This window comes from Anopheles moucheti, chromosome X (genome assembly GCF_943734755.1).
Source record: "Anopheles moucheti chromosome X, idAnoMoucSN_F20_07, whole genome shotgun sequence".
In the NCBI taxonomy this organism is placed as follows: Eukaryota; Metazoa; Arthropoda; class Insecta; order Diptera; family Culicidae; genus Anopheles; species Anopheles moucheti.
The window spans coordinates 12,982,588-13,054,676 of NC_069142.1; the positions used below are offsets into that span (position 1 = coordinate 12,982,588).

The 72,089-nt window shown below is 45.2% G+C and overlaps 3 protein-coding genes across 3 annotated transcripts in view; 2 read left to right on the forward strand and 1 right to left on the reverse strand.

The window, feature by feature from the left end:
• LOC128306640 (uncharacterized) overlaps positions 1–3,793 on the reverse strand; it is a 5,339-nt gene extending 1,546 nt beyond the window's left edge. The window contains exons 1-3 of the mRNA XM_053044210.1: positions 3,671–3,793; positions 1,341–3,602; positions 1–970 (exon numbers count right to left, since the gene is read on the reverse strand). The exon at positions 1–970 is cut by the window's left edge and continues 1,546 nt beyond it. Coding sequence (XP_052900170.1) covers positions 1–970; positions 1,341–3,602; positions 3,671–3,793 — 3,355 coding nt within the window. The remainder of the gene's footprint in view (positions 971–1,340; positions 3,603–3,670) is intronic.
• A 15,044-nt stretch (positions 3,794–18,837) lies between these two features.
• LOC128306641 (uncharacterized) lies at positions 18,838–23,872 on the forward strand. The gene is given in 5 exon segments (XM_053044211.1): positions 18,838–18,895; positions 18,967–19,016; positions 19,019–19,070; positions 22,559–22,829; positions 22,905–23,872. Coding segments are annotated over 5 exon segments (702 nt in total). The 3' UTR covers positions 23,176–23,872.
• Positions 23,873–38,934: 15,062 nt separating this feature from the next.
• Positions 38,935–44,814, forward strand: LOC128306365 (transcription factor btd). The gene is made up of 3 exons (XM_053043854.1): positions 38,935–40,633; positions 40,729–41,090; positions 41,251–44,814. The coding sequence occupies exons 1-3, from the start codon at positions 40,562–40,564 to the stop codon at positions 43,262–43,264; spliced, it is 2,448 nt and encodes an 815-aa protein (XP_052899814.1). The 5' UTR covers positions 38,935–40,561; the 3' UTR covers positions 43,265–44,814.
• The last annotated feature ends 27,275 nt before the right edge of the window (positions 44,815–72,089 follow it).

Here is a 72,089-nt window from a genome sequence, read left to right on the forward strand (position 1 = left end):
CCGGTGTGGCATCGTGCAGATACCGATGGTATGCACGGTACTCTAGCTTGGAGAGAAACTCTAGCACCAACAGCAGGAACGGTGTGACGGGATCACGCTCCTCCTCGAATAGTTGTTCTTCCGCCACACGATATGTTGCGCCGCCACTTTCTGCGGTGGGTATTAGCGATTTCAGCTTCCGCAACATAAACTGCATCGTACGGTTCGCCTTGCATGTTACCTCCTCGAACGACGTATACACCGGTGCCCAATCGGAGTCATGATCCTTGTACAGCTGCCGTTGACCGGTTAGCTTCGTCGTGCAGGACGAGTACAGCTGCAGCGCCGCATTACGCGTCGGCCATTCGGGTGAACGGATGTGCGCTAGCGCCACAATCATCAGCTCATCTATATGCGGCAGTATCGACTCGTTCAGTGCCGTTTCACGGGCAAGCAAATTTAGCTGATGCAGCCACAACACCGTCACACTCGGTACCGGCAGCGAAGCGGGCGCTTCTCGTTCATGCTTCGCGGCACACTTCGCTAGCTGCGTGTACTCCTCCAGATACATGTGTAGCAACGAATCGTGCGTAATATCTGCCGTGCTGTGCCGCATATAACTGTGCAGCATCCAGATATATCCCCGATGGCGACGAAAATCTTCCAGATGCACGCGCGGGTATCGAAGCCACGTCTGCCACATACGCTTCACCTCTGCGGTGTACCGTTTCAGCGGCCGGAACCGATCACTATCTTCACCTGGGGCCGTTTCGCTCGCTAGTACGTTTTGCTTCAATTGCATAAGATGGCGCACGACACGACTAAGGCAATTTCCGGCCGCTTCAATCGCACCCCGATGACAGCAGGAAATCATTATTGTAGTAAGCGTGTGCAGATATTTCTGAAATATATCAAACGCTTGGCTATTTTCCGCATGTCTATTGTGCTCCACTAACCACAGCGCTGCGTTTTCAATAAAGATGGACACCGCCTGCAAAATGAAGGTTGAATCTATGAGTGAAAGGCAAGTGTTTTCATTTAATAATGAATATTTAAATAAAAATGAATTCAAAACGTAACGAAAGTTCCTTATTTCAAACGGATATTTAAAGCAGAGTTAAGATGGCTCAGATTTGCAGGCGATAGCCTGAAAGTAAAGCTATTCCAGGGAAAGAAAGTACAAAAATTTGAAACCATATTGGAAAAGGTGCCAAAAACTGTAACGTTTAAGTACAATTACTGTATCTTTCTAGCGTTGGTCCGATTTTGATGATCAAAGGGTTCATTTAAAAAAAAAATCATTTGATCGTTCAGTTGTTTCGTAAAAATGTAGTAAAATCGTCACGACATGCAATACTTACGCGTATTGTTTTCCATAGTGCGCCCTGCATTCTTCGCTTCGCAAGTGCTATCTTTATGGAGTCTATGTTACTGGAAGCATGGTTAGTTTTCCACTCGTTCGATTGTTCGAGCAGGCGCTGCAAACAATGATCCATCAGCTCGAAACTCATTCCATAGCGTGGTTCTTGGTTTGTTTTCGCACACGTTAGTGCATAGTTGGTAAAATTCCACACGTCGAACACACACTCATGTACCCGAAACAGCTCGGCATTGCTCAGTACTGCTACACCCGCCGGAAACCCGAAACAAATCTCGGTACAGTGGTCCACCAGCCGGTGCAGCTGCCCGTTCGGGTGGTCTTCCTCCATTAGTACGGCTGCGTAGAAGTCACGCTGGTGGTGTTGTAATGCCGCCTTTACTTTCCCGATCGAATCGTCCAGCAGCTGGTGAACAGAGGAGCGCAACGAATCGGTGTCGTCGCGTGAAAACACGATCGCCAGCTGGTCCTGTAGCTTCGGATCGAAATGGTACGCGACGGTACGGTTGTACAGCATCTTAAGCGTAAAAGTCCGTACGTCGTCGTAGTCACTCCGCAGCAGATGCTGCAGCCCGTACACCATCGAGCGAAACGATGAGCCGAGTTCCTCCAGTGGTAATGAATCGGGAAGCAATTTTGCGATCCATTCCACGCTGCTAGCGGATCGCATCTGCAGCACGTACCGACTCGAGGGTGTAAATTCCAACACCTGTTCCACGAAGGCAGCAAACAGGCGCAACGCGGTGACGGTCGGTTGATAGTTGATACGTTTCGTACTGGCCGGGAAGAGGTAGCGATCGTACATATCGTACGACATGAACTTCGCCACCAATGCTTGCGCGTCCCGATCAAACTTCTTACTGGGCGAACGTCGTTGCTGCGTGTAGACGATGTGTTTCAGCAGCTTTTGGCATACCGTCACTAGTGTGTTGCACACTGCGAGATGGCCGGGCGTTTCCATTACTACCAACGCATAATGCGTTAGATGGGTCGTGAGCCGGTGCGTGTTGATCCTGTCCGTTGCTCCGCACGCGATTATGTAATACCCGAGAGATTCGATCAGCAAACCTAGTGTGGCCGGAGGCAGTGGTTTCTGTGTTTCGGCTAATTCGCACAGGTGTGCCAGAAGCTGCCGTAAATAGGTGTGTTTTTGTAGTTCGCCTCGAAAGAGGTACGCTAGAAGGAACAGTTTTTCGTGCTTGTTGCTTACGCAGTACGCTGGCAACGGGTATTCGACCAACACAGGCTCAATATAGGCGGTAATGAGGGCTTCCAGGTTTAGATTGACACGGTAAACGGCGCGATAGTCCTTCGGTGTGAACAAGCTAAACCAATACTTTACCATCACCTGCACTATATCCATCTCCTCTTGCACTATGACCATAGCTACCAGGTCGTAAACGAAGACGGATAATCGCTGTTCCTTGTGAAGCAACCGAATCAGGGCTTGCCCGCCGGTATAGAGATGTTTGTATCTTAACGATAGTTTAAGCGCCTTGCCTAGCTGCTCCATATCGAGATCTAGCGGTTTTAGCAACATTGGTAACGGGTACTGACCCAACAGTATGACGAGCAGATGATATTTATTACGATTCAACCAGGACCATTGTCGCATCGTCTTCAGTACGGTTTGCCGCATAAACCTCTCATCCCGAATAAGGTATTTTAGCAGAGCCAGCATGTTTTCACGCGCCCCATGATACGGTGACTCCAGGTTCATCAGCACGGTGTGCCACATCTGTTTCCTTTGCTCACTGTTGTGAATGTCACGAAACAAACCTAACCGCTCGATGGTCAGCACATTTTCCGTCACGGTATTAAACCATCGATTGTAGCCGGCTTCCGGCGACAGAAACAGTGCCAGATTACGTGCCGGTAGGTTGGATAGTGCGGGTACATTTTCCATCAGATTGAGAAAGCGAGAATTCAACATGCCGTATATGGCGACGCTACTCTCATCGCATTTTCCCAAATCCTGCACACCGTACACCGTATGCAGTGACTCACCATCTAGCACACTCCTGTGGCATAGATTATAATAGGACTTGGAAATTATTTTGCGCTGGCTGTGCGTCTTATTTGCATCGTTCAGATTAATCTGCAGCGTCTTGATCAATATACTGCTTGGAGAATGTGGCCCAAAGGTGTCAAATAGTTCCGGCGTTTGAGCGTCCTCTTCAATAGTGTATTCCAGTTTGCGCTCCACATTTCCGGCAGCAGCGCGACCGGCATAGTTGCAGATATCCTGCAGGTGTAAAACATTTGTTTAGACGATTCGTAAACAAATTGACCGGTAATTATTTGTTCACGTACCTGACACACGGTTGCTACGTCGGAGAACTCATTTGCTTGATCTAACTGCAGCTTCCATTTGTAGCATTCCTCATTATACTGCATAGCTTGATCGGTTAATTGTTGTGGGATGTTCTTTTCCATCCTGGGAGCACAGAAGTTTCGTTCACGACGGTATGATTTCCCGATTCCCTCTAACAAGCACACAACTGTACAGGATGCATTTAAGCCCTTGATTCAACTGAATTCCGTGATTTCATAAAATTATTCTTTCCCGCATGTTTGCTCGTTGATAACAGGTTAAGAAGAAGAACTCCGCTTATCCGGCTTTGACACGGGTTATTCGAATGGACGGGCCCTGTCTACAATCAACTCTGTTTAAACGGTCTAGTCAAGAACTCCAAATTTCTGTACATTAAGGCATGTCTACACTACACACGATGCTGGAAAAATACAAAAAATATCTTTTGCAATTGCGACTTGTCGCTGCGGTCATCTATTGGCATCATTTGATCACATCTGATGCATCTGAACGATAATCCATTAACCACACTCATCTCAATCGTACAAAGCCTCAAACTTCATGAGGAATTTGTATTTGTAATGGAATTCCTCCTCCTTACCGACACAACAACCTCAAGAGGTTTAGGCATGCCTTTTCTGGATTTTTCACGCGTAGCCAGATAATCAGATAATCTGATCAAATTGTCCCACCACGGCACCACGAAAAACGCGTATAACTTGTATGCCTTCTCGTCGCGCTCGGCTGTCAAATAGACGGCTTCGTTCAAGATGGACAACTCCGCGGAACAGCAACCGCGGAAGATTTGACAACCGACACGGACCGTGCTGAACCGAGCCGAAGTTCTGTATTGATAAAGAAAGTTATACGCGTTTTCCGCGGTCCATGTGGAGACGACCTAGGACCAAACAAAGCCGCGTTCCCGCGGTAGCACCAGGGAATTAACAGCCAGCGCTGTTGGGCAGCGCTGTTTGACAGTCAGGCACGGAGATTTGACAGCCGAGCGCGGCGAGGTGGCATACAACTTATACGCGTTTTGCGCGGTACCGCGGCGGCCGCGGTCCATGGGGAGATGGCCTAACTCGAAAAAGGACTGTAAAATATTTGGCAAAAAATGTACATGGCAAACGGTCCAAAATCCTATCTGGACCAATCCATGAGCTCTTGATGCCACTGAAGAATTCGAAAATTTTATATTTGTTCCAGTTTAAACCAGAAAATTTTATCCTAATCGGGCTATATATTTAAAAACTTTAACAATTTCCAAGGCGGATCTATACGAATGTTGACAATCCATTCCCGCATTTCAATTTTTCCTGCAATTTGGAATTGCAGCGCGAAATTTAATTACGTCTGCGCGCGTTGTGTTTTTTCTGTTGTTTGGGCAGCAACGTTGAACACTGAAGTATAAACGCAAACAAAAAGGCTTTATTGTTTTCTCCCTCTCGCTGTGTTTCCCGTTCATACCAACGCACACACACACACACACGAGCGCGCTGCATTCTTTGGTTTTCTAACCGCACTTGCGTGTGCTTCCGTCTCTTTCACCCCTCATTCCCTCAACCAACCCCTTTCGACCGACAGAGTAGGAAAACACATCTGTTGTGACCGCGCTAACGTCAAACACGCCACTTGTTCGAAAGCGGCATTCAAAGCGGTCGGACGTTTCGATACAACAGCGTTAAACGACGGGGAAGTTACGTTTCATTCATTCGTGCGTTGCGGAATAAAAACGTGTGTTTTTACTCAGGTTCGTGCTCTAAGCCGGGTGGTAGTTTTGTCGTGTTTAGTGTTTATTTTCAAAGTGTCCTTGAATTTATCGATGCAGCAATTTGCGCACTAGCCCTTTGCTATTGCTGTTGTACTGTTTCACCCATATTTTGGTAAAAGTTTGGTCGTGCCGTAAGTTCATCGCTCTTACTATCAACCGACGTCAACCGAATCAAAGCAGCACGTTTTTTGCGATGGCGCCAGTCACATTGTTGGAATGTGGTGTACATACGCTAGATAGAAGTTTGTACTGAAAGACCGGACAGTGTGAAGAAACCGGAATAGCAAGGAAGCAATCTAACGTAAACAACTCCACCAGGAATTGCAAAACAAAAACTCCAGAAATGCATGCAAAGCAATAATCTATTTGTGATGCATTTCTTTTAATATAATCATCCCTTTCACATATTTCTTTTTAAATTTCATTTCTAAACTTCAACTTCAAACAAACCGAACCTTCAAGAACATTTCAAAATCTGAACGCATCTTTTTTGTTGGCGTTCCTGTTTTGCACTCTTTCCCTCTTTTCGTTGTGGTTCTTTGTTTTCGTTTCACCGTTCCGGTTTTTGTGTTGTCCTTGCGCATGCCAAGGGCCAGGAATGAACAACCGAAAAAAAAACACTATGGAGCATCAAGCACTGCGTAGCCCAAACCTGCCACTTGGACAAGGTTCAGCGACTTCCCGACCAAGTGTTTGTTTGTGTTTCTCGAACGCTAGTGCAATGGGGCCCGGAAGCGGTCCACTAGTACGCACGCGTACGGATACACCGATTGTGTATGTGTGTGTGTGTGAGTGCGTGTGTTTGTATGCTCCACGGATGCTGGAGAACCGTTCCATCTGCGGAAGATGCAACGAAAGCGGCTCAAAAAAGGATACAGACATTCTTCTGTCATCGAACATGCTCTGCAGGAGAATATCCCTTTTTTCGCTTTGCTCTTCTTCCCGGATTAGTCCTCCCTTTAACCGTACCCTACACCAGCCAGCCATATTTAGCTGCGGTAGGCTTTTCCCCGTTCCGGTACGTTTTTCAAGTACTTTGAACTTAAATTCGTGCCTCCAGACATGGATGCTGTGTGATTTTATAAGGCGAACATTCGATACGCGTCCGGTGGTAGAACCGGTCCGAGCGCAGCATCACGTAGCATCGAATTATCTTTCACACACAACGATGCACACCCATACACACATGCAATGGCACTAAAATTGTACAGCTCATCTCGCGAGATGCTTGCGCGTGTGTGGTTTTTTTTTGTTTGGAGAAAAAGAAAACAAAACCCGTACACACACACACAAACCTCACAACGAACCATCAGGCAGATAAGATTAGCGTGATTGTTTTTTTTTCTCCTCTCCTTTGTGTATGTGGGTGAGTGTATCTGCTACTCAAAAACGCTAACGAGGCTGCTGTTTTTGGTTGTTTATTCGAAATGTTTTCTTTTTTGTTGTTATTGTTGTTGTCTTTGTTAATTATGTGATATGGCTATAGTTTTCCACATGATTTTCCATCCCCCTTATACCAGGATGATGTGGCCATGCACACATGCACAACCATCTTTCGGTAGAGTTAATTTCAATCGAACCAGGAAGGATGCACGGGGAAGCAATTTTAATCGATTCGGTTGTAATATGGGCAAATATCGCTGTGTGTGGTAGTGGTTGGTCGCTTTTATGTACAACCAGATTGCCACCTTGTCGCATACGGGGACGTGACCGCGGACATTGCCTTCGCCTTGCTGGAGTAGTTCGTCCTTCAAGGTCTAAGGTCATGGGTTCATATGTTGGCTTTTCGGTACCATCGGGGTTTCGATTGCCCCATAAAGGTCATAATCGATTATTCTGGGTTGTGATGTGACTTCCAGCACGCTGTACCGTTTGTATGTTACGTATCGCACGTACTAAAGTATTTATCTCAATGTTGGTTTGATTTTACCAATGCCTTTAAAAGGGTTAAAAGAAATTATTATACAAAATATATTGCAGGAACTGTGCATAGATATTGAAGTTCTCTGAAGCGTTTTGATTAGTTAATATTACGACAGTATTCGCAATTGGTTCTGAACAAATATTATGAAAGTATTTGAAATTGATACTGCAATTTCCTTAAGTTTTGTTCGAAGTTTTATATGCACACTCTCGACAGACAATATCATGAAAATGCTGTAAAGTGGCACTGAAGTACTTTATTGTATAGCAACTATTTACATAACTTCTGGAAAATATCACGAAGGTGCGTAACTTAGTATTGAAGTTCGTTGAAGTTTCATATGAAAAATCAGATGAATACTAATCGTCTGGACTTCTGGACGATATTGTGAAGGTATTGAAAATCGCTATTAAAGTTTTGAAGGCAACCAACTCGATACACTTGCATAGTTATTTAGGTTGAGTTTTTGTTTAAATGAGTTAATTATTGAAGTTTAATTCCAACATGCAACGGTCAGCGTGAAGAATATTACAACACAGTCAATCTGTTCCCATAATGCAGGTGTAAACGAATTAACTTTTATTATTCAAACCTGCCTGACGTTTGATGGATACAATTATCCATCGACATTAATCATGCAATTGTAATGCAATCTTTCGCTGTGCAAGCAAGGTCATTCGACACGAATATTCTGCCCCGCTGTGATCGCCCCACAGAAGTATCTGATTTCTTGCGACGTTTGTTTGCAGTTTCTTGCTGCTGATCGAATTGTGTGCCCTCCTGGTACCATAAACACACACACTGGAAGCAATCGGCAAACAGCAAGGGAAAACAAAACGAAAAACGCAACCGAAAGTAGCAACCGATCGTGGAATCGATTTTGAAGCGGTATAAAAATCGAGTGCACTTTCCACCCAAACAGGGTGGGCTGATGAGGGATGGATGGGTAAGATAAAAGTATGTGTGTTTGTGTGTATATACTGGCACGTAGAAGATGTCGGCAAAATTGGGTTTTTTTTTGTCGGATCGAGGTGCGAGGACTGGATCTTCAAACTTCCCGTCCCCACCAATGGTACACCCGCCACAGACGGCGCCGGTGAGCAAACTAATTTCCGTTCTGGTTATAATTGAAAATTGCATTTTCACCTCGGGATGCGCTCGAGCTCTTCGCAAGGAAGCTGACTTCACTGTTAGGTCGTCTGTATATACATCTCTCTCTATCTATCTAACTACGTATATTGCTTTTCGCGATCGAAGCAAGATATATTACTCGCGGGATGAAAATGATGATGATGATGATGACGATAGTAATAATAATAAGAGAAACAAATTAATGTAATTGAAATGTTTCCAAAGGGCGCTCGGTTGCTCCAGTATCCGTATGAAAGCGGATTGTCCTATGCGCTCGTTCATTATGCATAGGATAGTTTACAGATTTGGAATGGTTTGTAACAATCCGGTTCTTCCGTTTCAATCACAAAAAAACACTAACGTTCGCCGGCTACGGTTGGATCTTCCTTTTGAAGGGAAAACTGTACAATTGATTCCATTCGGCACGGGGGGTTTTCCATGGAACGAATGATTGCATGGGAAGCAGCGTATCTACCGCACAAGGCAAGGCAACCGTGTGGCGAGCTGTGAAGGAAATGGGAATTTTATTGCAGTAGATTGTGCAACGTGAACACTCCCGGTTCACAAATTACAATACTAAATTCCATGAAAAATAGTGCAAGTTAAATGTTATTTAGGAAATAATTTCCAAAACTTATCAATATTGTTCAAAAATGAAGAATATCAATAATCAAAAATAAGAAGTTCAATATCAAAAAATATATTTTATATAGTTTCTGTGTATATCTTCCATGAATGGATTTTTCTAGAAGAGTTTTTAAAATATGAATCGTTTGAAAAGAGTCACTCAATAAGAATCTTTTGAGAAGTGTATAATATAGATCTTTTTTTCAGAGAACTCGACAGATATTCACCAATAGGCAACGCTTTTACGAACCCGTTTGACCAAAGCTCTTGAGATCTCCCAAGAAATAATTAGCGATTTATAAAACATTGGAAAGTTCTTGTTGTTTAGAAAATTTGTTTGTTAAGCTCTAAACTCTATTATTTTGAATCTCAGAAACTTTTAGAGATTCACTAATATTTGAAAATTCATGGAGTTAGGAGGTTCGAGAAGCTTTAACAATTCTTGAAGGTTCATAACGGATATGGAAATTGCGTCCAATTGCGAGCTAGTTGTTCTTAACGAAGGGAATTAAAATATTCAAATTCATTCAATCGTTTGAAAGATGCGTTGAGTATTTACTCCTCTGACACTAGTTCTCATCCAACACTAGTATTTCATCCCATCCACGAGTTTTCCACTCACTGTGCTGATCTGATTTACCCAACAGCAAAAGTTGTCCCTTGTTTCGTACGCTGTAACCGCAGTGTTTGTGCTCGAGTAACGTACGGGGGGGTGAGAGGGGAAAAAATAATTATTCACTCACTAGAAACAGGCCGCCCGAAAAATAATGCTGCCCGGTTGTGACGATTATGGCATGCTACAATTATTTCAATTGTAAGCCGATTGTGCAAGCGAATCACTGCAAAATATGAAGGAAAAGCAGAAAAAAAAACACACACACACACCCAACACAATTTCTGTGTTAACACAATGTAACACGGTAACGTCCCAGTAGGTTGGTTGGCGGACGGTGAAGATGATTTTTGTGCATGGTACCGATCTCACTCTATTTTCCCTTTATTTCTTGCATCTGTAAACCGCAGCACTATGAACTGCCCTGGGGGGGGTGGGGGATGCATAATTTGGATATTGTTTTCTGCTGCGAAAAGCGTCGATAGTTTTCCAGTGTGGGGAGGGCTCCGTTTTGCCATCTTTACGAGCGACCATTATTTTTGTAGTATGCTTCTAAATGTATATAATTTTGTTTTACGCACGGAATAAACGGTTCGACGGAGCGGTGAATGCAAGATAAATAATAAAAAAAAACGCCACACAATATCAAGCAACAAAAGAGAAATTAAGTGTTTGAAGTACACAATCTCGCTGTTTGATTGACGTTTTAATGTGCTAAAAACTGGAACACCACCACTAGTCTTGGGGACGGTTTTGTGTCTCCGCTTATGCATGCGGCAACATGTGTACGCACATTTTCGGACGCTAGAAATCGTTGCACATCCTCCCCGGTGTGTGTGTGTGTGGGGTTTCCACCCCATTTGATTAACCGTACCATTTTTCAATGCGTTTCACTCGTCGCGAAAGCAACATAAGCGGAGCACTGGCGGTCGGATGACATAAGCGGGTCGGTATGCACCGTGCTCGGGGATGCCTTATGGCATTGCAGCATGTTTTGCTTCGGTTGGGACTGTGCGCTTTTCCTAGCAAAGCCTCATGCCTGCTGTGGCGAGATTTTTTTTTTTGCTTCTCGCAACCCCCCCTCGAAGCCCCCTGGTTCTGCTTTACATTGCAGCTTACGGAATCACCGTCTTCCCAATTGTTTTCGTGACACAGCGTTGCCGACACAGCGCTGGAAGATGTGTTGTATGCCCGCTGCTGTACATGCTGGGCAGCGGTGAGATAGTTGCCGTCCGGGTATGTTTTCCCTCCAATTTTCCGTTGTTGGTCAGCCGGCCCGTTTGTGGCGGTTGGCTATTGTTAAGTACGCATTATCAAACTAGATGGCTATAATTTATCCGTAAAGGTAGTGGACGATGGAGGGTTTTTTTGTTGTTGTTGAGTCGTTGTTACTAACGGTGTGGAGGCCGTTAAAAAGCTGATGGGTGAGATGAAGAAGTTACGGTCTACGGCGTGGTTGACGCGATCAGATTGAAGCGCTTGATGTTATATGCTAAAACATCGAGAACATCATATTTACCTCCTAATGATCAGTTGACATAATTACCCGAAGATTAAAGATGAGACTGAGATGAGTCAATTGGTTAAAGTGTCTAGTTTGACAGTTCCGGTAGCGTTGTACTTAAAATCGGTTGACTGGTAACAAGTACGTTTCCGTAACGACAGTCAGAGAGATACAGCGCTAAACGTTGTATCGAGAATAAACTGCCTCCTTGATAACGTGACGGATAGCGTAGTTGGTAAGCTGTCTGCTCCGCATGACACCTGCCCGGTATCAAAACATCAACAGCAGCAGCACCGTGTGAGAAAAAGTTTGTCTCTCTCTCTCTGAAATCTTATGTATGATCGCGCCCATACATTTAAAAGCCAAAAGTAGAAGGTACTAGAAGAGATATCATCCTTCTCTCTCCTTATCTTCTCAGCCCAAAGGGCACAACTCTTAACCTGGCGCGTCATACCGCAGAGATAGAAAAAGAGAAGACCTCTCATACCTCTGCAAGTAACGAAAAAAAAGACGGATGCAGAGCAGTAAGTAACACATAATATATTTGTGTACATTGTAATTGGTTTGTCGCACCAAAAAAAAAAAAACGAATTGTAGATCGACCCAGAGGAGGAATTCCAGTGTTGCTTTTCCCGCGTGTTACCGTAACCGGATGGGAAGTCTGTGCAAGATCTGCCGTTTTTCAGGCCCATAATGCGTGGTGTATATATGGCGATGGTAAGCCGCTTCTACCGCGATGGGGAGGGCGCAGTAAAAAGGGAAGTAGCCTCGTGCATAGAAACCGCAATTTACTCGCAAACCGTGCGGCGTCTGGCCAACCACCACAGCAGCCGGTTACGTGCAACCAATTTTGGGATCCCTTACATAGTTTCCCGCATGGCCAGCTCCTCCAACCCCTCGGGCTTACTCTCGATTTCGTTTGCCCGCCGCGGGTAACGCGGTTTGTGGCCGAGATTGGTCCGTAATGCAATTTCTAATCTCGCTTGCTAGCGATTCCGCCCCTGCGGAAGATTGGTTCCCTTTTTTCCCAAGCGCGCACGGTTGACATACTTTGCGGAAACCGACAGCTTTATTAATTTATTTTTGGTACATACGCTATAATCGATGCTGGGAGTGAGATTCCTTCGCTCGGTTTCGTTATTTACAGACGCCTCGTTACATCTGAGATATTGGAGGGGTTGTTGTTGTTGCTCCCTCCTGAGGCTTGAAGTATCGTACTGTTACTACTATCAAGGTACTACGATACCCACCGATATGTACAGGCAGTCCCCGTGATACGCTATTATAGCGGATTGCTATAACTCGGGAAAATCCGCGTAAGGTCGAGTTCTAGTCGTTTATGCTTCAAAGTCATAGAGTCGACTTCCTTCTCTGCACTTGATTTATTTAGCAAATTAGACGGCTTTTTGAAGGTACAGGTAGTCCCCGAGATACGCTATTATAGCGGAATGCTATAACCCACGAAAAATCCGCGTAACTCGAATCCTGGTACAATTTCGTTTATATTTCAAAGTCACAGAGTCGACATCCTTCTCTGCTCTTCATTTATTCAACGAAAGAAGGCGATTTTTAGAAAGATTACATTAAAATAAGTTAAAATGAACTGTTTTATATGACAAAGGAAGGTAATTTCCATCAAATTTTCACCTAGATGTTGTGCTATAAACCTGCTCAGCTGTCAAATTTCCAAAAAAAGGTTATCTCCGTATTACCGCGTATCTCGGGGACTGCCCGTATATGTGGATAATTCATTCGCCACCAGTGCCGCCCGTACATCGTTCTTAATGCGTTGCAATGAGCGATAACGATTGGTTCTGTACTATCCGTCTAGCGTAAACATGTTACCCAACATGGTCGCAGCAGTCCGGACGTGACTGGATGTGTTTTATGTGCTCATTCGGCAATCGCCAGCACCCGAACGCGTCGAAACCGAGCCCGATAATCACGCTTAGTGCTAAGCCTACCGTTTGCCAAACCAGCCGCGTTCGTTTACGGCAATAACACCAGATGGCGCCCCGAGCGTCTCAACAATATCACATTTTAATTTTGACTATTTAAACGCTTCGGCCACTGGCACATTTGGGCGGATTTGTTCGGTGGCGGTAGTAATCGCATCAAGCTAATGTGAGTGCTTAGTGTAGCGCTTCCAGCTCATCAATTGCACTATTCGCATCGGGTACGGTTCAGTTTCAACTTCACAGGAAGATGCTAGAATCGATTTGTTCGCTGTTTCGCCTCATATACCACCACCGCCAATCTTGTTTATGGTTCCTGGCTTACACAATGGTCTCAACCTTAATACAATAAAGGCGAAAAGCCTTCGTTCTGCACTTGCTGCACTTCACGCAACGTGGAGGGAGTGGAGGCCACCTTCTTGCCGTCGAGAACCATTTCGACTAGCGCTGCTAATTGCATCAATTGCTCACGATTAGACCTTCGGTCGGTGGTTCGTTTTTTGTCCGACTGGTCAAGTGTGGTGGTTTGGGGGACCGCCAACAGGTGTGCACGATTCTCCCATGCGTTAATACGTAGGTTACGCCGTGCGCAATGCAATAAGAAATGCCGCACTGTTTCACACTTCCGATACGCGATTGATCGGGTTTTTTTTGTTGTGTTGTTGTTTTGTTTGCCGATCGGAAGAGAAAGTATCTTGCGCGCTCACCCTGCCCTTCCCTGTTATGGAAGGTGTATCACACACACACACACCGTGTGCGAAATAGGGGGCCTTGAAAATGACTAAACTCGCACCCGTTCCAAATTAAACCCCAATCCGTCTGTTTCACCCGGCGTTTTCTCGTGTGTCTTTCGTTATTGCTATTTCCCATGAGCTTTTCGTTTTGTGTGTGTGTGTGTGTGTGTGTGTGGTGTTGCTTTTGGTTTTGGTTTCCACTTGGTGGTCTGTCCCATTTTTCCGAGCTCCCTCCCACCTGTGGTAGCCAGATCTGGTAAGGCGATCCACACCGTCGCCGCAACACCACTGACCAATTTCGTACACCATTTTGGCCAATGTCTTTTTTTGTTGTTGGTGTGTGTGTGTGTGTGTGTGTGTGTGTGATTGTATGTGGTACTCACGCGCTTCACTTCATTCCTTGACTTCTCAAGTAAGAGTGGCCAGCTCGGTGCCGAAATCCTTCTCTCCTCTGCGAAGGCCACCGCGCATCAATGCCCAACCGCACCGCAGTGCGCCGGAACCCTTTCGCCGGGTTGTTTTTCGTCGTTGTTGTTGTTAAGAGATGTCGAAACGATCATAGGAGACGCACCAATTGAAACAGAACCACGCACAGCGAAAGCGATAGAAAATAAATCAACGACCAAACAAAAACAAAAAAAGGGTGGCCAGGGAAGAAGTCTTGGCGCGGTGAAGCTTATAAAACAATTCGCCACAAGTAGACGAAAATAGCGAGAGAGAAGCAACAACAACAACAACAACAACAACCTACACACGCATAATTATTTGGAGGCCGATTCGCTTTTCCGATCGTTTGGACAGCGACAGCGATTTCATTCAAGTGGCAGCACCCCGAACAAACCGCCGCACCGCAGCATTGATTGGCTATTTTTTTTTTTGTTGGTAGGGGGTGGGTGTTGTTTGTGGGGGTTTTTTGGTATTTGGTTGCCCTCTCCTCCCCCTCCCCCTCTCCCCTCTATCACATCCTGTGGCGAGTTTCCAAAAATTCCGCTTTTCCAGGCGCCGAAAAGACGTTAAATTGTTAACCTCGAATGTTTCGCACATGTACTGTGTGCCGCGTTTGGGGTTTTTCGACCATAAACTCGACCCGAAGTCGACTTGTCCATCCTTGGCGTGCTGGGCATTGGGAAACCCGTACAGCAACACGCAGCTCTAATCCGATCTGTTGCTCCGTGGCTTATCAAACGTGAGTTGTTTGCCCGTGACGATGTGATCCAGCTGTCAACGTCACCCTCGGAGTGCGGAGTCTGTCGGGGCGGAATGGAGGCCGTGTTCGTGTGAACCGTTTCGCCCTATTCAACGTTTCGCCTCCTTCACGCGGCGTACAATGGTGTCGCCCAGTACTTTCTCATCGCCGGCAAAACGGATTGGCAACGGATCCCATTCATTCTATGGTTTGCCTGCCGAAGCCACCCTTAGCTTAGTAGCTCCCTGTGTGTCTAGGTCATCTTTCAGGCTTTCGCGACCTGTCGCGTCTCGTCGCCACGACCTAGATGCGGGAGTTGGCACATTCCATTCCCGTTCTCTGCTGGAACACCCGGAGAACACGCTTGAAGGTGTGGAGGTGATCACTTTGCCGGGCTGTACAGCTACGTATATCTCCTGGAGAACATCCCAACCAAGACGAATGACGCAAACCATCTGACAGGCTTTTTAGCTCCCTCACTTGTGGAAGCTTTATTTAAGCCCTAGAAAGTAATGCTAACAATATCACTGCCTTGTTTGGGAGTCGCTTTCTATTGTGCCTTTATTTTTTTTTCGTTCGCCAGCCGAAGTTCGCTGAGTGCCGATTCTGGCCTTCGGGTGCCTCTTGATTCTGGACGGGCCACCTAACGGACACCTTTTTTTTGCGTTATTTCCATTGTGCTGTGTGGTTTTGCGGTTTGAATTTGTTTTTATTAAAATATTTCCGTTTTTCCTGCTGGGTGCTTGCCCGGGGTCCGCATGCTGTGTGGAGATGTTTGCTTAAACTTCAAAACAAAAACCGAAAAAGCACACACGCAGGCAATGAAAATCGTTACGCGGTGCTGACTGCGATCTAGCTTGTTTGTGTGTACCGTCTCATCTTCATCGCTCGGTACGTTTAGTATGTTGTTTTTGCTGCCCTTTTTCCCATTCCGCGTTTGAGATTTTCCTGGGGGAGGGGACCGTTAGTGGACGAACGATTTTCCCAGGTGCCGGACATAAGCGCCGAAGCGAAGTGGGCGATTGTTTTGGGCAACAGCAAAGCGTGAAGGCTGCCCGGTTGTCTGTTACTCCGAAAATCTTCAAACAGTCGAAGATCTCCCCCGGGGGGAAACGAAAAGGAGAAGGCGGAACAAGGGGTGGAGTGGTGTGCACTCACTTCCTTGATTTTCACAATCCAGGTGCGAAATGAAAACCCACGCCCGGGGGCTGAAACTTGACGGACCCGGGCCAGGCCCCGGTTCGGAACCGTTTCGGCAAGGGTGCGCCCCGGCAAGAGCGAAAACCGAAATATGCAAAACCCGGCGCGTGATGCTGGCCGAAGGTAACAGCGAATGAGCAGCACCTATCGATATCGTATCTAATTGGTTCGATGCGGAATATTTCTATCATGTGGTTGAGTAATCCACGCTCAACTGCCGCCCGTGTGTTACATATGCATTTATTATTTTTTTGAAGCTAACGATAGACGGTTGCGACTGTGGCGCTTGGCGATACAACACATTGTGGGGAGAGTCTGATGGTGAAGGTGCCGATTTGCACACGTAAAAGCTGGTACCAAATCTTACTCGGACAGTTCCGCCGTAGCAAAGATAAATTATCTAACTACGTGGTAAAAGTAGGTCTAGTAAACCAGAAATGTAAGAACGTTACGCCAAGAGAAATATACTGGGATATGTTTTTCCGATGTAATCGAACTGAAAAAAATCGAGAATTGTTGGACTTGGACCAAATTCTTGTCTTTGTCATGCTTTTTGATAAGTTCTAAAGTTATTACCACGATTTGAATGATTCTACCACATCTGTACCTTTCGGATTTGGAGATGGCTATAATTGATTAGTTTCGGATACTGGCTGAGAACTATTTCTCAAACCTCATTTATTGTCGTTATTAAGACCTTGTATGCATTCTAGAACCTGGAATTTTCTTTTGAATCATCTGTTAGATCTCTTAGAGTACTAGAGACTGTAGATCTCAATGGTGTTCTTATGCAGAATGTTTTTGATTGTCATGTGTTTCGAAGACTTCCATACAACCCGGATCTGCATATTGGTTGTATCTTTAGAGGGCTGTTTGAAGTTCTTACTGACCTACGGTACATCAGCAAGGTTCGAGTATAGGTTTGAGGTTAGCCTTTTGAACCATGTGTTAGATCTCTTAGATCTTAATTTCTGGAAGATCATATTAGTCTTCCTGTGCAGAATGTTTTTGATTCTCATGTGTTTCGAAGACTTCCTTACATCCCGGATCTGCATATTGATTGTATCTTTAGAGGGCTGTTTGAAGTTCTTACTGACCTACGGTACATCAGCAAGGTTCGAATATTGGTTTGAAGTTAACCTTTTGAACCACATGTTAGATCTCTTAGTTCTTTTTGTACTGAAAGATCATATTAGTCTTCCTGTGCAGAAGGTTTTTGATTCTCATGTGTTTCGAAGACTTCCTTACATCCCGGATCTGCGTATTGGTTGTATCTTTAGAGGGCTGTTTGAAGTTCTTACTGACCTACGGTACATCAGCAAGGTTCGAGTATAGGTTTGAGGTTAGCCTTTTGAACCATGTGTTAGATCTCTTAGTTCTTATTGTACTGAAAGATCATATTAGTCTTCCTGTGCAGAATGTTTTTGATTGTCATGTGTTTCATAAACTCCCATACACTGCAAATCTGGAGTCCCTTGGTGAAGTTTCCGTTATGCAGGTGTTTGTGGTGAAGTTGTTTTCGGTATATAGTAGAATATCTGTGTCTGGATGAAGCTACTGACATTAGCTTCCAGTTTATCATCAAAACTTGACTAAGTGGTGTTAAAGTTCTGTCTTCAATTCACCCAAGACCAAACTCTCGCGCATAATCGTAAAACCGTGATGTTACAATTCCCAACGTCGTGACTTTTCAGCTGCCGCAACTGGCGAAGGTTAGAACAATCAACCCGTTTGTTGTTTTTTGCTCTCTTTGTCTGCATCCAGTGCATCTAGCTTGTTTATTGGATTTCATTCTATTTAGCATTGGAATTGTGGTTCATTTTATGTGTGTCTCGAGCACACACTCGCATACAGCAGAACCAACCTCACCAATGCAATCACATACCATCCATCCCGGATCTAATGGTTTCTTGCGCCTTTCTTTGCGTCAGCACCGCGTAGCTAGAAGCGTCGTCTAGCTCATTTCCTTTCTCCGAGACGATAATAATAACCTGTTTCTTTTTAAAATGCATCGTGTGGGATCTGGAGATGCCGCTGTGGGTACTCGCCCGCGGCTGGAAGAGGCTTGCGATGAAATAACGGCTAAACAGAACGGCTTTGCCTGGTTTCCAGGCCCCGGGTTCCGCCAGGGTCCCGGCACTGCCCTCAACCCCTTTGAAGCGATCTGCAACGCTCTACACATCTGGGTTCGGTTGAGAATGGTGCAGGCCTGGCCTGTACGACGTTGGCGATTGAAGAAAACTTTCCCCGATTGGTTGCCGCGTCCCGGTATGAATTCGAATCTGTTTACTGCATTTCGGTTGCATGCGTATTCAAAAGCAGAAAGAAGACAAAAACAACATAAACCGTACTCAGCGTGTACGCACCGTACTTACAGTTGGCGGGTGTTGTGAACGGGACGAGCAAATTAGGGCCGCATCGCAAAGAAAATCAAACGCGCGTGTTTGTTCATTGAGCAGCGCTGGGAACGGAGTCATAAACTGGAAACACATGTTCGGACACGACCGAAAAACCTTCCATGATGTCATGCTTCTGTCAAATTCTAGCCGGCGTACCAGCTGTGGGACGCCCTGGCGGCAGTCAGATTGCAGCGTGCTCAGTGCTTCCAATTCCAATCAACGTTTGTAACCTATCGTTTCCCATTCCGCAGAGAGGGCGCCTCGCCTAGAAGTGAAAGCTGGAATCACGCTACCAAACACCCCGATATATCAACCGCTACGGATCCACGTTCTGCGAATCTCCGGCAACGGGAAGGTAAGTGCGATAACTGGTTCGCCTTTGGACCGTTTTTATTATTTTGATTGATGTCCACCCAATCTGTGGTTCGACCCACCCTTTCGCCCAGACGCGCCCAAATCGCGCAATGTGACACTTCATCATTAAAATAAAAAAAAAATTGCACACTAATCCAAATCTGTCACTTTCCCACCAAACGATTAGGACGCTTAATGAGCCCAATTGACAAGCATACATGGCCCCCCCAGAACGCAACGAGCATGCCTGGGTTGGGGATTTATATTTGTTGTTCTGCTTTCCTGTTCACTTATCTGCACAAAAATTTATGCAAGTGGGCCATCCGTTTCCGGGTGCACATTAGGGTGGAGTGGTGGGGAAGTTAACGAATGGTTTCGAGGTTACCCGTAGGGTGAACAATTGATCCCCCGTGGGGAACAAACGTACTGCGGAAGTGTTGTTTTGGCACAGTTTTTTGTCTTTTTTGTAGGCGTCCCGGTGAGGAGTACAATAACGCTACAACGGTTTAACTGCGTCACTTAAGCAGCTTTTCATCACGTGCACAGGTGTGTTGTCGCCCACGCATTTCACCATTTGTTGGTATGGCTTCCAATGTCAGACCGTGTCTATTATGACAGACCCGTACGAAACCATTTCCACCGCATTGGGTCGTGGCTGTGTGTGTGTGTGTGTGCTTTTGTATGGGAGAAAGGTGAAAGTGTAGACAGCGCTTCTTAAGCGCTATGTTTTGTACGGTGAATAGGGGTTTTTTTCCGATGTCAAGGGAAAAAAGGGGTTGAACACGAATTATGGAAAGATGCTTTTATGTACGCGTGTATGCAGGGCAAAGCCACAGCCAGACAACAGTCACTGACAGGTCACGTCACCATCCCAAGGTCACGACTAGGCTTACAATAGCAGCGGCACGACGGTGGCACTCTGGTTTCTAACTGGCACGACCTAACAGAACTGCTGGTGCATATCATTTGTCGTCAATAGTCGAACGCACACCCTGGCACACGTCTCGCTCATCGCATTACGCCCAGCTGTTTGCAGGTGTAACCACTAATCAAACAGATAATACCACTTTATTGCGTCCAGCTGTACAGTGCCGGGAGTAAATAAAAAACTACGCATGGAGGTTTTATAATATATTTTTATTTCCTAAGCAGGTGTTAGGGGTAACTAACTCAATAGATAGTCTTGGATTTACAAGCTATAAAGAGCACTCTTCTTAACATTATATTGAATAATTCAAGATGTTGATATACCAGATACTTCTTCTGTAGTCCCACTGATCTACTTTTGGAGTTAAATATTGTTTATTCAAGCAAAACAAAAAAACTCGTTTCTTACCATTAAACCTGAGCACACGCGCGCTTATGCAAATGCCAGACCAGATTTGTGCACTTGTTTTGCCAGCCATGCGCATGCAAACAACTTTTCATGAGATTTTTTTTTTTTTTTGATTATCAGTAACGTTTTGTAACGTGCCAAACCGAACGAGAGGACCGTACGAAAATTATTTAAATAAAATGTTTGTGGTGGAGATGTTGGCGTTAAGGCCGTGATTAAACAATTCCACATTATGCAACTTATCAATTCCATGCAGGACGCCCGGCTGCATGCTAATTACTAGCTGCACCTTCTCCAGGTTTGTCAGGTTCTCGTGCGGGTTTGCTTGCTATCCCACTGATTGCAGATGAAGAAAGGGAAAAAAACTATCTCCCAAACCCGACGAATGGGTTGTGCAATGGCGTTCTCATGGCGCGGTGAGACGTTTGTAACACTTGTCCACGTACACGCCGCCCGGTACGTGCCGTTTGCGGCAATCTGCTACAAAATATGACCGTAGGACAGACCGGATTGATAAGCGAGCGGCTGGAGATGCGTTTGGGGCGCAACATTTACAAGCCTAGCTGGAGGGCGACCGACGGCATGGGGTCAATAAGCGCCGGTCGCCGGAAGGGGAGTGTAAATCTAGAACGAGTTGCTCCGAAACGCCAGACACCCAGCCTCAAACCACCGTCAAGCAAGAAGGTTTAGTGACCAGACAGTGGTTTTGTGCATTGGAAATCATCAACGCACACCCGCCATGTTACAGCATCAGGGGCGACAGGGGCAAATAGAAAACGCAAAACATGCATGTACGCACCTCGGATGTATGCGGTTGATACGCGTGACAGGTACGGCGGACCCGGTGGGGATGTGCCGGGTGCAACAGGGGAAATTGATCAGATTATGTAACCAGTACCACCGCCACGATACCGCATCCAAGCGGGAGGTTTAACGAGCACTGCCCTCGGAAGTGGAACCGGTACGCAGCTCAATGCGCACACTGGTTGACTTAGTTTACGTTGGACCTGGAGGCCCCCGGTAATTGGAATCGTATCGAACATAACAACACCCCAAAGATGAGCGGTGATGTTCTAGCCAATGGAATGAAACGAAGCATCTAGTGATATATTTGTTGTGTGCAGTTATTACACTACACATGCTTGGACGCGAGATGTTTGTAATGCTATAGTCTATATTTAGCCTGACTGAAAACCTTGAAGATTACAGATAGTCTGACCTTAAGTATGCATCACGCTAAGTAGCGAACATTATGATGAATATCTGCTCATTATACAAAGAAGTAGTTAAAGTATCTTCTGGAAGCCCTATGTGTTCAAAACTCTCCGTTGTGGTTCATGTCTCATCTCGCAAGACGACGTTTGTTTGATCAGGTGAGAAACTCTGGAAGACGATCTGAAGTTCCCTCTTATCTTCGCCTTGTTTTGGTTATTGTCTTCTGTGATTGATTGTTTTTCAATAGTAAAAGCTGACGTGCCACGCGCACGTCTCAGTCTTGTCAGACAAGCAAATGTTCTTTGTATCTGACGGTATCTGAAGGTATTTCAGGTCTTCGAACTCTGTGGTAGCTAGTATTGATCTCCGTAATAGCTATTCTGCTTATCGTTTTTGGTGCAATTCACATTAGTTTGGAGATTAATTTCTTCTTCTAACAGTGAAAATGTACACTAGCCTTGGGTGTACTCGGCCGGTATCAGCTAGATATTCAACATATGAAATGCCTAGACATCTTGGACTCCAATTTCTCCAAAATGAGACATTCTGCTTCACACTAAACTAACTAATATCGCAACTGGAATTGATAAAATCTCATCTTAATTTTATCCACCAAAGCTGTAGACACGCTCAATCCTCACACCGAGCAACCACGGATCACATACTGCTGCAATGTATCGTCCACATTTTATACCAACCAAAACCATCCGCGAGAAAATGCGAATCTTCGAGCAAGGTTTGACGATTGCTTTGTGTTTGGACAACGATTGTGTTGTTGTTTGTTTGAAATTCTGGCTCGCTCTCGTAAAATGCTACTTCTCAATCGTATTTCGTTACAACTAGCTGGCTAATATGTGCTCAGTAGTAGTATCCAGATATCTCATCTCTTTTTGTGCGTGTAATAATTTTGGTTTTTGGTTTTGCTTTGCTTTCAACAGATGAAACAAACCTAGACGATAGGATCGTCCCAACCGGCAACAGTATACACGCGAGTCACATTCAACAGCAACGTCGCGCATCGTCGGCTGATCCGCTCACGTTAGCCAACAGTTCCGGACCAGGTGCGGGAATGATGCGCCCGATAAGCTCAAGCCAAAGCGTCATGACGGACGCACAGGGACTGATCGTACCAAAGAAGCTGGTCAACCCGGTACTCGAGTCGATCGATCGGCAAAATCTGCACCGCGAAATGATGTTCAATCAGAAGATGTAAGTAAATGCAGCAAAACTACCCACCCCCCTACATCGCACCATTCCTAACCTTTCTCCCTCGATTGCTTTCAGCGGCAAGAGCGTGCTGAACCAGAAGTCGGAACTGCAGCGAGCGCTCGAGAAGCAAAAGGAGCGCCAAGTGCTGGCAGCCCAGAATCTCGCCAAACAGACGGAGCAAACGATTGCGACCGAGCTTGGGCGCGTTATCATGCAGCGGGCCCAACGGTTGGAGCAACAGAAAGGTGGGAGCGGGACGGGTCCGACCGATCCGACCGGTGGTTCCATCAATCCGGAGTATTTAAATGCACGCGCCAAGCTGCGGGCCACAGTCGATACGAAATGAGGACGCATCGGGCGCCTCCATGATGCTGTACTTCCTGGTTTCTTCCTACAAGATTACAACCCGTCTTGGTTGTCGGTCCCGTTTAGTGTTTCTTTGCACCCGCACACGCGCGCGCGAGAGAGAGAGACCGGATGGTGTGCCGATGGTCGTGCCGGATGTTGTAATTGAATCGTTTTTAAGCTTTACGTTAAGAACTTTTTTTAAATATTCAACGTTACTCTACGCACTTCTTCGTAAACCGTATAGCAATAACAGCAGCAGCAGCAACAGCAGTAGCAGCCATAGAAATTAGGTTCGAAGTTGGTGTTTGCAAGTAGTTTGTGTGCGATACGATTTCAGCAGAATGGAACCGTTGGCTTTGGAAGGGTGGCGGACTGTTACCGTTACGGTCCCGTGCCCTGTAAAGCGTGCCATTTTACTGAAACGAAGTGTGAATGGGTAGATCGAATGTGTGTTTGTGTCAGTGTCAGTTTTTTTTTAACCCGCCAGTGATAAGCGAAGCATGTGTGCGTGAAATGAGTGCAAAAAGGATGCGAATGCAAGCAACCATAGGCTTTAAATAGGATTAGTAAATAATGCTCTGTTGGCTGCAATAATAGTGTGTTTTAAAACTTCCCCAAAACTGTCTGTACTGTTCCTCCCATTGCCTTCCGTCGTATCACTGTCTTCTGTGTGCGAATTAGAAGCGAAGCACATTTTTTTAAAAACAAAACTTGCCGGTTGTTTGTTTGTTTGTTTTTTTTTTTTTGAAAAAGGGAAACACCTTATACACACTGATTTTAGATCGATGCAGACTGCAATTTAGATGAAGAAGGCGTATTTTTGTGTGTGTATGTGTGTCTGCTAATACGTACTGATAGTGATACTGTTTTGCAGGAACAGGGCAATGAAGAAAACGAGGTGAAACGAATGAATGATTACAAACAATAGACACCGATAGATCTTCCAAAAACGAAACCAGATAAGATATTTCTACCCCACCCCGATATTCGAGTAGCGACTTTGGTAGGCACGATTGAGAGTTTTATTTATACAATCGACCGTAGATGATTGTTTATTTCTTCTTCGAAACGTAGATAATGAAATCAGATGGTATAGATTACGCAACTTACGCACCCAGAACACATCCAACAAGCCAAAAGCAACTCGTGCGAAACATTAGAAATATATCCCTCTTGGGTACTAAATTGTGGTTAGAAGCAAAACAAAACATATAAAGAAGAAAGAGCGAAAGGATAAGAAAAGCGACATAAGGCAGCAACGTACATACCAAAAAAAAAACAAGGAAGATGATATTCAAGCAGCATTTTATGCGTAATTCTAAACAAAGGCTGATACGGATCAAGCAAGCGAGCTCAAAGAAAAATCTCGAAATGTTGCATTCACCTAATGATATCCACTTAAGCATTTTTTACAGTATAGAACCACATCACATTCTAGCAGTTATAAAGCATTTCTTCTCAAATTGTGTATCAAGTTACTCGTTGTTCGTGTGCAAATGTACCAAATGAACTCAATAACAATAACAAATATGCCATCGGAACGTTTTTGGATGCTAGCGTTGAAGAGTTATTGCTCAAGCGGATGTGCACGATTCACCATCACACACACCCACACTCCATGACAGTATAGCGCAGGGCAGGCTATTAAGGCGGAAAACCTACAGGAATATCTAGCAGTTTACATTTTGCTGGGTGATTTTCCCTCCTTAGTACCCTTTCGCGAGTAACCATTTGCTCACCAAAACAAACGCCATCGTCGCGTTTGGGCACAGGGGTAGAGTTGAAGCGAAACAGTAAGCATACATGTTTTCCGACAAAAAACTGCTGGTTTGTAATTGCAAAAGTATATGGCAGTAGGTTTAGGAATAAACAGCTAAGCATTACGATAATTCCAGTTGTGATAGAAAACCATACAAAATTGTAATTGATGAGCTCAGTATAGAGTGGAAGGGGAAGTTAACAAGGTGCCGGTAATCGAAGCCTAACTGCGTTCCATTGTAATGTCTGCACACGTACTCTCTAGTGTGCGACCGAAGCGGTACGGCAGCAGCGGGAAGCAATGCAAAACAAAGAAGTAAACAATGTAACGGGCTTTTTCACCTACCTTTTTACAAATCAAATTGGGCCTTAGCGTAACAACTTGGAGACTTTAGAGCAGCGCAAAGCATTACAATCCCTAACACATAAAGGAAACACAATCAACAATACAACATCTTACCACCGTAGCCAATCGAGAATTTGAGACGGTTTTAGTTAGTAGTGAAAGCATTTTAACACAGCGTATGCATGATATAGCGGTAGGTGGTGTAAAGCGGCCGAAGGTGTCAATGTGATTATGGGTGATTTGAAATTGGAATATGTTGTTTTATTAAAAAAAATTAATTGTTTCTCTATTTTACTCGTTTCGGTAAGCAAAACTATTTACAAGTGATTAGGAATGAAATTGTTTTGGATTGTAGTAAAAAACACACACACAACCATCTTCAATATCATGGCTAAATTCCTTCACGGTTGCAAATAATATAAGTCGGCAATAATCAGACAGGGATTAACCGGAAACACCCATACAGCATTTCAAAGCATCTATAAACGCAGCTTTCATATACAAAATCACTATGCATACCCAGTAGTGCAGAAACATATAAGTGTCTTAAGGAAAGATTGAACTTACAAAACATTAACAGCAACAAAATAAGCGTGTATGCGTGTTACCGAAGAATAGCTACAAAAAGAATAAAACCATTTAATAGCACTCATGTACAGGTGTGAAACATTTCTAATTGAAGGTAAAACTACAGGATTTTTTTTCTGCATTGAACAAATAGTATTTTCAACGTATATACATTGTGAAGCAAAAATAAACCGGAATAATATAGTGTTACAGACCCGCACGTTACAGCCAGGGGTAGTTAACAGAGCAATACAGGATGTAAAAGTGTGTTGAACCTATTAGAAACAGAAAACATTACACTGTGTAGCATGTACTCCCGCCAGACGGGCTTTTGTTCGAAGGAAACAACACAAACATTGTGAGCTAAATGGCATGTTCTTTATCACACCGATGGTAAGCTGTAACCAGGTCGCTGTAATAAGCTGATAAGATGAAGCAATAAACACCGAAATGAACGCAACATTGAATATAGCCACTCAGAAATTAGGTGACATAGTTCATTGAACTTTCCTCCGTCAATCACTTCACAAAGCTGCCGTGTGTTAAATGCGACATCTTTGAGAAGCGATTGTTGAGAGAATATCAAAGGGCTATTATAATGGGGTGAGCTAAAATTAAACCATCAAACTAAAATGTTTATTAATTCATAAAGTATTTGACAATGTCGAATGGTCAGCTGTCTACCATCGGGGTGTTAAAAACGAACATAGAAGTAAGTAAGTGAGAAATACAAGCAGAAAATGGTAGAACTGTTTATTACGTGTAAGCATTTTTATTAGGTTTTAAATATAGAGCTTAAAAACATTCTTCTCAACAAGTAGTTTGTAGCTGATTTTAGCTTGGTTTTTTGCTTCGAGCCGATCGATGAAACAATTTTTTTTATTTTTATTTTCGCTTTTTTTAATCACAACAAATTTATTGGAAAGTTTAAAATAATTAACATTCCATTATTTGCTAATTCTTGCATAGTGAGAGAACGATCTGCTCGAGTGAGAAGAAAAGATGCTCGACAGTAGAAAATGTGAGAAAACAGCTCGAACGTAGCCAGTTTGTACTAGCACCCGCTAGATGGCGCTCGCGCGCGTGAGAATAAAAACGGTTTTTGGTATAAACGCATTAAAATGCGTAAATGCGTAATGCGTAAATCATATTTGATAGCATCACTAGGCAGGACAAAAGGACATCGACTATATACGTTACAAGATAAACTGTTTAAACGATAGATTTATCACCTATAATCGAAAAGATTCATAACGAAAAACACTTTTATACCCCTTCAATTTTCACTCACTCCATACATCTATCCGAGATTTCTGTTTTTTTGTTGGTTCATGAGCACTCAATGAACAATGTTGCCCTTGGTATAAATGTGTACAATATCAGTAAGGGATCGCGATAAATGGTCAAGCGCACTTGACCTATGTCGTATGCAAACACATTATCTCAACCATCTCCTCAAGGCCTTTTAACACATTCGTATGTCAACGACAGCTTCACAACAACAAAACGAATGAAAGGAACATCCCAACAATGATGCCATCGACTCGAGATCATTTCTGCGATACAGCGGGGAAAGGATAAAGTCTTAAGGCAATTGGATTAGTAGCTTATTGTGACTTTTTGCCATTGTTTTGTTGGCAGGACCGCGCGGATTTTCCTACCTTTCCCAACCCATGACGGGATGCCGGATCTAAGCTGGCCGTACCATGCTCTGCACCGTCTCCACGTCACCGATGTTAGTTATCTTCGCTCAGGTCGAAAGTCGATAATTTACAACGGCTTATGTTGCGCCTTTTGAACGGGCCTTGCCGAAACCATTAATCCAGTGTGTGACCCTTGCATTTCGGGCAGCTTGTCTGGTTGATGGAGTACGTTGTTGTGACAGTATTCTTGCTGTTGAATTTCATATGCCTTATAGATTTCCACATTTCACAACGATCTAGCGGTTCATCAATATTTTTATGATAACTTCATCTTAACCACACCAAGATTAATTGTGGACATCTGTACTCCACAAAAACAGCACAAAACGCGACATTGAAAGCGATTGGGCAATGAACCTAACAGCAAAAGCAGATCATGGGTAGTGGAACACCACGTCTTCCCTGCGTCCGGGAACCGTACGTCGCCATCCTGTACCTGGGATATTCCCGGCCTTTCGATACGGTTTGTTGGTTTTACGGGAGAGGATAATTGGATTAGCAGATTTTACTCGCTGCTTATCCCGAAATCCTTTACGGATCGGGTCTTCAGCCCGATCCGGAATTCCTACCCTTTGGATGCATTTACAACTCTAACCCGTTTCGGAAGAAAAGTCATCAACGCTAACCGCCCTGGAATTGATGTTCATCGTCGAGTAGCTAGCTTTTTTTTCCTTGTTGTTCACATGGCTCAACCTGGCATACAACACTTTAAAATGCTGGACATTAAAGAAAAATACAGGAAAAAGATGAGTTCGAATGACCAAGAATCAATGATTGATTAATGTTGGGAATATCTATTGGATATATCTTTTAGAATTAAATTATTCCAATAATCTGGATGTTGCGACCAAAACAATATAAATCGTGTTATGTTTATTGCATGCTTTTGAGAAGAGTCATTCATAAATCAGGAATCAATTCCCGAAAGATTCATAAATCCTCAGAGGAATGACAGATCAAGTCTCTTGAGGCCTTAAGCAGAATGACAGTTGGGGCCCATTGTTGTTAAGGGGGAGAGATTCATGGAGGTCATGAATCTTCGCTGATTCCTCAAAGATTCATAAATCTTGGATCTTTTTTGAAGAACTTCAAGGATAAATGAATCTTGGATGATTCAGGGATCTTTAATGATTCACGAATCTTTAAGGATGCATGATTCTTTTAAACAGAGATTCAGATTCATTGACAATCATGAATCTGAATTTTATTCATCCAACAACCGTCGCCTTAGATATGTCATGTGAAATAAATAGGAGTTCAGTAGAACGTAATCTAACATAATATTTCACCACGTCCTCATGATGCTCAGCTAAAAATTCGCTTCGAATCAACCTGTAACCAGTATTACTGAAGGTATTAACACACATTCAGCAAAAGTTCGAGTGTCCTTACATGCCACAAACAAATAGCGTACGTCTCAATTTACTGTTCCCTTTCAGTCCAAGTGCGCTCCATTCCCACCTGTAAGGGATGTCCTCACATCAAAGGAGTCGAGTGCGTGGACGGTAAAATGTATCCTTTTATAACGCTCCCGACCTGGATGACGGAAATCTGACCTTTAGAAAAAAAAGCGGAGATGTGTTTTCCTTCTCCCTATCAGCACCGTCTCCGCAATCCGTCCGTGGAATAATGCACTCACAGCAATATCTAAAGCAAACACTCTCCGGTTTCTTTTCTTTGGCAGTAGAACCGAGATCGAGGCCGAATTTGACAGGTCGTAGGAATAGCACCTACGATAATCCACCTCCGTCGCATCGTGCGCGAAATCGGAAACTCCAACATTGCAGGACCCGGATGCTTGGGAGCGTCGTATATCTTGTGTTTGTTCGTGTCTTGGAGGGTTTTTTTCTCTATGTGCTCACAACTAGACACAATTTTGTGGGAACCTGGCTGGAACAAAACCCGACAATAGAGTGTACCGGGACCGGTGATCCTTTCAGTTTCAGCACCCACAAAAAAAAGGACCTTGCGCGTTCGGTCGCTTCCGAAACCGTATCAGATTACGCTAATTTTTCTCACCAGGTTTATCAGAGGCAACTCGCTCACTGGCTGCTCTCGTCCTTGTGCCATCACGCTTGGGCTTTTGGTGCTGTCTAGATTAAGATATCAAACTCCGAACGGAAGGGGGTGTGATAAAAGGTGATCATGCTACCGGAAGCTGGCTGTTCCAGGTCTGCCGGTGAGCTTCGGGGAACATGAGAGTAGGTGCTATATCTGATGTCAGCATATTTGCCTTCGCCGGCTGGTGAGTGACGGTCGAAAGGACTGCTATTACAGCTCCACATTGGTTATTTCTTGCCCATTCAAATAAAACGATTTCAATGCAATTCTTTGCGAGAAAAAAAGGACACGCTGTGCCGCTTCCCTTGATAATTCTAAAGGCCCTTACCGTGCATGGGCAAGCGATTGTTTGGATTGTGGGTTTTGATTGCGTGTATTTTTTTTATCCGTTAGTACAGCTGAAGTGATTGTTCTGCTAAGTTTGTCGACAGACATTTAAACAAACAAAAAAACATAAGCAAGAAATGAAAAGCCTTATCTTCGTAAATAAACAAATCAGTGAGGTTGCGGTACACATTCTAACCACACCGCACGTGAGCGATTCGCAAATTGACGTTTGTATCACGGCGCAAAGGTGGTTCGTCCTTACCGGCCCAGCAGCAATTAAAACCAGCAAATCATCTCACCGGTTCGGCATAACAATAAAAGAAAAAACCCGTCTGTTTGTGGTCGGTTTATGGACACCTACTGATACGCGCCTGATGCCAAAATCGGTAGTGATAGCGAGTGCGGAGCAGAGGCAGAAACAAACCCCAAAAACAGCAGATACCACCAGCAGCGTAAAGGATTGACGTAACAATACGACCGTTAAAATCGACCAGCGTGTCGGGGTTTGTTTCGGCAGAAGGAGTTCATCACTAGCGCCTGAGTACGAAGCGAACGCAGCCACGCGTACCACGTACGGGAACCAGCCGGAAGTGTGTGCTAGTCTGCTGGCCGGGCTGTAATTTGTGACGTCCATTAGAGGGTTGCCGCTGCTGGAGCATCCTGCTGGCCACCGTAGATCGATGCCGATGTGATTGTTTGTCAATAAATCAGCGTGCGGTCCGGCGGTACTCCCCACGGTGCGTGAAGAGAGTCAGACACCGCCTAACGATTTGTATTCCTTAGATCTTGGTTGGAGACGTTGACTTGTGTATTGGAAGAATAATAATGTGTGTGTAATAAACTGCAAGATTCCGAAGGGTAGCATTAAGGAAGTTTTAAAGGGGTAATCACACTCTGAAGGTTGTTAAAAAAGTGAGTGGTTTTTGCACAAAAAAATAATATAGGATGTCTACTTTATCGTAATCTTTACATGTAGTTTATGCGACACTGCGTTACGAAGATACAAACCGAAAATGTGGAGCAGTGATGTAGCGCACCGAGCATTCTGGGTAAAAATATTGATCCGTTAATTGAGGAACTTTCAGGATTGAGGAACTGTCCCACGCATATTGATGTCCATGTTCACTTTATATAAGATTCAGTACTAAAACTTTAGCCCAATCACGTTTCACAGTCGTATTAACGTTACGTCGAAGCATAATATATTAAAAGGGTTTAGGGCTCATTCAATTATTACGTAACGCAAAAATTGTCAATTTTCGACCCCCTCCCCCCCTCTTGTAACAAAACGTAACACTGGACGCAACCCCCCTCCAGTAATTACGTAACATTTGGATGCCCCCCCCCCCCCCAACCTTGTTTAAAAAAATATGAAATTTTCTTAAGTTATCTAAGTAATTATAAAGTATTTCGACAAACGCAAAACGAAACGAACAAACTGCCTAATAAATTTACTACTCACGCCAGGCTGAGTTGCTTAATCGTTGCTAATAATTTGAAATTGTTTTAGAACATTTTTCAATCTATACACCTACGATTCTGCGTACCACACACACGTTGCCACACGTTCTAATTGTGTTGATCGTTCTAGTGTTGAAAGTTGATCATTGTAACGTAAATGAGCGTACGAGCACTAAATGATATGGAATAATGAACTGAACTAAATGAGTAATCATTGATGTATGATTGCATGAAGTTCTTTAAGATAGTGGATAACTTGGATGCATCATTCTGAGACTATTTGGAGCTCTTCAAGCTCAATGTCAATTTTGAGAGTTGGCGATGCTTGTTACGTGACAATGGGTGCAAACTAGAATCCAAAATCACCATCTGAGTTGACACCCGAAGTTATCAATGAGTGGGTATCAGAAGATACCAAGAGACTTGACCTTTAAACAAACAACAATTAGATAGATAACATGGAATTTGTATAAAAATCCCTTAAATAAGTTTATTTTTTCATATATACGCTATGAAGCGGAAATCTAAGTATAATCTTATTGTATGTTACGTAACAAAAAGTTAAACTCCCCCTCCCCCCTATGTAACAAATCGTAACGCTGGTAGTGACCCCCTCCCCCCCCCTATCAGCGTTACGTAATAATTGAATGAGCCCTTATAAACCTGCCGTAATCTGAAGTCGAAACCAACCTTTACGAAACCACTCTCTCACGCATTCTGCAAGTGACAGAGAACATTACAACTATACCGTTACTATCGTTAACTAGCGTTCGTCACGCCTTCCTTCCCTGGTTTGTGGAATACGTTCGGTAGGACTAGACTCTAGAGCGTGGTATAAAGGTTTCCTTTTTTTTTTTCCTACTCTACAATTCCTACTTTATGGACCCGTGGTACTAACCGGCCAATAACAGATTTGTATCGATAACAAGGGACCCGATCGATCGTCGAGGATTCTACCGTGCAGGTGCAACCTTTAGCTCGGCACCGTACCTGCGAAATCAGTGGTTCCGATCTGGTGCAAATGGTCCGTTTCTGTCGGTCGACCCTTTTTGTAGCCTGTGATCTTTGTCGCACCGTGTGTGACAACTGTTGTTTTCGCGCACAACCCACACCCCAGGGCCACAGGGCCGTAGAGCAAGTTCTCACGCACAATCGCACTGCCCGCTCGGTGCCCACTAATCAGAACGCAAAAGGAGTCAAAGTAGTTATTCCGGAGCGTCGACAGATCTGATAGCGGTGTCCTTTAAACCTTGGCGAAAGAGAAACCCCGGTACCCGGTCAATTCCGTTCCGCTACACCCGGGTGTAGTGTGGAAAACTCTTAGCGCTGGAATTGCGTAACGCCGGTCTGCGTTTTTTTTCCCTTTCTCAAGAAACGGTTATGGGAAGGAGGCGGATTTTGGTGGGTATTAATTTATTGTGGGTGCGATTTATGATGGTCGGGTCCCGTTCCCGGACAGTGTACAGGTTACGAGCAGCAAGTTTGGGAAGAATACGAGAAGGTCAAAGGAATACCTCTAGCGCCGGGGGTTTTCCTTTAAAGTCAGGTTATAAGATTTGAAATTGTGGTTAATTCCATTTCATTTCTCAACGATTTATGTTGAGGTTCGCTACTGCGTTATGTCTACAGCGGTAGGGGTTTCCGGATGGACCAAAACATCCTTGGAATATAAAAAAATCAACACACACCGACATCTTCCAGCAGAAGAGTCTTGTCCGAACGAGGATAAGAATCGTTTGATGTAGAAGTGAAAGCATTTGAATACCGCCAAACTATGCCCTACACTAAATCTACTGGGACAAGGACCATTTCGGTGGATTATCCACTATCTCCTAAAACAACTCCGTTTTCCCCGGGACCTGGGAACACAAGACAAGTGTAAGGATGCTACACGTGCACAAGATACGTGATACAGTTTTTTTTTATCTCTCTGGCAGAAAGCGGCACATCGTTGCCATTGGGAAGCGCAAAAACAAGAAGAGAAAAAACAAAAGACAACCCAAATGTAAGAACAAAACCCCGGCCAGCAGAAGATGCCGTAAATCGCAAAGGGACATATCGGCCCGGTACACACGGCCTTTGTATCGACTTTCCCGTTTGTCGGCACCCAGCGGGCGGTCGCAAGCCATCAATTGCGTAAGCGTAGTTAGCGATCGGTGCGACTGCACAACCTTCCACGAAACGTGCCTTCTCCGCCAAAAAAAAAAAAAGGTTCCGGCACACAGACACAGCAGCAACACAACAACAACAGAAAAAGGGCTGACGTCCCGAGCGTTCCGTTCACCAGGTCCAAGAGGTCGAATTTTCCGTGAATCCGAAGCGGAGGATCATGTTCGAGGTACCGAAGCAAAACGGCAAGACATTAGAGAATGTCCCTGGTGTACGATTGCTGAATGCACTTGACGACAGGCCGGCTATAGAGCGCTGGGAGAATCGATTTCCACCCAACGGTCCCGGGTATGTTCTTGCTGTGCGGACGATTACCTCCACATCTGGTTGGTTTGGAGGGAGCAAGGATGGGAAGCCGTAGTTGCGAAACGGTTCCCGAAAACCAACACAGGGCAAGATTTCTGGCATACCTTCATGTCGAATATCTTGAGGTGCGCAACGAGGTACCTAACACACGACACGCGACTTTCGAGCCAAAACGACACTCCAACACCCCGAACTGTAAAACAGCGGCAATATAGCTAGAATAATCGGTGGCCGCCCTACCTTACTCATCACTTTATGACAGGTTTACAGCTTGCCCATTTACTGCCGTACCCAGAGTTGATTAGTTTATTGGACGTGACAACAAAACTTGTGGAACTAGAGCTGCTACCATGTTATATAGCCCTTGACTCCCGGTTGGTGAAAGGTAAAACTGCAACTCTCCAATGAAAAAGTTCCAGAGGTCAAGTAGTTGAAGGAACTCCGCTGATGTCTAATGGATCGCTGTTGGAGGTAAGGTCATCTTGGTGCTCAGGAATACTGCAACCAAATACTTCGCCCATAACGACATATAGGGTTGTGAAGAGACTATATAGACACCTAGGCCATTGGAACAACTTGCTCTAAAGACACGAAATAGCTTGAGAACTAGTTTGGACGACTTTTTTCCAATATTTTGGGTATATTCTGAAGAGCCCAAATGGGGTTTGTTATGGTGTCAAGAGAATTTACCTTCAATAAAACACGTATTCTGCAGGTATCGTTGAACAAGTTGAACGATATCAAACACATGAAAAAAAAACCACAAAAGTAGTAACTAGTCGAGGGTAAGCAATCCTCTCGGACAAAGCTAATATCTATTTTTGTTGGAAAGTTTTTTCTTGAGTACGACACTATTATTCCTACCCCTGTATGCGTCTGTTTCGTACCTTCACAGTCTGTTTTCATAGGTGCAGGTGGGGAACGAAAAAAAAACTATGTTTACTGCTAGCTACCCAAAAAAAAAGATGTTCGACTGTTCTTTACCAGCAGGAAAGTTCGTTCCATTTCATTAAGAAAACTTCTCCACATTACTCGTTACTTATTGAATTTCCTTGCCTGCGCTAAAACAGCAAACAAAGTATTATTGAGGCGTTATGATCTAATTATGCTCCATCCTCTCCTTCCTCCCATCATACTCATAAACGAATCTGTTTTTTTTTTTTGTTCTCTAGGAGCACCACACCGGGCGTAACAGAAATTCAGGAGGTCATTATGGGTAGAACCAAGGTACCACCCTTTTTTTGTGCCCTGCACCCATAACTACCCTCACTACTCACCGTTGCCTGAACCCGAAAATTATTAAAAGACCGTGCTCGTTGCACGCGAGGTAGCAAACAGCAAGAAAATCTGCACTGACAGTACACACACAGTAAGTAGTCACACACACACACATTCGCCATGCTGTTAGATCGCGACCTTGAACGGCCTAGATCGTCACAAAAAAAAGCTTGAAGCCCAGGCCATGCGCGTCCTTTATTGTGGAGGTGTCACCCGGTGGGCATAACGGATCGCTGATGAAGTTGTCATAATACCATGTTTCGTGTCGTATTTGCGCCCGGCCACATACTATTGGGGAGGGTAAAGAAAATACAACACACACACACACAAAAGGGAAAAAAGGAGGCGACGAAGTACCAACCCCGTACGCCCCATTTAACCCTTTTTTTTCTTTCCTTCTTACGCTGTTGTTGATGCTGCTCCGCACGATTGACCCTTTGCATGTGGAAGCTCTTTTGGAAGCTGGTTGGCTTTCTAGGCGATCTGAATGTTAACGGTCGATAGAAGGTTTACGTTTTGTTTGATGGGTTTGTTAGCGATTAGCTTCGAACGATTCACGTTATAAGAGAAACGAGCAACGAGTCAATTTGTTCTCTTTTTACTTTAGTTCCTATTTGTATAGACGTAATCATAATAAACATCTCATTACTGTATTCCAATCAGGGAAAATACTTGTAATGCTTTGCAGCATTTGTCAACAGACGATATCGCATCGAAGGCACATTATATCACAAAAGTCATCATACACATCACGCTACTATTTTTATCTTGTCAACTGCTTCGTTTGTCTAAAATTGTGGTTGGTTTGTTTTATCATATGAGGAGATAATGTTCAGTGATAATGCGTGATAACGCTCAATGCTAACGTTTCAGTGATAACGCCCACGATAAAGTTTGCGCGCAACAGATGATATCACAACGAAGCCACATCATATCATTATAGCCGTCATAAGCACCCTACAACTATTTTAGCTTATTATCTGGTTCGTTTTGTTCTAAAATTGTGATCTGTGTTTATATGTATTATGCGAATGGGGGCAATAAAATTTGCATGTCAAGAAATGAATTAATGTATAAAATACATATTATCCATTAAAAAAGCAATAAGTACGTGATTTAGAATAGTGCATCTTCTGTATTGCCAAAATCACGTCACGTTCGCTCTATTTCCATATTGATTGACGAAAGATGCTGACGCAAAGCATTCGGAAGCATTGAGCTTGTGCTTTCGGAATGAAAATCTCAAAATCAGGTCCTGCTAGTCCTTACAGCATGCTCTTATGTTCTTTGATTCTGTTCAGTAATTATCGGACGAGCTTCGTATTCCGTATCGTTTGCCCATTTTTGTAGCAATGCTAACACACACACACCGAGTGTTGTATCTTTGTCCTGCTTTAATTCCATGCTTCCCTTTTTCATCTCACACGATCCATTCCCTAACGACATCTCATTTGTCAGGACAAAAGGACCTTTGTTTTGTTTTTGGTTTTTTTATGTGCATCCTGCTACGCTCGGGATGACTTTTTTTTACAGGCGCATGTTTCACGTGATTCGCTACATAGTTGTAATTCCGTTGTTGCTTTTTTTACCCTCCCTACCATACGTACAGCAAGCTTGCTGACCAATAAGGACGGTAAGGAAGCCCTATGTTTTGGGAGTCAAACCGTAAAAAACCCCCCACGACTGAAGGGACACTGTAGGCAAAAGTCGCGAACGCGCACGCACGCTTTCCGGGGGGAAAAAAGGGACTCAGCTTTGGTGGGTGGTGGTTGCGTGGCATTTGCCTTTGCACCGAGCCTGTGTGTTTGTGTGACGCGACCCGTTATCCTTGGCTCCCTTTGGTGTACGAAGGGTGCGTGTGAGAGCCCTTTGGCGGTTACAACCGCAACCGGCACTAATGGGTGTGTGCGTAGTAATATGATGTTTTGGTGTCGGCTCCGCCTTCTTAAATACAGAGATTTGCGCGATTGGGCCCGTGTATTAGCGCACGCACAGTGGATCAGATACACAAACGCACGGCTCCAGTCCGTTGTTTTACGCGCTTTACAAAGTGGAACCGGAGGGAGTTTGGGGGATAACTTCCCCTCTTCTCCCATCCTTCCTTCTCCTCATGTGCTCCACACACGCAAATTGGGGAAGCCTTTTCTAGGGGTCTAGTTGGCGGATCGGGATGCTGTACGTGTGCGTGTGTTAGTAGAGAAAACCAGGCCGCTCGTGGTAATCCTTGGACATAAAATCCCTTCGGTAGAATATTGTGCACATTATCATTGAGCTAACGAAAGAGTGCAGCTAGCGTGTACGCCCTGCATGCGCGAAAGCGAGATCGGAGGCATGCGGAGAGCGAGTGCGAACTCTCGGCACGATCTTGCTTTTCCCGGGTCGAAGCTTAGAAAAATTAGCTCGCTCCTTGCAAACAGCTAGAAGAGCTTAGTGCTTTCTCGCTCTCGCGTGGAGGGCAAGCGGCACCTCTTTAGCCTAGTTTATCCGTACGCTTCGAGACAAGCTGATAATTGCCGTCCCCTTTTCCCTCGCAGGCTCGCGACCACTCCGCGTGTGCAATAGAGATGAACACGACGGTACTGCTCACGCCCGCCACTCTCGTGTGTTTCATCTCAGTCACTTGCTCGCTCGCACCAACGCACTCGGTCGCCCGAACCGGATCAAACGATATATCCCTGGCATCGCCGGGCTAACTCCCAGGCACACACATATCTCACTGACGTGCCCGGTCGCGCTGTCTCGCTTCCGCTACCGGAGCGCAACCCTCGGGCTAACGATCTGTCCCCTTGCTCCGACCGTTCGGTTTTGGCAACGAAACAAAAAAAAGAAGAAGGAAAAAAAAATCCAAAATCCCGAACCTTCCTCAGTTGAAATTCGTCAGCCGGATGGAGAAAAGCGTTTTACGCTAGCAAACCTATAATTAGTCGAAACGTGCCCGTCGTTGGTTTCGCTTGCCCAGTTTCCATATACTCGAGCGAACGCTCCGTCCTTGCGCTTGGGCGGTGTGGTTCTTCTCTACGCTTAGCTTCCACTGTTGGCACCACTTCCCTTTAAGAGGTGTCCCCCCTCAACAACAACAAAAATAACCCCACTGTGCACCCCAAAGGGTCCACCAGGCAGGAAAGAGTACACCGTGGCGAACGAATTGAACTCCTAGTAAGGTGGAGGAAGCGAGAGCGCTGCGAAGGAAAGATACTCCGTATTCAACTACTGAGTACGGTCCAGGAGTAGTGTGGAGGAAAAAAAAAGTACAAAGTGATAAAGAGGAACTCAAGAATACGGCGAAAAAAAAAACCACGGATATCAACAATGGAATTAAGGTCACAGAGCCATGCACTGTAGATAAGCCATGTTATCAGTACAATTCCAAAGAAAGTCTTTTTTGCGTTATACAAGCATACAGCAAGTGGAATTACACCGAGTCCAGAATATCGTCCAAGGACTTTAGTTTATTTTCCTGAGAATTCTTCAACTTACTTTCCTTGGTTACCTATGTGAGCAGCAGTGTACAGCAACAGAGTTGGCCGTAAACAACGATCACCAAACAGTATCAAATCAACTATCAAACGTCACTCACCCGGTCCTGTGCGACGTGTTATCCTTTGTGCATGCGTACCTGTATTATGTCCTGATCAGTGCGCGTTGATCGACACACTCGTCGCCTTGTCGAACAAAGTAAGCGAGTTGGCGAAAAAAAAATCGCCAGTGATTGCAGCTCCAAAAGGACCCCCTCATGTATATGTGTTCCCGTGTGCGTAAAAGTGAGATTCCGTGTTGAAGAGCGACAAAGAAAGGGAGTATACGTAGTGCGTGTGCAACGCCTTTTCAACGCCCGCCTCAACATTAGCAGAAGTGCTCTACCTCTCCACCTCGCCGTGGTGGTGGCCCCATAAGAAGGAGGAGGTGTTGATTTTTGATTTGGGCTCTGTTGTAGGCAACGCTAAATAAAAAAAAACACACATACACAACAAACTCTGTCCAAAAGCGCGCTCCAATCTCGCAGTAAATCTGCGTCCTCTCCTTCATGCCACGCAGTTATATTGGCTCGCGAGCGGGGTTCAAGAAAGGTGTGTGTGTGGCGATATACACACCGGTACGTATCCCCAACCAGTGCGCTTCACGGTGTGTGCGTGTGTGTTCGGCAGTCGAAAAGAGATAGAAGCAGGACGGTGGCAGGATTTAGGGTGTGCGCACGCGAGACACGGACGCGCTGCACGCACGAAGCGATACCGAAGCGTTGCCGAACTCCCGGTTGCCCGCGGTACGCGAACGCGAGAAAGAGCCGCCTGCTGGAGCGAAGGGAACGAGCAGGTAGAAAGAAGGGCACAACCGATCCGCGTGCGTGCGTGTGTGTGTGCGAGGAAGTGAGAGGGGCAAAAAGCCCGTGGGTTTTTGGATAGCTGGCCGAGAGCACGGGCAGCGAGAGATCACGCGGAGGATGTGCAGCGTGACAGAGAGCGAACGAGCGAGCGAGAAGGGTACCGGCAGCAGCAACTAATGAACGCCGTTCAGTGAGGCCTTAATAATAGTGTTTAGAAGTGGTTAATTTCGGCTTCAACCGCTCCGCGAGGCAGGTCACAAAATATCGCACCAGCTCCAAACGGCAGCAGCGTTGGAAAAACCCTTGTGGCCCCTTGTGTCGTCGGAAGTTTCGTGCAAATTTCGCCCGCCGGTTTTGTTTGGACCATCGAACGGCGGATCGCTTCGGGATTGCCCGTTTTTGTTGTTGTTATTGCTGCTTTTTGTGTGTGCGGGGTCTCCACGTTACCTAGCGTACTGCTCTTCCGTCCGTGTGCTCCAGTTCCGGTTCCGTTTGGTTCTTATGAAATTTGTACGTGTGTGTATATATATATGTGTGTATGCACGTGTAAATCTCTGTGCATCGATGTACCTGTGAGTGTGTTATATGCGTACGTGTGAACTTCCGTATCCTTTGAAGGAAGTCCCCAATAAAAAAACGACGTGCAATACGGTTTGAAGTTGAGACGTAGTCCGCAACGACCTTCTTTGCAGGCGCTTAAGTGTTTACAGTACCGAGAAGTGTCTCCGCGGTCGTGAACAAAAAGGATTTAATTATAACCCCTTCATCCACAATCAAACTTTGCATCCACCAACGGGTTATTCTTCGGAGATTCTCCAATAAAGGAATCCCTCATGTGTACCATCGGCAGTGTGGGTGTTGATCACTAGAACTGATGGAAACAATGTGTTTTGCGGAGGTGGTTCGATCAGTGTCAATTCTATGCGCGGTATAGTGCCAAAGTGGCGGTTCTGGAATCCGAAAGGTCAAGATTCTGAGAGTTCGCTATTCCCTGTGCGGAAGCCTCCCAGCGCCATCGACGTAGCCAAGTGTTGGGCCCCGGGATACGATATATCCCACGTTAAAAACTTGTGCCCACGGCCACAAAATGATGGCTTCACCTAGTTTTATGACGCAGTATCACAATCATCAGTGGAACAACGGTACAACGCAAAGTCAGGTAAGTTGTAAATCCCTGGGAGTCGTCGAATAGCTTTAACTTGGAGATCTTTCGGTACTAATAGTCTCCGCAATTGTCTCCAACCTCACTTGCAGCTGTCAGCTTTGAATATCCTGCCATATCAGTATCCCCCACAACCACCGTCGGTGAGTAGCCTCGGGTCGGTGGCGTCCGTGGGCTCGGCAGGGCTATCGCCAACCCAGTCTATCGCTTCGTCCAGTGGAGCCGCAAGCAACAGCAGCAGTTTCAGTACCGTCGGTGGCCCCGGGAACCACGGGTCGTCCGTCGCCCTCGGTACCGCTGGATGTGGTCCCGTTGGTGGTGGAGGAGGAGGCTCAAACACTGCCAGTCCGGACGTAACGGTGGCCGCAGCAGCTGCAGCAGCCGCTTCCAGTGCGGCCGCTTCATACGGCTTCGGTATGGTGCAGCAGTCCAGTGCGCTTGAGATGACCGCAAGGTAAGTTGGTTTTGAAATATCTCTGCTCTTAATATCTTCCTCAATATCCTTTGCCTTCAATAGCCATAAATATCCATCTCCATGTCACGAACGAATGTGAACGAACTATTTTTTTGATTGTGCTACTCCTCTTTATATTTCCTGTGCCGTCTCTGTATAGACCTCAAGCGATGCATTATCCGTCGTATGCGTCGTACAGCCCTGCCAGCTATTACAATAACGTCAGCATGGCGACCAGTCCGTGGTTTGCGCAGGAAACGATGTACGGTACGGCGGCCGGCTGGCACGGTGCGGACGCGTACGGGTTGAAGCTGGAGGAGTACTCGCATCAGACGCAGGCACAGCGCCGTTGCGCCCGCTGCACATGTCCAAACTGCATCAACGAGCTGTCCGGGCTGCCACCAGTAGTCGGTCCGGACGAGAAAGGCAAACGGCAGCACATCTGCCACATACCGGGATGCGAGAAGATCTACGGCAAAACGAGTCATCTGAAGGCGCACCTACGCTGGCACACCGGAGAACGGCCGTTCCAGTGCAAGTGGCTGTTCTGCGGCAAACGTTTCACGCGTTCGGATGAGCTGCAGCGCCACTTCCGTACGCACACGGGCGAAAAGCGCTTCACCTGTACGATCTGTAGCAAGAAGTTTATGCGCAGTGACCATCTCGCCAAGCACGTCAAGACGCACGAAAACAAGGCGAAAAAGATAGCGAAACGCTCGGAAAAGCTGGAAGAGGCGAAGCAGCGCCGGGAGGAAACGAAAATGAAGGGACTCGAACCGTCAACACCGGTAGTATCGAGGAAGCTTCCGTCCGGTTCTTCTCTGAGCAAACTGACATCGTCCAAGCGGCTGAAAATGTCCGGCAGGGAAGATTCTCGACGGGAGGAAGACACATCAGCAGACAGCAGCCTCGAGCAGCAAACGCAGCAGCTGCCGCAACATCACCATCACAGCCAGTCGTCCGCCATGCTAGAGGACATAAACGCCAATATACGCGTACCTGAGATCAAGTCGGAGTATGGTGCTGGCGCGTTGAATGTCCTGACGCCACCGCCAACGGGCAATTCGCCGACCTCTGCGACGGCAGCGGCGGCCGCTGCAGCAGCCGCTGCTGCAGCAGCTGCTGCCGCCTACCAGAACTACCACCACCACCATCATCACGTCGCGGCCCATCACCATGCGTCGTACTTCCAGAGTCCATTCTTCCAGGCGAGTGCCGACGTTGGTACGGGTGGATCGTCCGGGAAAAGTCATTTCCCCAGCTACTGTGACGTCGGCAGCGGTAACTTCGGTGGACATGGCAGTCACGGAGGGAACAACTTGCGGCTAGCGGGCGTGAGTAATGCCACCCTATCTAGTATGTCTTCTACCTCGCTGAGCTGTGAGAAATCATCCGTTACGCATCGTACCGGGGGAAGTAATGCGGGCAATAGTAGCAATAGTAGCAGCAACACCGCCACGAACAATAGCAGTAGTACCACAAACACCAGCAGTAGCAGCAGTAGCAGCAGTGCCATCGCCGAACTCAGCAACAGTCTGGTGAAGCTGGAAGAGTACGCCAACGGACATGGGCTCGGTGGTAGCCGTGTCGAAGGTGGCTCCACAACCGGACCTTCTACCGCCGCTCCTGCAGCAGCGGGGAGTGGCAGTAGTGGCAACAACAGCTCCAGCAACACCAACACCCTCAACAACCACGTACTACCTCACGGTGCCCAGCTGTACCATTCGTTGGCCAGCGAACCGTCATCCCACCATCCATACCATCCGTATGCGGCAATGAAAGCCGGTGGTGGTATGCCAACCGCCTCCTATGGAAGCATTTCGCCCTACGAGCAGGAACATTCCGCGGCGGGTCAGCACCATGCACATCCATCCGCGGGCGTAACCAACTCTGCGTCGTCCCATCTCGCCTCCACCTACAACATGATGATGAGCAACTATTCGCTGCATCAGCATCACCAGCATCAGCAGCAGCAACAACATCAGCAGCATAATCATCACCTTCATCACCAGCCACAGCAGCAGCAACACCAGCAGCAGCAGCAACAGCTTCTCAATCAACAACATCACCACCAACATCAGCAGCAACTTCAACATCAACTTCAGCTCAACCTTACATCGCAGCAACCGAACACCGGAGCGGCGACGACCAACGCGAACACACTGTTCAAGTAAGTCCGACCAAACCTGACCGGATATGTGTTCTTTCCTTCAGTTTACTCTGTACTACTTAAGCCAGTGAAATACCCCAGATTGATAGCGTTGTGATGCGATCCCTTAGCGAAAGATTCGTTGCGATTAACCTCTTGAAACAAGGTAGAGATCCTAGAGACTCTTTGTGAGCTCCGAGCAACTGCTGAGATTTTTACAATTTAATGTAGTCTTTTGAAATTATGTTCAAGGAGATACAGAAGAGACCTGTGTTAATCTTTAGCGTAGACCCTACATTGACGGGACGGCTACCATAGTTCTTCAAATGTGCTATAGTATTGCTAATAATGTAATAGTAATATTCGGACACTTGTTATTATGTCCTTCAGAGATAGTCTTTAGTGACAGCTGAAGGTCCGGCCAGATACATTACCTTCGTTCAAAATATTGCAAGACTGTCGCATGATCTCCTCAGGTACATCGTTTTGAGTGGTGATTTTTGAACATACTCAGGCTTCATCTTGCGAAATGTCGTAAATCAATGGAGAGTTACTTTCGACACACTGGCCAAATGTTGCTTCGAGTTCTCGCTTGCCTCATATTCACAATACACTGAAGTTCATATAGTACAACGCTTCATGACTGCACCTTCTTAACGTTATGTGACTAGCTTGCAACATGTTTTCATCAAAATCTTTTTTGAAGTATTTGCAAATTTACCAACATCGTATTTCGAAAGTGGCACAGACAATAGTGCATGATAAGTCGCTGGACGAGCTTCAATAACATTGTTCTCCCATTTGCTCCCATTAAACTGCGTGTAAAAAGTAGGCAACAAAGATACGTTTTATTTTATTTCGAGCTATGTGTGTTCATTCCTGGACTAAAAGGAAACCATGCTGCATGCTGTCCAGGTGTATAATTGTGTAAATGTAGATAAATATTGTACAGTGCGGCTAATAGGGCTTAAAGATAGCAGAGCAAAGCAAGTGATTATCGGGATAGCGAAAGTGAATTAAAATTAAAAACCTCTCTTGGTGTGGAACATTTTAGCAACGAAAGGAACGAAGCATGGGAATACACCCACACACATAGCATGTCTAAAAAAAGGGTAATGCGATAAAATCTCAGTGCAAATTTTTGAATTCATACCACGGTGGTTCGTCTGCAAATGTGTAGTTTTGGGCATGTAACGAATAATAATGAAAAATAAAGATAATAAAATAGTGAAACAAGCAGCTTTGTGACCGTACCGGGATGAATAGTTAGAAACACGCTCAGATATTCTGATGGTTTGTTTTTCCAAAGAAACAGTGATGGACGGAGAAGACCCAGAAACAAGCTAAAGGCAAGAACAAAAAAATGCGAACGGGCACCGTTCATTTAAGTAAAACAAAAATGAATAATGTACAGAGCAAAACAAAACGTTATATTTAGATAAGAACGAATCATTACGAAGTATATATATATACATTTACATATATTTATGGAACCTCCCAACCTTCTAAACGTAAGCGAGAAAGCGGTTGAAACGAACCATAACTTTACGATGATTATATTCTCAATTAAAATAAATTACACAAAATCCACTGAAACATAGAATATCGCCCCGTGAATTGATCGTCGCATAAGTGTTCCGATTAGTGTGATCTGTCCGAACTGGGTTGCTGTCAAATGTGACAGTTCGTAGTGGTGCTGTACGTAAGATGAATTTTGTTTACCTTTAATGAGTGCTAATGGAGTGTGGCTCTTGTCTCGTGTATTAGCATTGTTTGTATCCAGTAGCAAAGTGATTTCTCCTTCTAAAAATAAACATAACAATCAATATACATAAAGCAATGCAGTTAACAAACGTGTGCGCTATGGTGCGATCGGTAAATCAGCACGGAATATATACATTGAATGACGCGCTCGGTTTGCTGTCGCTTAGAGGTGTCGCGAGGTGTGCAAATTTCAGACCTCAAAGAACGCCGTCTCATCGTACCGTGTGATGCTACCCGGCAGGGACGGAGATAAAAAGGTAAGGTGTAGGACAAACCGAACCCGCGGGGGTATTTTCCATTTCAAATGATCGGTCGTCCGACGCTCTACGTCCAACTGCAGTACGCGCACAGTACACCGATATGATGCGATACGGCTTTATTAAATATTTATTTGTTTACTTTTGTTTCGCAGCAAACACGTACGGCCCATGCTGTGCGAGCTCGGCAGTCTGTTCGGACACGCTCGAACGGTAGGAATCTAGTGGCAGCGGTACCTCCATCTATCCCCGGGGTCATTTAGGCTAGTGCCCGCAAATAGGTAAGGTACCTTCCCAAGACCGTGAGTTCGATATCCAAATATTGACTTGGCCGTCTGGGACTGGCCGTTTGGTTCTGTGTTACGCAGCTCAGCACTAGTTCGCTCACTCGCACTACCCGGTGCTTCATCCGAAGCTGCAACACTCCAACCCCCAGGCAGGTCACACCACCCCGCGAATTAAGCTGGATTCGCCCCCCCCCCCGCTAAAACGTGTGAAGGCATCAGTGCTCGGGAGCGGACGTGTTCTCTACCACGCCTACACGCGGACGAAGGCCTAGCCTTCTAGCTGGCGCGATCGGGCAGATGGATGATGCTCACGCGTCTACGGGTTTTTTCGGGTAGGCCTAGGTAATGGCGAAACAAAGCACCATTAGTTGGCGCTTGGATACAAAAACCATCGGGCGTGTATGTGCAACGTGGTTTTGCTACTGGGCTCCCCCAAAAAACGATCCCAAAGCTCCAGTTCTTTTTTTTTTGTTGCTTGTGTCCGAGTTCCTTTAACAATAAAACCCCACGAGGAGGAGTTGCGCACCCTTTCGCGGGACACTGGCGGTGGGTAACAGGAGCAAGACCCGGGGCGGCTAGATCCTCGTGTGATCCTGCATACAAAGTTTATCGTCCATCAACCATTCTGCTTGCTCCACGTCCATCAAAATCAAAGCTCAAAGCACCCCCGGGTCTAGGGGTCCTTCAGTTTTGGTGGCACTTTTGAAGACTCATGCTGCTAAATAAGCGACCGGTACGCGCCCGACCAAGGTTCAAAAGTTTCGGAACTACGGCACCCACACACACACACCGGCAGCTGGGGGAAGGGCCCGCTGACGGGTTATGCAGCCGCCCCGGTGTCAGTACACCGATGGTTGTTTAATTATGAGCAGCTGAAGGGCTGTGCAACTGTGCACATGAATAGTCATATGACCGGCTAAAGAGCAAAAGGTCCCCGATCGAGGAGCAAAAGTCAGCGATTTGTGAATGAGCCCCAACGCAAAGATGCGTTACAATGGATTGCCGGACCACCATGTTGTCCTGGAGCCATGTATCCTTGCCAAGCGTTTGAATATTACACGGCTGTCATCGATTAGTATCGGTTTGTAGCGGGCTTGGTGGAACTATTGTTACGTTATTGTTGCCGTACAGTGGCGTGTGAAGTGTCTTTGTCCCAGTGATTTTTGTATCTTTAGTGGTGACGTTTGTGTGTTTGGTGGAGCTACCTCTGGGAGTGTCCAAAGTGTGAGTCATACTTATACCGGGTGGAGCGGCGAAAAGCTGCCTAACCCCAGGTGCCCAGCGATGGAGCGACACGATCCACGCCATTTCTACTACAATGAGGACATGCTCACGGTAAGTACGCCACATTATTCTTGTTTATTTCAGTAATCTGTAGCATGTAACAGATTGAATTATACTACATTGCAGTACTGTGCTTAATATATCTCTTAAGAAGAGTTATCTAAGTTACCGCATCGCATACGATCGAATAGTATTATGTTAGTATTAAGTATTTTATCTATGTATTAGTTCTCGTTAGGTATAAGGTGCGTGTCTTTTATAATAAAACTTTAGTCGATAAGCAACCACCAGAGTGTGCAGACTCGTTAACTGGCGCCCGAATCAAGAAGAGTGATTAGCAACTGTATAAACTCTCAGAGCGAAGCCACCTTTAGCTGTCTCTTTTCTGAGAATACAGCATCCAGCCCAAGAGCTATCATCGAACGTGTCGTTGATTTGCGGTGTTGTAGCGCGATTAGGTGCGCTGATTTCTCTTCGGAAGACCGATATCCAAAAAAATAAAATCGACTCTCACAGTATCCTGGAGATCTAACTGTTTCCTGTACGTGTAAGTATAGTGAAAAAAAAAAACAGTGATAGTGATCGCAAAAACCAGGAGAAATGGAAACAAAAATGGAAGAGATGAAGATGTTTCTAGAAATGGGCAAAGTGCCCGATATTCTAAAAATGTTACCGGAATATAATGGTAACCCTAAAGGCCTTAATACTTGGCTTGATGATGTTGAAGGCATTTTTCATTTTTATGCATCGTTCGCCAATTGTCCCACGCAGATGGGAATTATAATGCGAATTGTGCGAAGAAAGATTGTTGGCGAAGCGTCTGACGTTCTCAACGCAAACCACGTAGGATTTGACTGGGAGAGTACAAAAGAAACTCTTAAAAAAAATTTCCGTGATCAACGTAACCTCAAAACTCTCGATTACGATTTAACAGTAATTAAACAAAAATACAGCGAAACTCTTGAGCAATACTACAATAGAACAAATGAACTCTTATCGTTAATAATAGCATATATTAAAAATAGTGAAAAATATATAGAATTAGGAAATGGTTTTGTGGAATATTTTAAAGAAAAAGCTGTAGATAGTTTTATTCGAGGATTAAATAATGAACTCGGAATTTTGGTTAAGACTGCAGCTCCTGATAGCTTAAATAAGGCATACCAACTTTGTTTGGAATTTCAAAAGCTAAAAAAAGATAAGCTTGGCCAGAACGGATTTAAAAAAATGGAGTATTCTGTTAAACCAGAAGCGAAGAGAAATTACCGTTATCAGACACAGCCACAAAGAGAGACACGTTCATCAGAACCCATGGAGGTTGATCATTCTATGCGATCAAGATCAACACACGCTCCCAAAAAGTCGACACAAGTAAACGCATATCAAGATAATGAGGCACAATGTAGCTCAAATTTTTTTGGGATGGGCACGAGTACAGAGACACCGTATTCGTAGAGAATATCGTGCCGCAGCTTCCATACATTGAAGTCCCAGTTTCATGCGGCAAAATAAGATTATTGGTCGACAGTGGAGCAAATACCAACATTATATCAAAAAAATGGGCTTATAGTTCAGGTAACAACATTTTTGAAATCGAACCGAAATCGTTTCAAAGTGTTGTCGGTACGTTAGTATCATCAGAAGTTGTGGCTTTGAAATTATTTTCACCAGTGTTAGAAAGAGAATTTGTGTTTCATATTTACGATTACCACGATTTTTTCGATGGAATAATTGGTACCGAGATATTATTCGCGAAAGAATTTAATCTCATTACACGTTACCGAAGAATAGAAATTACAAACGCAAATAACAGAATCTACCACATACCACTAAAATTTCACGCAACGGGCGAGAATACCCAAACAGATAAAAGAAGAGTTCATCAGGTTCTCAATATCGAATCCAAAATTCAACTACCTTACCTTTCGATTGAAGAGCGAAATTCTCTCATTCCGATCCTTAACTCACACAGTAATATCTTCCATGCACAAGATTCAAAGCTTACTTGCACAACAAATGTCGAATGTAGGATACAGACAACCGATGATGCTCCTGTTTACCAAAAAAGTTATCCCTATCCTATTGCGTACAAAAACGAAGTAGAAAAACAAATCTCAAAGCTATTGGATGATGGTATTATTCGAGCATCGCGTTCTGCTTGGAATTCTCCTCTTTGGATTGTTCCTAAAAAAGCTGACCATTCCGGTGAACAAAAGTTTAGACTCGTCGTAGATTACCGTAAACTAAACCAAAAAACAGTCTCGGAAAAATATCCTATGCCGGAAATTCAAAATATTCTCGACCAATTAGGTGGAAACACATACTTTACTACATTGGACCTGGCCTCTGGTTTTCACCAGATTAAAGTAAACGAAACTGACGTAGAAAAAACTGCATTTTCGGTCAATAACGGAAAATATGAGTTTTTGCGAATGCCGTTTGGCTTAAAGAATGCGCCGGCAATTTTTCAACGTGCGATAGACGATATTTTCCGGGAGTACATTGGTAAAATTTGCTACGTATACATGGACGATTTAGTAGTTTGTGGTAAAGATTTGGCTGATCACATAAATAATTTAAATTTAATTTTGTCTACATTGAAAAAAGCTAATCTCAAAGTCCAACTAGAAAAATCTAAATTCCTCTGTAAATCCGTCGAATTTCTCGGATACGTAATCACGTCAAACGGTATAAAACCAAACGAGGAAAAAATCGCAACGATACGTAAATGGCCTCAACCAAAAAACGTAAAGCAGCTAAGAAGTTTCTTAGGTATGGTTGGATACTATAGAAGGTTTGTTAAAGGCTACGCTAACCTAACCAAGCCTTTAACCAATCTACTTAGAGGCCTTACTAATGATTCCAAACTAATTCAATTAACCTCTGCAGAAACAAAATGTTTCGAAAGCATGAAACTAATTCTATCTGGAAACGATATTCTTTCCTACCCGGATTTCAACAAGCCTTTCCTTATAACAACTGATGCATCTAACCACGCCATAGGAGCAGTGCTCAGTCAAGGAGAAATCGGAAAAGATAAACCGATACATTTCGCTTCACGAACCTTAAACAAAAGAGAAGAAAATTTTTCAGCAACTGAAAAAGAAATGTTGGCTATCTACTGGTCTCTTAAAATTTTTCGCAACTATATCTACGGGCAAAAATTTAAAATTATTACTGACCATCAACCTTTAACGTTTTCCTTGTCGCCTAAAAACATTAACACTAAACTAAAACGTTGGAAATCTTATTTGGAGGAACACGACTATGAAATGGTGTATACTCCAGGAAAGAACAACGTTGTAGCTGATGCGCTTAGTCGCGTACAGATTTTCTCCCTTACTCCAACTCGGCATTCTGCCGATGAAGATCCTTCAGATCTTATCAAATGCACTGAAGCTCCTCTCAACGCTTTCAAATTGCAAATTGTTATTGAGACGGATGATAATGAAGATACTATTTTTTCAAATCCTTTTCCCGGCTATAAAAAAATAATCGTTAAAAGACGACAGTATTCAGAGCAAGTGCTACATAGTATTTTCAATCAACTTTTTGTTCCAAACAAATTGACGGGATTACACACAACAGAAAAAATCATGGGCGATTTTCAAAGAATGTACCAAGATTATTATAGTTCATCAAAAACGTACAAGATCAGGTTCACACAGAATATTCTTAATGATGTTAGGGACGTTGAAGAACAAGAAGAAATTATAAAAAACGAACACGAAAGAGCCCATAGAGGCATTGATGAGAATAAGAGACAGATATTAAGGAAGTATTATTTTCCGAAGATAACCGAAAAGGTCAGAAACTACATTAAAACATGCGATGCATGTAATACGTGCAAATACGATCGACACCCATTCAAAATACACTTACAAGAAACGCCTATACCGAAACACCCCTTCGAAATACTCCACGTAGACATCTACCAGATAGATGGGGAAAGCTTCCTTTCAAGTATTGACAAATTTTCGAAATTTGGAAGAATGTTACCTATAAAATCAAGACAAATTGTAGATATTCGAAAAGCGTTCGAAAAAACCATTACATCGTATCTCATACCGTCAATGATTGTCACCGATAACGAGAAGTCTTTTCTATCAACGGAAATACGAGGAATTATGCTGGACTTAAACATAAGAGCCTATATTACGCCAAGTAATAAATCAGAGGTCAATGGTCAGGTGGAAAGGTTCCATTCAACGATAACTGAGATGTACCGCATAGAAAAGCTTGTTCAACCCAATTACTCGACAAAGAGGAGGATGGCAATTGTGATTGGAAAGTACAACGACACAATCCACAGTGTTACGAAAAAAACACCAAAAGAAATTCTTTTAGGAATTTCTCATAATCCCACTACAGTGGAAGACATCGAAACAGTGCGACAAAAAGTGTACGATGTAGTGATAGTTCAGCTGAAAGAAGCTCAAGAGAAGCAACAGAAACATCACAACAAAGGCAGAAGGGCACCTCCAGAGCTAAGGGTGGGCCAAGAAATATTTGTTAAAGACAAAATATTTAAAGGTAAACAAAAACCGCTATTTCGAAAAACAAATGTTATCACAAATACGCGAGTAACTGCGAAAAACGAACAGAATCATGTGATTCATAAAACGAATATCCGGAATGTACAAATATGACGTTATGAAATGAAATGTAAAGCATATATGAATTGTAGAAATAAGGCGATAATTATCAAAGTTGATCCTGGAGAATCAACACTTAAGGATGGGGTAGTTACCGCATCGCATACGATCGAATAGTATTATGTTAGTATTAAGTATTTTATCTATGTATTAGTTCTCGTTAGGTATAAGGTGCGTGTCTTTTATAATAAAACTTTAGTCGATAAGCAACCACCAGAGTGTGCAGACTCGTTAACTTCTATATGAATCTTTAGTGAGGAGACATTCAAAACAGGAATCGGCTCTCCAAAGAATTATGAATCATCAAAGTGGATCATGTCCCTTGGAGATCAAAAGCGGAATGGTAGTTGGGTAAATTTTCGACATCTGGCTGAGGAAGGGGTAGGGGGGGGGGGGGGGGGGGGGGAAGTTGGCAAGATCTTTGGTGTAGGAATGGTCGAAGATTCATGAATTTTTGGCGTAGAGATCCAAATTCATTCATAAAGTTCAAGAATTCATCATCAGATCAGCCCTCAGAATTTATCACGGAGGTCCAAACATTTTGGGCAAAACTCTGGGGACTCTCAGCTATCCGGATTCTAATCCTGTTTGAACTTGCTTCTGTGTGATGTCAATTCACAAAGAATACGTGGACAACGATTTGGACAAGTTCAAGGAGGTAATTCTCAAATCTCAGGACAAAATTCCCAAGCAAGTCCTGTTCGTGCCGCTTGCTTCTGGCTCGAGTAACGAGTGCAACGAAGTACGGAGTTTTTTTCTTAAGATATGTTTATATTCTTTAACAAACAATATTATACATTTTTTTTAATCGCATTTTGAAAAAGTCTTTCAACTTATTGAACACCCTGTAGAGAAGCAAGGTGATCAAGATTGTTGATGACCATATGTCACTGTTTTCCTGGAGTTCTGTGGCATTCAGATCGCCCACCCGTGATCTTCGATCGCGCTAATTGTTTGGCACTACTGGATGCAACACTTCACCCCGGGTGGTCCTTAGAATGTTTCAACAAGATCTTGAAGAAGATTGAAGAAGGTGGAAACATATTATTTCCGGCCACTCGCAGCGGAAGTAGGTCGTACGGTGATCTCCAACAAGATCACCACGCGGTGCAAAGAAGATCGGATGCCGCTCTCCGGACGAGCCCCCCCGTGTGGTCTCGTTCGGGCGATGTGATTAATTCTTCGTCATAGCTGTGTGGGCCACATTATTTGAAGTGTCATCGGCAAGTGTCAATCCACCAAACACCGGTTTTGATTACATCGAGATGGAAGCAAGGAAGAAGGAGCCATGAAAAATCTCATCATCCCCCATCACAAAGTCGCTCGAAGAGTGTAACGCTCGTGCAGGGTGGAAAAAAATGGACAATTTCTCGGTGCTCGGCGCTCTCCACCAAATTGTAATCAGCGCAAGCAATAAGCGCACACGCAGCAAGTGAAAATTAGTTGTACCACCCTTCCCCCCATCTCGCCCATTCATCTCTTCCCCTTCCCCTCCCCCTCGTCCTTTTTTTGGTGGGACACAGCCGTGGTCGTCGGCTGTCGATCTTTTGCACAGTCTCTCGTGCGCTGGTACTCCCATCGCCCGGGTTTCATGACAAGAGCCAAGAGTGCCGTTCCCAATTTCCACCGTACAATCCAGTCACAAAAGACGACATCATCCCATCGTTTAGGTTTCAAATTGCGCGATGCTTTATTTTGTTTTCCCCGCGTTTGGTTTCCGTGTGTACTTTTTGGTTGCTGGTGTTGCGTTCGCCCAATACAAGATCCAACGCACTTCTGTGGCAAAACGTGAGGGGTTGGGAGTTGGACTCTCTTCTACTGCGGCTCGTAAACTTCACACCGCAACATCTCCCGTGCGGGGCAACAAAATGGGAAGATAAAAAATCCATAAAAATGAAATACCCGTGTACCGAATGAAATTAAATTCACTCCCAGTTTTTGTTGTTGTTGTTGTTGTTGTTGATGCTCGTGCTGTTGTGTTTCTGCTGATGTTGTGTCGTTACTTCACGTCCATCGCGCGGCGTACACTTTTGCGCTCCATGATCGGTACCGGGTCTCTTGCATTGCACTGGTGGCCTAGAAGGTGGCCGGGAACCGCAGGAGGGGTGCAGCGTTTGGTGAAAATTACTGGCAAACAGAAATAAAAGAAAGGAGAAAAAAGATGGCATCGTGTGATGGGCAGCCTCCACTCCCTCCGCTCCTTAGTGGGCTGATGATTGGAAAAAGAAACAGATTGTTATCACCGGTAAAAGCACTGTCATACAGGTTAGTAATCTTGTGATGGTTGCTGTGCCAAGTTGCACTTTTCACGAGCTGCATTATGATGCGAGAGGAGCACAACGATGCGGTTCAGATATCCAACAGTAGTTTGAAGGTAGTTCGATTGCATCTTGCAACTGACGTTTGTTCTGCTCTGCCACTGCGATTGATAAACTCCGTTCGATTGGTTGGTAAAGCGTTTACCTATCAACGCATCAATCTAGCCCTTAAAACATCGACAATCTTCCGGGGACCCACTTAATACCCGGTGCGGAGACGGCGAAAAGCAGGGTAAAACAAAACAGAAAACGAACAACAACAACACACAACAAGAAAAAAAAACACAATCCCCCACAACACTAGTTACCGATTAGTTTTAACAGCAATTACACTCTGAAGTGATGCTAGGCGTTGATTGAGCCGAAGATGGATGGCTTGATTAAACCTTCTCGGCACGGGCATCCCACGGGGTCCTCCCTTCCCCTCCCCCCCAGCCAGTGCCAACGATAATGAGCGCTAAACATTGTAGGGAGCGTGTGGGGGAAAGAAAGAAAGTAAAATAAAATAAATTTATTAAAAAAACCCTCACAGCACACACACACACGACCTGGCAGAGCGTGGCGTAAGTGCAAGTGCAAGTACGGCTGGTGGTTGCGAGATTCATTCATATGCGGCACTGCAAATGTGTGTGCCTTCAGTTTTACCACACCTAGCCCCTGCTTCGTCACCACGACAAAAGCGTTTATGGTTTATTTTGTTTTACTTTATGTTGTGGAAAACATAACAATCATCCCGTCAGTATCACTATCATCAGCGTGATCATCATCATCATCAATAACATGATCGGGGCCCGGGTATAATAATCAACATCTTCACTGCCGCGCGCATCATTCAATAGGCTACAATTTCGACCGAAGTGACGAAATGAAAGTGATGATAAAAATTAAGTGGTTGCAGGCGAAACCAAGCCGCTGGGGGAGAGGGGGAAGAAGGGGGGGGGGGGGGGGGGAGGTGAAGACCTAAGCGCGTTACCGGAATATGGACGGAGGCAACATGCAGCAGCAGCAACCAAGAACGGAAACGGAAAGCAAAAAATAAAAAATAATGCAATAAATACAATAAACAGGAGAGATTGTGCGTAGATCATGGTTGCGTGTGTATGGTCGTACGACAGACGGGAGGAAGAAGAAAAAAGAGTGTTGATGCACCACACTAGTAAGCGCGGAGGTTGTTATGGGACTCAGCCACGATCGGTTGAACTAATTTTGAAAAGAAATATTAATTTAATTTTAATTTAACAACAATGCCTTTATAATGTGTGTGGGGCGAACCGTGCGGGAAGCGATCGCTTAAATGCGATATTATTATTATTACTAACCGTAACGAAATAGGTTTTTGGATAATTGTGTTTTTAATGTGGTTAGTTTTTTTTATCTTCCTTTGCCCCTGCTCCACATTACCTGCGCAGTTTTCGTGTAATCTACCTTAACGGGAGTGGATATACGCGCTGATAACGTAAAGTACACGGTTCTTATTTGCTTGCTAACGTCAGCCTCATCACGGTGCGTTCGTAGAGTGATTGGTAAATGCACCTGTTTTGTTCAGGTACACACACACAACACCAGCGCGCATCAAATGCGGTTCAAATCCCGCGCGCGCCTGGTTTGGTGCCGAACGGGGGGAACGATTTTGATTTACTTTCGCTGTTTAAAATTAGTGACAGATTATAATGGGGGGGGGGTTTTTGAAATGGTAGAAGTGTGTTAATGGGTGCGTAAAATGCTTTTAAAATGGGTGTATTTTTAAGCGAAATTAGTTTAAAAAAAAGCGTTTGTAAGACGGGTGTATATTTAAAAAACTATGGAAATTTAAATTGTTATCATATCTTTAACACATTTTTTTATAATTGTTATTGAGTATCTAGAAGCAGTTTGTTCCATTTTCGGGTAATATATTTTTTTGTTAAAACATGACACACGTCTAGTGGATATATGAAAATATAAAAATTTGACAGCGTGAATCTCCTCGGTCCGCTGTTATACTGTATTTCAAAGACTACCTGTAAAACAAAGAGAAGAGTAGTGAATACTTCAAGAATATGAATCGACTGACAATGCGCTGTAGTTTAATTAATTATTTGGTGCATTTTTTTTGTTATTTCTTATCAAAATATTACTCAAAATAATCAATAAGCAAAATTCAATTATTTTATATAAATGGGATTTCATCTTATTGCCATAAGATATTCCTGTCCTGGTAACGTCACCATGCTTTTCACACGACAGAACCGGCACCAAGTCCCACGTGTTAAGACTAGGTCTGGTAAGCAAGGTTTATTGAGTAATGTGGTTTTGTTAAACATTATCATAGATTCAGATAGATTCAGATTTCAGACAGATAGACATCATAGATTAAATTGTAATTGTTAGACGTCCTTAGCTCCCTTAAATCCCTGAGATGTAGACTATCTGTTTCAAGCGGTTTCGCAGATATGCGACATTTTCAAATAGGTCTACTACCTTAGTTTCTTCATCTTCCTTAACGGCATAACAACCTCAAGGAGTCTAAGGCCGTTGCTGGCATTATTTGAGTTGCTTCTTCCCGTAGTTGGATAATCAGTCCTGATGGTCCGGATGGGATTTGGACCAGTCCTGTCGTGTGAAGACCGGTGCCGCTACCAATACACCACCGAGTTGGGCCTCTCTATTCTAATTTCACTATTACAATATTCTGCGCATGTCGAAGTCAGGTGCGAAAACTGTTTATACTTGAAAGTTATAGAGTCGAGATACGTGATTCTCTTGCTTTTAGAATTCTTGGTAAAATGTTAGACATTACTATAAAATTAATCAAAGTGATTGCATTGAATTCGTGGGCATTGAATACTTTGTTTAGATATTGCAATATTCATTTATCTGCGAATTCGCATTATGTTTGATAACTTTTATTTCGGTGACCACCTGTTTCGGGAAATTCGAGATGCCCAACGTGTGCATTGCTAGTGTATATCAGGAGACTACCTGTACAAGTTTGTGCTCTTTCCACAAGCTCAAAGCATAACCCAAATGAAGTAAGACATTTTACCGTCTTACACGGCACGAAACATTCGAGACCTTATCAACTGCAGCTCATCACCAATTTGAGCAGCGAGCAGGGGGGGAAATACTTAATCCCAACAGCAGTTGGCGCCGCACTAAAAGGCAAATCGCGTTCGCTTGATCGCGCTTCGTTTTGCGGTATGAAATATCGATAGATCGATTGGTGAAGAACGGGTGTGCTACCAGTTACGGTTGCCGGACCCCCGTCCCGTATATGCCCGCACCACGATATGGGTTTAATGGATAGCCAGGGGTTTGGATGGATCCGCCACCGCGGGAATCGTCGACCCGGGCCCGGGGTTCCCGGTAGCCCGGGTGTTGGTAGGTGGCTGCGCTTAAGTGGGTCCCAAAGTGCACGACGGGCCAGCAAATGGATCCCGATCAAACGATCGATAGTGTTGCGATTGCGATCTACTATTGGCGGCGGCGGGGAGGTGGGGGGGGGGGGAAGCAGCAGCAAAAAACCAAAAAGGGAGATGCTCCAAACGATGCGATCTGGAGCAGCACTTAAACAGACTGTGCGCCCGCCGCCACCGTATGCCGACAGTAATTCCAACCCATTGCTGCCCTCCACCCCACCAAAAAAAAAAAAGAAAAGAAAAGAAGAATGGAGGAGGGCGGCGCGAGGGGTAAAACTTTCATACGGCGAATGAAAAAAAAAAAAAACTCCGAAACGAGCGCCAGCGTGTGTGCGCGCGGCTCCTTGGTCCGGGGCAAAAGAGTAGTCACGACTCCGTAAGCTCCGACTCCGTAAGCCCCGTAATTAGGATAGAAATGCGCACGGTGCGGCTTCTCCGCAACCTTACGGTGTAGGGGCTGGTCTTTGCTTCCCATCATGCCGCCTAAACGAGCATCAACCTAGCAGCAACCGCTGCTTAGAGAGCGCGCAGGGAAAAGATGAAACGTTGGAAAAACTGCCAGTTCATCGTGGTGGCTCGGCAACTAGGCAATGCCCAGCCAGAGTCGGCTGGAGGTAGCCGCTGTTTGTGCGTTCCCGAAAAAATTCTCCCAAAACACCAACAACACACCGCTGGCCGCGCGGGGGCCCCCATGTCCGAGAATTCCGGCGCATTGGACCCGGGGTCCGGGTTTGGCGCGCCGAAAGGACTCCGGTCCGCAAATGTGTATAAAGGGGTCTTGGGATCTAGGTCTAGCAAATTGATAAATAATTACAGGGCCTTCGGGGCCGGTGTGTGTGTGCGCCTTCGGGTATGTATGCCGGAGGGAGCGCCCGGGTTCGGATCGCTAGCGCCACGGGTCGCGGTCCGACGGGACCGACGCAAAACCGTTGCCTTGATTTGCCGCCGGTTTGCTTTCTTCCGCTTTTCTGACCACCGCTTTTTGCTGCCTGCCCTCCTCCTCTAGCCGCTGCACATGGGCCCGTCCGTCCAGGTTGATGCCCTTTTTCGCTAACCTGTCAAGTAAGTGCATGGTATCGGTGGTGTGTGTTTGTGCCCGCGCCGAAAGCGCGGGCCCCGGTCCGAATAGGTTCAGGCTGGCCGGGAAAGCCGAACGAATAGCTTGGTCATCTACGGTCATCACCGGGCATCCGAGTGCCGCATCTAGCGTTTCGGTTCCTCCTCCCCCCCCCCCCCCCCCTCTCCCTCCTTCCCGCCCACCCGGTACGGCGTATCGATGGTGCGCCGATCAATTTCTGAAGATTCATCGGATGAGATTACACGTAGACGTAAGAGCGCCCAGAGCTTTCCTGAGGGGTAAAACCTCCACCGGTTTGCTTTCGCATATGCGTAATGGCCTTTATTGTGGCACAAGATGCAGACGAAAAGCGATTGAGAATGTGGCTGGTGGGAAAAGGCGCGGCCCCTCTGCAGAAAGGCAGAAAGTCACACAACCGCCATACAGGCGCGCGCGCGCACGCTCGAGCTCTGGTAGCTTAACCTCCGAACTTTTCGGCGCACCGCTTCAAGTTGCCGAGTCATGCTCGGTAGTTGTCCTGCGGTCTGTTTTAACTCCATCTTTTGTGTGTATGTGTGAGTGTGTGTGGCTGTGTTCGGATGCTGTGTTTACTTTACGCTCCTCTTTTCATCGCCTCGAACGGTACGAGATCCCGTACTTACGTCAGCCGTTGGCAGTCGTTCGAAGCGCATGCCGGCCGGGCAAATACTACGAGGGCTCGGAAGGCGCAAATGGTATCCTGGAAGTAACAAAGAACGTTTCTGAAAGTGTATCCTGTCATATTGGATGATGAGCTGAAGAAATGGGTTGAGGTACAAAATACGTAATTGTAAGGATGAGGCTGAGGAGTTGAAGTCCCACTTGAAGTTATTGCGACACCTACCAAAGTTGTCATTATGTGATTCTGAACAATTGAAAGATGTGTATAACGAGTATAAGGCACTGCTATCTTACATTCTACTGTGTTTTCTTTATAGTTTCGTTGGTATTCCTGAATAATGTTTCAGAATTTTGAATTCTTGAACGTTCAACTTGGGATATGTTCATGGATGTCTATAGAATTCCTCAACTTTTTCAACTGGAGTCTGCCGTTTTGCACAACTCGCAATATCACTCGTCTATTTACGATCTGTATTCTTGAACGTTCAACTTGGGGTATCTTCATGGATGTCTATAGAATTCCTCAACTTTACGTTACGTCTATACTATTTACGAAGTCAGTTATATGAGTATTCTCAAAGCCTTTCTGTAGATACCTTCCAATGTTCGGTTCCAAAGCTACCAATTCAGCAATAAACACCTCACGGCACCTGCGACGACTCAACAAATCTAGCGCTATGCTATGTTTTAGGCAATTCTCCGATGCATTCAATCGTTTCTTGGCCAAGACATAATTACGGACCGGCCTAATGTGGTGCCCTCGGACACACAATGGTACGGGTCGCCTCTGCCATTCGATTTAGCACAGCCATGGTCGCGAACTGGAACGCCGCCACCATGCACCATGTCCTAAAAACGATCATTCAACCTAAAACCAACCAAAAAAAAAAAAAAGAAAAAAAAAAGGAAATGTTTTGAAAATGGCCAAAGTCAATGACGGCACGAAGCAAAACGGGACGGCACCGGTACACGGGGTCATTTTTGCGGTTCACCCGTTCCGATAAATGGCCACCAAAGCGCCGAAATGAAGAGGAGCTGCAATATCAGCAGTTTGATTAATGGTCCAAAAAAAAAACCGGGCAAGCTCCGGGCGACGTCGGGAAGTTTTCGGGACCCAGAAAAGCAGAAAGCCACTCTCATCCCGTGCATGTATGTGTGTGTGTGGGCATGTATGTGCACTTTTTTTTCTTCTCTACCGCTCGTCAGATTTTCATCTACGGGCGTGTGTCTTTACTCTTTCGCTCTTTTGCGCTTCGGTTTTGCTGTTGTTGCGCGCGGCCCCGGCTGCCAAAAGATGGATGGATGGATGGTTTGTACTTTTGTTTTTCCTCGCTTCTTTCGGCTCCTTTTTGGCCTTGATGGGGTTCCCGGGGAATAAGCGAAATCGGTTCGCTTTCCTTCAACCGGGGCGTGCGGGGCGCGCGGCGACAAAAAAGCCAGCCTAGCCTTGCCGAGCCTGGCCCGAACCGAACCGGTGGAAAAGGGAAACCCATAACCGGCGACGGCCACGGACAGAAACATTTATTAAAGTAGATTGATGATGAGAATTGTTTTAATGTCTTGTGAACGATCTAATTTACTTCTGTCTGCCGAGTCTTTAACGCCGACGCCAACGCCGCAGACGACGATGACGAACGATTCCAGGATATTTGACGAGAACGAGCGCACAGAAAGGGACACAGCGAGAGCGTGAGTGAAGATCGTGGAGCGCGCATCGGGGAATGATTGAGTTTTTGATTTATTTCGCGTTAGAGCAGCCTTTTGATGGTGCCGTACGTTTGTTTTTCCCTTGTTGGGGAGAATGGTTGGCTGAAATCGGCTCCTTTTTTTTTGGGTGAAGATCCCAACACAAATGGACACTCGGGAAAAGTGGCCGTGAAAAATCTCAGTAAAGTAATCTTGATAGTTACGCTATGACAAAGATGAGAAGATTTGCGTCTGTGTGTTTTTTTCTTTTTCCTTTATTCTCGCTTGGAAGAGACACATTCGTTGTCAGTGATGGGCTATATCAACCATTATCACATGTCTCTAATGACCTGGGTATATGTGAGACATCAGTGTATTAATAAGCTGAATCTTCAAATTGCCTGTGACCACCTACTGGGTTTTGCGAGGATTGGAACTCTAACTGGGTCGCACAATTATATCGGAGGAGATCTGGTACTTTGAAGAGTAGTCGTCTAAGAGATACTCCCTTTGGTTAGTGAGAATACAAACTCTAATCAAGCCGTATTATCGTGCATTGCATCTTGCAGTCTTAACTTGTAAGCCATTCTGTTTGAAGGAGGTCTGGTACTTTGAAGAGTTGTCGTCTAAGAGTTTCCCCCTTTGTTTAGTCAGAATACAAACTCTAACCAAGCCGTATTATTTTGGGTTGCATCTTGATGTCTTAACTTATGCTCCATCCTGTTTGGAGGAGGTCTGGTACTTTGAGGTCCTGTCGACTGATAGACACTCCCTTTGTTTAGTGAGGATTTGAACTCAGACCAGGCTGTATTATTGTGCATTGCATATTGACATCTTAGCTTATCTGCCAGGTTGTTTGGAGGAGATCTGGTACTTTGAAGAGTTGTCGTCTAAGAGATACCCCCTTTGATAAGTGTGAATAAAAACTCTGATAGGGCCGTAATATTTGGGGTTGCATCTTGCTATCTTAACGTATCCGCCATCTTGTTTGGAGGAGGTCTGGAACTTTGAAATACGGTCGTCTTAAAAATACTCCCTTTGTATAGAGAGAATACGAACTCTAACCAAGCCGTATTATTGTGCATTGCATCTTGATGTCTTAACTTATCCACATCTTACTATCTTAACTTATCCGCCATCCTGTTTGGAGATCGTCTGATATATTGCAGTCCTGGCGTTCAGGAGATGCTAGAGAGCTTAGAGAGTATTCTAACATCGATCGGGCCGTGTATTGTTCGGAGGTTACTAAAATGGCTTCAAAATTAATCCTTTTTATCATTTCTACAAATGTTCACTCTTTTACTCTCATAACCAGCAAAAGATCTGTTTTAGCACTACTTATATTTTACATTCGTTGTACGAACCCTACCGCTATTCAGTGGTTGTCAACAAGCGTTTTGCGTTTTTGTGTGCCAATTATGCCGTAGCTATGTTTACGCCATTCTCCTATTCCTCTGATAAAGTTGTCACAATCGACGGCACACGTTCAAGAATCCAAAGTACCCTCCCGAAGGAACCTTTTTCCAATAGCGTTGCTTGCGGCTGAAGGCAATCAATTTCCATACGAAATAAACGGGCTCCTGCGGGAACTGGATGTGGAAGCTTCTGTGGCTGTTCCGTTGTCGGAACATCCAGTGCAGGTCGTTAGGTTTATCCACCACAAGTCACCGATCTATCTAGACACCGAATGCCACCCGCGATGTTCGAAACGGGAGGAAACGGGAGGATATTGCGAAAAAAAAGGAACAAAATCCCAACCACCACCAAAAAATCACCACCGAGCGGGAGACCAATGATGTTGGGGCGTCGCCAGTCGTAGCCGCCCATTTTGTGCTACTTAATTTAATTATCTTTTTATGTTTGGCTGTATTTAAAATCCCGCCAAGGGAAGGCAAAGCGAGACAAGTTTGCTTTTGTTGCGGCTTTTCAATCACGGTACCGCCGGCCGATGGAATGCCTCGAAGGACTTTCTAATAACTTAACCCAAAAAAGGATTTATGGTCACGTAATTATTGGATTTAGATTTTGCGGCAGTGAGATTACTTTTAACCATCTTGTTTTATTATACGCTTGCTGGTAATAGAGGGATACGATGCACCCTCTCTTAACGAGGGTGAATCGCACACACTTGAACTATCAATTGGTCGTTGTCGTCGTCGGTTTTGCGGGGTTGGAGGGTGAAATTATAATTTAGATTTACTGTACTGCGTGCACAACCACCCCGGGAGTAGGCAGACGCGTTACCACCGTGCACCGTTGTGCGGTGTAATGAAATTTACTGCCATTTCACACTAATGAATTTGATAACGACTTCAAATCCGGCAATTGACTTCCCTTTTTTTTTTGCAGTCACCCGAGAGGGGTCAGCAGCGCGAACGAGCGAACCATTTTGCACCCCTTCGAGCCGCGTTTTTGGGAAAATTGAAATGAAATTTTTATCTCATTACCGGGCCACCACCGGGGTATTGTGGCGGGAGAAGGGTGTATCCGCGCCAGGGAGTCCCCCCCCCCCCCCCCCCCCGAATGGCCCTCCTGCCGTGTGCCACCAAAGTACCGGGTGATAAGAACGGTTGACTTTTATCGGGTTGATTTGCGCCTGATGTGTCCCGTAAAGGGTCTCCGCAACACGGTGGAAAAAATCGATCGATGTGTTTGTGTTTTCGGTGCAAGATGGTAATAAATTTAAAAATTACTCGCCATTTTAGACGCGCTACAACCCCACCCAGCAATTGCTGGTGGAAAAATCAACGTACCACAAAACTCTCACGACAACTCGTCGTGGGTTGCGCACACACACTCGTCAGGCACAAATGGTGGGGCGACACTGGTGTGTGTGTGTGTTGGTGCGCTAGGCAAAAAGAAAAATCTGCACAAACGGCCCAGAGGGGGGGTGGATCGGCAGGATTGCTTTATTTATTTTAATGTAACAAATGAAAAGCAATAAATAAATCGCAAACCCGGGGGCGGTCTGTTTTGATCTCGCTTGGCCCGTTTGCGTACCATCAGTTCTGGGCTTTTAAACTTTATACCACCCTTGCTTTGGGTGGGGGTTGCTTGGCTGGGTGTGGGTAGGGGGTTGGAAGAAAAGAGGGGTAGTAAGGAATGTGTTTTTCTTTTTCCCACTCCCTTCTCTTCTTCCTAGCAACCTTTTCTAGTCATCGTCTCGGCATATTGCACGATTGAGACCGGGCACCGCCCACGCTCGGCGAGCAGCTCTCTTGTTGATGAAGTTGATGAAGTGAGCGAGTGAGGTTACGTTGCGCTGAAGAGTGGTTTTTGATAAACGGGAGGAAAAACGGTACAGTTTTTCCATCGTTACACCACCCTCGTTGCGTGTTTGCGGGGGGGGGGGGGGGGGGGGGGGGGGGGGCGACCGTTTCCCGATAAGAGACTTCGATTTGATGAGATTAGATCTGTGGTTTACATCCCTGTTGGTTCTGGAGTTGGTGGCTGTTTTTCCTCTTCCACCAACGAGTGCGGAAAAACGCATTTGGCACGTACAAAGGATATCAAAAGAGCAAACACACATTTACGCGGGTGTTGTGACGTGATTGGAGCGGGTTGTTTTTTTGTTTTCCTTCGCTTTCACTGATTTTCCCGGTTGCGGTTGCGTGACATAATGAGATAAGTTTCGAATGGGGGGGTTGTTTTTTTTTATTTCAACCTCCGTTTTTACTTCTGGAACCTCTTAACCATCTGGATCGTTTAACTAAAGACTTGAGCCCTTCCTCCCCTTATCAAGCCGTATGTTTTGTTTTGCACCACCGGTAAAGCCATCTTAAGTGTAAGCGAAACGAATTGTGAGGAAATTGGAAAAATAGACGTAATAGCCATGGATAAGTTGAAGACATTCGGGACCCACACGTGTATAACGATTCGGTTCTCGTGAGTTTTGTACGCCCAGCACGGTAAGTACGTTTCCGTTTACGGCAGTGTAAAATCAATTTTCTGTATCATAAATCACGGTGCTGCTTTCACTTTTCATTCGTCTTACCCTTTGCATCACGCTCTGTGTCGCCATATGTCGCCTTAACGCCGCGTCACTCGCCGCCGACTACGCGGTGTGGTAGTAGTTTTAGCCTTCCCGTTCAGCATAAGTCGCTGTAACTAAACGCAACACAAATAGTCGTGAAGTACCTGATGGTATATCTCCGGCTGGGAGCTATCCATGACGCCCGTCGGCCATCGGTATGGTGGTCCCGGTTTGCCGGAAGTGTATCGGATTTCCGAAACTCGCTCCGTTTTCGAGTGTTTGCGAGCTTGTTTCAGTGATTTTCCCCCCTCTGCCGTCATCGGAATACAAGTCAAGTAGCTCGAGATCTCGTACACAACACACACACCATATTCATGACATTGCAGGATATACATTTAGGCGTATAAATAACTCAACTTTCACCCCACTGTTGCAGTTGCTATTTTTTTTTTTTGGCAAATGTCTTATTCGCAGACGAAGGACGAAATGGACGGTGGAGCTGAGCGACAATAACAACAACAACAAAAAAAAAACGAACGATGGTTAGATAAAAAATAGCTTTATACATCTCCGAAAACGGAAGTCATCAAATGCGTCCCAATACCAGGCAGGGCTACCCGGACCCGTTAATACCGGAAGTAATGCTTCCGTTTGTCACACGGCGCAAACCACGCATAGAAGAAAAAAAGGCGACATAAAAATGCAGTAAGGCACCGCGAGAGAATGAGAGGGAGGAAGAGGCCAAGCTAGAGGAATCTGGTTGCAAAAAGAAAAACGCATCACAAAAAAAAAGGGAGACAAAAAAAATCGGAAAGGAATTTTCCATTATTTCGAACGAATGATCCATCCGGTGGACGCGGGAAACGATGTATCTTTTCTGCCTCATCGTCCTTATTTCGTGTTCGGCTTCCCCTTAGAATGTACTCACCCAGTGCGGCGTATTGCCATTGTTGGCTATTACGACAATTGTGGAAACTGCTGCTACTGCAAAGGCCCTCTGCCAGCGCTGTTAAGTGTGTCCTTGCCTGAGGAGAGCGCGCGCTACTGTGCCGGGTTGCGTTTATGAGATTGGCAAACAACAAGATGTAAAGAGAAGAAGAAAAGGAAGAAGAAGAAGAGGAGGTCGGGGGGAGGGGGGGGGGGACAAAACCTCACCGACGTGATATGCCGGAAGAGCTAAGATGGTGGAGGGTGCTCCTGCAGGGTTTCCCTGGCGGCGAAACGACCGAACGTTTGACAGCGTCATCTCCATTGGCCGAAAACCCAGTGAACAGTGGGACATCGTGTTGGCAATAAAACAGCTGTATTAAAAAAAGCTACAACAAACGAAATAGAGAAAAAAACGTACAGAAACTGGAAAGGAAAACTGCTCCTCGCGCTGATGTTTCCTGTCGAGTGTACTCTGCCAAATAGTCCTGGGTAATGTTTTTTTTTTTTCGTGTTCTGTTTTCCGTTCGCTGCAATAACCGAAAGGCTCGTGGCTTTCGGATGCGGTACATTAGAATGTTGGTTTGGTGCTGTTCTTTTTTGTTTGTTTGCCGGGGGACGCCGTACGCCAAGCAGTCATGCCAATTTTACGGTGGGACACAATGAGCTTGTACTTACGGGGTGATATTTCTTTTACCGTCGTTTAATAGCCCGCTTGTGTCCGGCTTTCTTGTCGGCGAAATGAAAGTGTTTGCGCAGTTTTGATGGTTTACGATGGGTTTTTTTTTGTACGGTGGAAGTGCGGGGAAGTTGTCCGCTCAATAGGTATTGGAATGAATGGGAACCGTTAACGACGAGAGCGTCTTAAAAACGTTTATTATCATTTAGTGTCTAATGATCTCTTGTCGGAGGTAGGGAGATTTGATTTTGTTTGAATGCGTGCTGTGCGAATTGGCCATTTGAGGATTTCTAACAGGGTTTAGAATAAAATACATTAAATACACACGTTATAATCTACCCGATACGGGAGCCTCCCTATTTGGACATACTTACAGTATCTAAAACTCAAGATATCTTACTCAATCTAAGTCCTAAGATAAGTCTAAGGATTTTAGGAAAGATATCAGATCTAGTTAAGGGAATCTAAGTCGACAACTCCGAATTACTCCGAACTAATTCATCCAGCACAGTTGATGTACTAGAGTCTAACATCTGGAGCACTCTGGAGCAGCTTTCATCTAGGTTCCTGCGTCAGAGCTCTTAGACATTCTTTTAGAATTTCTCAGAATCTTTCTCTTAGAGTCTAAAACCTGGACCAGCTTTCATTTAAGATCCTGCATCAGAACTCTTAGACATTCTTTTAGAATTTCTCAGAATCTTTCTCTAAGAGTCTAAAACCTGGACACCTTTGGAGCAGCTTTCATTTAGGATCAGAACTATTAGATATTGAACGGGTGCTTTTATTACCAGCTCCATTGCGTAAGTAATCTGCAAAAGCGGCCAGTTACCTTTGTGGTATGTTATTACCTAAAGATTAATGGCAGCAACAGACGATCGACGATCAAGTCTTTATCCGAAAAGCTAAGGATTTATGATTTGATCTCACAAGTCAATCAATTCCCCAATCGCAACCTCGATCAGGAAATCGTCTCTGGAATCATAACTACCCCACAATAGACTGGTGGATGAAACCAAATCTTCAAGCTGGACTTACTTCAACTATTGCAAACACATTCTTCATAGTACTTCTCGGGCAAAAGTGTAACCAACTTCTGACATCTATACTGACTGATAAGGCTGCGCTGGCTGTGGTTTGTACTCATCATTCCTGATCACGTTGATCATAGCAGATGATGAAGAGACGCACCCTTCCAAACCTAATGTTATCTTTACGGATAGCGCTAGTGTCTTGGCTGCCATAGAGCACGGGAGATCCAAAAACCCATAAATACAGATGTTTGAAGATATTCCTCATACAACAAATACATTTCTACTTCTTATTCTAAGTCATGTATGAATAAAAGTCGACGTACTGCAACAGAAATGTGTTAAGATGGGCTAAAAGAGTGCAAGATGGGCAAAAACCCCATCTTATAGAGAGATCCTAATGGCAGGTAGTTTAGTCTCTGTAAAACATTGAGGACTACTCTACTGCTCATATTTGCACTAGAGAGGCAATAGCCTTGGGGTGATCCACGTGCCATAGTCCAGATCTTAGGAATAAGGCGTCAAGAGCTCGTCAGTGATTTACTCTTATCTTATATCTTTTCAACGTTTAGTGATAAAGAGGACGCTTTAGTTCCAAAAAACCTGAAATCCGATTATTTGATCGCTTTTTGAAGTAGATTCAATACATTCTACGGTTAGTTACACCAATTGCAAAACAAAAAAACAACTCCCCACAACAGCAGGCAGGCTTTGGCACCGGGCAAACGTTGATGGTTGTATAAATAAGCGTTTCTAGCTCGGTACGAACAGAAGCCCTACACCTTTCAAGCAGCACCGGTAGCACGAACCTGCAACTGTGCGTGCCGCTCTAGAAACAGAGGGGGGAAACAAATCCGCAAGTGTAATCATTAAAATGCTACCGCACGATCAAACTACAGTGTGTACTTCGTCCTCCATACGAACGGTGGTGCGCTTACAGCCTGCCACTAGATCGCAGATACACACACACTCACACACACACACACACACCGGCAGCTCATCGGATCAATGTATCCGGATTCCGTAATAAAAAGACTCGGGTCCAAGCCGCGCCAAGAAACGATCCTGTGCTGTGTGCGCCTATCTTTTCCCACTCACGCACGCATTCACCCACGCCACCGGTGGGGTGGTTTTTGTTTTTCCCTTTTTCGCATTTGGCGCACCCCGCAGCTGGTTTGTTGAAGCACAATTAATTCAATCCGCAGCAATTGATTACTGGCCGTGTAATAGTCTGTAATCAGTTTCGGAGGATAATTTGCTCTCGTTTGCTGCTTACACGCTTTGCGATGGCTTTACCCCGGTTCACCTTCTGCGCTTGGCGCCTGGTACCGTTCCCTCTTTGTGCCATTCGGTAGCGCATGATCTCCGGTGCTCAGTGAGCAGCACCCACAACACCCCGCGGACAGCTCCCAGCGGTGTTGCGGGTGGGGACAGCAATGGTGAAGCATGTTTGTAAAGGGAGGCGACGGCACCTAGCAGCACCTCTCAGTATGTGAAGCGATTCGAATTTGTGTTGCGGGGGAATGGGAGGATACCGCTACATTCAACCAGCAGTTGGCAGTAAAATTGTCGGCTGTCGGGCCTCTGTGTATCACGGTGCATGGCGCGTACACCCCCAGCATCCCTAATCCGGGTCGAGCGGGACCATTTTCCAGGCGTTAGGCTACCGCCGCAGAGTGACGCAAAGAATATTATAAATTGCTCTACAATCAATGGTGTACACGTTCGCGTGATTGGTGAAACGGTAGTTTCAGTGTTGTTGCCCGGATCGACCGGCCCCGGTCCTATTGCGGATCGAATCGCGTCTGGATGCTTCGGCTTCGGAGCACGCGTTCCGTAAACAGCTTGTGCACAGCCTAGGTCCCTTGCATGGTGCGGATGCCTCTCGGACTGATATCCTAGGGATCGACTGACTGTTGCCGCTTCCAGGCAGGCAGACTCCTAGACTGGGTAGGAACATGGAAATGCGGATGAAGGGCATCTCGGAAGCGCAAAACAGTCTCCCCATCCTCGAACCGTAATCGGTGCGCTCACCATTCCGGCTTACAGGGTTTGGCAATAGATAGGATACGGCTTGCCCAACTTATGGAATCGCGCAAGCGAACAAGATAAAGCGTACCATTTGATAATGAAACGCGAAACACTTTATGGTATCGCGTGATATAGATATGGAATCGCGTGCACAATTTAGTGAATGCCCAATCGGCCGGTCGGTTTTGAAGCTGGGTATATATTACCCCGGTTGAAGAGTTGAAATTTAAAAATAAACATTTCAAATTAATGTTGCTTTAGTTGTATATGTTATTAAATGTTGTTGCTTGACGGTGGAAATCAATTATTTTATGCTCTATTGTTGTCAAACAATATTTTACATTCCTTTTTTGTGCCTAAAAAAATCGATATTTCATCCAACATTAATTTGAAATGTTTATTTTTAAATTTCAACTCTTCCACCGGGGTAATATATACCCAACTTCAAAACCGACCGGCCCATGAATCATTCACTAAATTGTGCACGCGATTCCATATCTATATCACGCGATACCATAAAGTGTTTCGCGTTTCACTATCAAATGGTACGCTTTATGTTATTCGCTTGCGCGATTCCATAAGCTGGGCACGCCGTATCCTATCTATTGCCAAACCCTGTATTTATTTAAATTCCTTTCTTCGGAGGCCACTCGCTCAGGTGTCGCACTCTGCATCACGCGGGTCCCGGTAAGACCCCTGCCCCGTACGAAACGAAACGAAACAAATCAATTCCTGCATCCAACCGCTCCGGACAGCGATACTGCGCGCAATTCCCCTTTTTTTTGCCCAATCGACCAACAGAGCCCCAAACCGATACGTACGCTCTCCGGTGTGCTGTTAGTCGTTGATCTGCCGCGCCGCGGTTCCGATGCAAGCACACCTCACCTGGGCGAATAGTAGTGACGTGCAAATGACTATTATCAATGCAGATAACGTGCAGGCGCGGTCCGATGCGCTGGGCACACGTTACCCAGGGGTAAAAATAGCTGCCGACCCCAAGAAGGCAGCGGTGAAATTAGCCCCAGATGTATCCGACCTTCTCCCCGGCGAGATCGGCAGTTTTCCTGATCGTCCGATCAGCGCGCTATTTTCCTGCCTGATCCGCCGGGCATTTGGTGGTGGCTGCTGTGCGAAATGAGCGCAACAACCCGGCCTTGCAATAAAGTGGCAGATAATCGGGCACCGATTATGTTTGGATGGACCGTCCGTCACGGAGCGGGCGTTTTTTCTTCCTTCGGTTGCGCGTTTTAACGGCCAATCGATCGCTAGTAGTCACGGCTACGTATTCGAAACGGAAGCTACGGTGTTTGATTTCGGTCAGCGATACTTACACCACGCGGCTGATGCGAGCACAACTTCCAACCCGAGTTTGCCGCCCGGGATGTGTCGCATGTTTATCAGCCAGGGTTTCGCTATTGAGAAATTGTCTTCGAGGTTGCTAGTTTTGCTCCCTAGTTTCCCATTACTTTCACCCTTATATTCCACACCGAGACGGTTAAAGGTTCCCGGTGGCCGGTGTGCGCAAAACGGGAAAAACCCAAAGCGCATCGCCGTAAACGTCAAACAACATCCTTTGCGGAGAAGCCGAAAAATCCACCCCTCCCGAAAAGTAAATGATGAGCCTGATTATAGTAATGAGAAGATTTAAAATCAATTTGTCAGTTTATTTCAGCTCCCTCTTCTTGATTCCCTTTTGTGTGACCACCATTGCCCTTGCGTTGTGATTTTTCCGATTCATACGATACGATGATAACCTTTTTTTCTTCCTTTAATGTTGTATCATTCACCCATAATGATGCACCACGTAAAGCCCAGGTACCGGGTGCTCCGATTGTCCGGGACGATGGACGGCACAACAATGACGTCGTTGCGGGCCGCAGTCCCCGGGACGTTGGAATGCTTGTTGACTTTAAAATTTTGGCACGTGAACACAACGGCGCTAATGAATTTCCATTTCGTAAAATGTGTTGAAGGTGAAGACGCTGCGGCGGGGGAGGTGTAAGGGGGTGGCGGAAAACATAGAGATCGTTCTGGGGTTTTCCCTTCCCAATTTTCAAGCACATTACCGCGTGAGATGTACGACGACACGTGCCAGTGTGTTGCGACAAGGCACGTGTTGTGACGTTTGGTGCTGCTCTAAATTTGTCGCCATCCCGAGGATGGCTTTGGCCATAAACTAAACTGTGTTGACAGCAATCTGTCTTTTACTGCTGCTGGAACCTTTAGTACCGTTTGCTTATGCAAATGTCCAAGGTTAAGCAAACGCACTGGCGAGCATGAGTGACCCACAGCAGAAGAGGTAACGGTTACGGAGTTTCGGAAGGCACAGGCAGCAACAATTCGATCCCGCAAGGTGAGTTAAGAAATGGCACCGGCTACTTAAGCTAGCGCGGAAGATCTAGATCAAGCACCATTTGATGCTAACCGCAAACGGAGGAGTCGCCCAGCCAACAATTGACCGAATCGGTTTGGCGCCATCGCTTAATTTTGTGCTCAACAACAACGGGCCCACCAAATGGGACCATCGCCGGTGCGGCAAAACAGTGAAACAGAAAGCATCAATGAAGGTTCGGTTTGGTATTTTTTTTTATATATACCGTCTTCTTCTTCAAACAAGGGTGAAGAGCCAATGCGGCCACGGAAAAGGATATCGATCGTACGCAATCGATAAGCCGGGACCCAGTAAAGTGGCCTCCGGGCACCTCGTCGGCACCGAAACGAACCATAACGGGTGTGTTTGAAGAGATAGGGAGAGAGAGAGGAAAAAGGAGGGAGAGAGAGTGCATCAACAGCAGGAACAGAAATGGTTGAAACTATGCCCTTTCTTCGCTATATTTGCTTCTACG

What these genes read in the sequence shown, in the direction of transcription:
- LOC128306365 (XM_053043854.1), top strand. Translation starts at nt 40,562, where the DNA reads ATGATGGCTTCACCTAGTTTTATGACGCAGTATCACAATCATCAGTGG. An exon ending in ACGGTACAACGCAAAGTCAG is followed by an intron (nt 40,634 to 40,728) that starts GTAAGTTGTAAA and finishes CCTCACTTGCAG; the next exon opens with CTGTCAGCTTTGAATATCCT. An exon ending in GCGCTTGAGATGACCGCAAG is followed by an intron (nt 41,091 to 41,250) that starts GTAAGTTGGTTT and finishes GTCTCTGTATAG; the next exon opens with ACCTCAAGCGATGCATTATC.